Source organism: Carex rostrata, chromosome 5 (genome assembly GCF_964058835.1).
Source record: "Carex rostrata chromosome 5, lpCarRost1.2, whole genome shotgun sequence".
Taxonomy (NCBI): Eukaryota; Viridiplantae; Streptophyta; class Magnoliopsida; order Poales; family Cyperaceae; genus Carex; species Carex rostrata.
In genome coordinates, this window is record NC_135922.1 from 1,931,315 (window position 1) to 1,992,264 (window position 60,950).

The 60,950-nt window shown below is 33.4% G+C and overlaps 4 protein-coding genes, 1 long non-coding RNA gene and 1 pseudogene across 6 annotated transcripts; 1 reads left to right on the forward strand and 5 right to left on the reverse strand.

Moving 5' to 3' along the window:
- Window positions 1–1,146: 1,146 nt before the first annotated feature.
- Window positions 1,147–4,408, reverse strand: LOC144554030 (cysteine-rich receptor-like protein kinase 19). Its single transcript, XM_078302230.1, has 7 exons — window positions 3,557–4,408; window positions 3,099–3,200; window positions 2,824–3,002; window positions 2,379–2,589; window positions 1,873–2,110; window positions 1,606–1,756; window positions 1,147–1,496 (listed from the first exon to the last, which is right to left on the reverse strand). Exons 1-7 carry the CDS (start codon window positions 4,389–4,391, stop codon window positions 1,209–1,211), a joined length of 2,004 nt encoding a protein of 667 aa, XP_078158356.1. The 5' UTR covers window positions 4,392–4,408; the 3' UTR covers window positions 1,147–1,208.
- A 12,623-nt stretch (window positions 4,409–17,031) lies between these two features.
- On the forward strand, window positions 17,032–18,396 carry LOC144553705 (uncharacterized). The gene is made up of 3 exons (XR_013511448.1): window positions 17,032–17,345; window positions 17,878–17,972; window positions 18,342–18,396. It is a non-coding gene; the product is annotated as an uncharacterized LOC144553705 (long non-coding RNA).
- Window positions 18,397–28,720: 10,324 nt separating this feature from the next.
- On the reverse strand, window positions 28,721–31,552 carry LOC144554555 (anthranilate O-methyltransferase 3-like). The gene is made up of 4 exons (XM_078302872.1): window positions 31,396–31,552; window positions 30,716–31,120; window positions 30,024–30,308; window positions 28,721–29,280 (listed from the first exon to the last, which is right to left on the reverse strand). The coding sequence occupies exons 1-4, from the start codon at window positions 31,468–31,470 to the stop codon at window positions 28,921–28,923; spliced, it is 1,125 nt and encodes a 374-aa protein (XP_078158998.1). The 5' UTR covers window positions 31,471–31,552; the 3' UTR covers window positions 28,721–28,920.
- An 8,350-nt stretch (window positions 31,553–39,902) lies between these two features.
- LOC144554440 (aminopeptidase M1-B-like) lies at window positions 39,903–41,303 on the reverse strand. Its single transcript, XM_078302759.1, has 7 exons — window positions 41,234–41,303; window positions 40,993–41,114; window positions 40,786–40,883; window positions 40,498–40,675; window positions 40,313–40,427; window positions 40,149–40,216; window positions 39,903–40,013 (listed from the first exon to the last, which is right to left on the reverse strand). Exons 1-7 carry the CDS (start codon window positions 41,244–41,246, stop codon window positions 39,903–39,905), a joined length of 705 nt encoding a protein of 234 aa, XP_078158885.1. The 5' UTR covers window positions 41,247–41,303.
- Window positions 41,304–43,378: 2,075 nt separating this feature from the next.
- LOC144554511 (aminopeptidase M1-B-like) lies at window positions 43,379–48,315 on the reverse strand. Of its 2 annotated transcripts, XM_078302824.1 has the most exons (16): window positions 47,608–48,315; window positions 46,947–47,040; window positions 46,698–46,851; window positions 46,499–46,603; window positions 46,274–46,390; window positions 46,057–46,170; window positions 45,744–45,926; window positions 45,357–45,642; window positions 45,116–45,237; window positions 44,906–45,003; window positions 44,620–44,797; window positions 44,435–44,549; window positions 44,271–44,338; window positions 44,062–44,136; window positions 43,829–43,906; window positions 43,379–43,729 (listed from the first exon to the last, which is right to left on the reverse strand). In XM_078302824.1, exons 1-16 carry the CDS (start codon window positions 48,269–48,271, stop codon window positions 43,547–43,549), a joined length of 2,634 nt encoding a protein of 877 aa, XP_078158950.1. In that variant the 5' UTR covers window positions 48,272–48,315; the 3' UTR covers window positions 43,379–43,546. The 2 variants fall into 2 exon arrangements, with proteins under 2 accessions (XP_078158950.1, XP_078158951.1); XM_078302825.1 differs by lacking the exon at window positions 43,829–43,906.
- Window positions 48,316–53,711: 5,396 nt separating this feature from the next.
- Window positions 53,712–56,251, reverse strand: LOC144554478 (BTB/POZ and MATH domain-containing protein 2 pseudogene; annotated as a pseudogene).
- Between the last annotated feature and the right edge of the window lie 4,699 nt (window positions 56,252–60,950).

Below are 60,950 nucleotides of genomic sequence, written 5' to 3' on the forward strand. Positions count from 1 at the left end.
GATCATATCAACCTACTCAGTCCTGACTATAAAATTAAATCACCTGTAATTCTGGGATGAATTTGTACGCAGCACTTTAAGCCTCTTTAAGGGCTCCTTAGTCTTTTTTTGTACGGATCTTAATTATTTGTCCGGGTCTTAAGCCACCTCCTTTTGACTTCCTTAGCTATTACTTACAACCGAACATCGGTTCTTTAAGCCTTTTTAAGACTTAATCATAGTACAAATTAAGAGATGTTGCCAAACAGCTCCTACGGTACTAGAGACAGTACAGGTTGGAGTGTCGGAGTATGTACAGGACAAAGAAAACTGTATAATATAAATATGACTCCATTCCATCTCTACTAGCTCACGTACCGGGTTTAACATCTTTTAACGTGTCAAACAATGAACTCACCGGTTAAATACCAAAATTAGTTGGCTCCCGGTTCAGTGCCACATCAGAATCTGAAGGAATTATAAGTGAATGTTACGTTGCAATTCAATTAATCTTGTGTGATTTTGCTAATGATGGACAATATGTTATAAGTATTGGTACTTGGATACCATTAATTAGCTACGCTTACACATAAGCTAAATTTTTTAACAATTCTAATCAACGAGTCATATGGTTCGCAGCACTTGAGTCTATGATATAAACAATTTCATCTACTGTCGATCGAATAGTTAATTAAATATGCTGAAAATTTACCAAAAAATGCTTCCTGGCCACTTTGCTTTTGAATTGAAAGATAATGGGTTCTTTGGTAATACTTCTGAACTTTCTTCCTGACGAATGGAAAATGGAGTGGCCCCAACGGTTGATTGTATTATTTCCTGACCGGAGCCGTAGTGAGTGTTGTCGTCTCTGGTCGGAGGTTTGAGTATGAGCCACTTTGATTAATTTTGGCAAAGCCTCTTTACTGGAATGTAATTCTCTTTTATCGGTATGTAGTTTGATGATCTTTATCATTGCTCTGATACTATATGAAATTTATTGATGTATATCTCATAATATTTACAATCTACATTACAAACTATATATAATATTGTTGAAGGCTTAGAGAATCGCTTGAATACTCATCAAAAAAGGAAAGAAAAACAACGGTAAATACACAAGAAAGGAAACAGGATGAAATAGAAAGAATAAAGGAAAGAATGAATTGAGCTGTTATGTTAATCCATGCAAGGTACTTCCATTGTAATTGATGTAATTTTTTCTAGTAAAATTATCTCACTTTTGGGTTGGTCAAGGTGACATAATTTATAGAGCATGATCCCACTGCTTCCTCCGTTACTCTTACATTGAAATAGGCTGGTTGCTTAGGCTCTGGTAAGATTATACTTTCTGTTGTAAGAAACACGATCACATCTGACATGATGGGTCGATCAACTTGATTTTCTTGTACACACAATAAAGCCACATGAATGCATCTCTCTATCTGTCTTTGGGACACTTGGGTTAATGTTGGGCAAATTAGTTCAGAAAAATTGCCATCTTTCCATCTAACCCATGCCTGAAAAAGGAAAAAAAAAATGCTAGATTTTAATAGGAATTATATTTTGTTCCTGAGATTAAATCGAGTACAAGTAATTTCAATGTATAAAAGTGAGCTCCTAGCTTACATATCCAAGGAGGTTGAGAAAGTGTCCGTATTGGTGGAAACCCATATTCCTTTTGCCGCTTACAATCTCTAGAAGCAATACACCGTAGCTGAATACATCTGATTTCATTGAGAAAAGACCCTCCGATGCATACTCTGGAGCCATGTAACCGCTGATAAAATTAAAGAACCAAAAATCATAATATGATTATTTAAATCCTCATAACGTTATATTTCTTCTAATTTCTTCATCTTATTCATAGATATGGTAAGCATCATATATACTTACTGTGTTCCTACCACCCGATTGGTATTTGCTTGGAGCTCCTTGGGACCAAATATTCTGGCTAACCCAAAATCAGATATCTTTGGGTTCATTTCAGTGTCTAAGAGAACATTACTTGCTTTCAAATCTCTATGAACAATTCTTAGCCTAGAGTGTTTGTGGAGATACAGGAGTCCTTGACCAATGCCTTCAATTATCTCAAATCGCCTTTCCCAATTTAGAAGTGCTCCTCTTGTTTCATCTGTGATATAGTAAAATGATTTGAATTATCTTTGCTATTACATTCCAACAACTCACTCAAAATTTCCTTGGTCTTGCATGTGGTTAAATAACAACCCCATTGATTTATTACAGATGAATCAGTAAGTACTATGAAAAACAAAGAAAACTTCCCTATAAAGAAATATAAGTTTTGCAAAATGGAACTAGTACTCTAATTATGGAAACATAAGGCAAAAACTGATAGAAGTTTACAAAACCCTTGCAAGAATAGGTTTCTAGAGACATACCAAAAATGAAATAGTCTAAGCTCTTGTTAGGCATAAACTCATAAATCAATATTTTCTCCTCTCCTTGTATGCACCACCCGACCAGCCGGACTAAGTTTCTGTGTTGCAACTTTGCGATAAGTTGGATTTCATTATTAAATTCAACTAGACCTTGACCCGAATATGTAGAAAGCCTCTTGACAGCTATCTCAAGTCCATCTTGTAGCACCCCCTAGAAGAAGAACTTAATTCAAATTAATCATAATAAAACCTAATTCTTCTTTGTAGTTCATCATAAAGTATTTGTATGCGTTTTTCTAATTTGTCAGTTCTTTTAATGATTTCCTATACTTTCACTGCCACATTAACTAATGGTTTTCTTGCTCTACAAAAATAACAATTCAAATAAATAAGATGGGAAAAAAGGATAGTAGTATATATCGGGATGGAAGGAAATAGGAAGCACCTTATAGACGGGTCCAAATCCACCTTCGCCGAGTTTATTGTCCAATGCAAAGTAACTTGTCGCATTTGCTATTTCATTGAAATCGAAAAGGGGGAAATCTGCACTTCGTTCTCTGCTCCATAGATCCAGTGTTTTGTTGTTATTTGGAAGCATTTCTTCTTCTTGAGAAATCTCAGAGTCTAAATCATTAATGAAGGTATAAAGTGTTAGCTAAATTTTCATGCAAATGAACATGTTGACAATTAAGTACTGTTCAATTATATAAAGAGCTAAACCTGTATATCTCAGTTTTCTGATCAACAAAAGGCCGATGAAGCAGCCAATAATAAGCAATGCCACAGATACACTGATGATTATAATGAGGCGCCTCTTTCCTCCTGAATAAATTTGTGAGGTTGAAATAATCAACAGATATCAATAGTGATTGATGGGGACAATGTTGACTACTAATAGTCTTGCATGGAATTAGATTCATTGCTTGGAATTAAACCAGAGACTTGGTTCAGATTTACTGTAACTTGTTATTAAGTCATCTAAACATCAACATTCAGGTTTTAAAAATACCAGACTTTGTTCAGATTTACCATAACTTGTTATTAAGCCATCCAAATAACAAAATTCAGGTTTTAAAAGTGCCTGACTTAGTTTTTATTTACTGGTTATGTTCCGATACCGGTTATTGGCACACATGAGAAGAAATTTATACTAGTTCATTAATTATAATTGTGCATACCAGTACTTTTCTTTGTCAGGGGAGAGAGCTCAGGAGGCAAGGCTGGGGGCGTTGCATCGATAAGAGAAAGATCAAAAAATTCATAAATCTCCATACGTATGTAACATTGGAAGCCTAACATGGTCCCACCCTGCTTCCCCGGTACAGTGGCTTGGAACTCGCCGATATAATTCTGTAGGCATGTATAGCAATTGCCTGGCGAAATGTCTCGAATACATTGTACCAGTCCATATAAGGTGATATCTCTAGTATATACCCCATCATTTGAGGTGATATTTCCAGTATATTTTGCTGTATCAACCTTGAACAAATCTGTGGAATTAGCTGCTCTATCTGCAAGGCTACCCATCAAATTGTTATACTCTTTTTCAAATAGGTCGGGATTTGAGATGTCATATCCGTTGTAGATTATCTGTGACCATGAATTTTCGTCAGAGGTGGTGGAGTTGGTATTAGAGTACCGGAGGAAGCAGGCACGACCATACCATAAACCAGCTCTTCTGCTAAGTGCACAATTGGTTTTTATTGCTTCTACCGCATTTAGGCGGCATGTTGCGCATTCAGAAGAATTAAGTGTGACGAGGCATAGTGCACGGCCGAAAACTTGGTCAGGAGCTTCTCCAAGGATTTGAAAGGAGAAGCTGGTGGGCCATCCAGCCGAAGAAAGGTTAGAGAGCATTGTGTTGCGATTAGATTCGTAGGTACTGTTTGTCGTGAAGGAATCAGAGCAGTTGAAAAAAATCTCGACTGAAGTAGCAAGCTGAAAGAATGTTGCAAAGATGAGGAGAAACAGGCGCAAGGAGCTTCGTGGAGATGAATTAGAATGAGATGCCATGTTTGTGGCTTTTGGAATAGAAAACAGGAGGATTATTTGCTCTTTTCATAGAGCAATTATGTGTCAAGTTGACTATAACTCTCTATGACGTCGACGTTTGAACAGCCCAATGTTTGACTTGGCCTAAAGTTTGACTTGGGCCAAACATTTGCCAAGTCAAACTTATTTTAGGGCTTAGGGTTGTTTTTCTATGGCTAGGCTTATTCTATAATAAGTTTCAACTGAAGTTGTAAATCGAATAACGTTTTAGTTGGAAGGTAGGAGCATATATATTTGGGCCAAGTCAAACTTAATTTGGAATATCTTGTTATTATCTCACTTTTATAATATAAATGGAGTAGAACTAGGGTGCTCTTAAGCTCACCAAAGTGTTTGGTGAGCTTGACTCTAAAACCCATCAAATCGATTTCAAATGACGAATCCGAACCGTTGAAACCCACCTACCTTACGTGTGATGCATCTACATGTGAAATTTTTAAACATTGAAATTAGTTTAGTATAAAGTCAATCGGTCAAAATTAGAAGGTTAATAAATTAATTCTAGTGCATTCATTTTTTGAACGATTTTTGACCGCTTGACTTTATACTAAATTAATTCGAATGTTTAAAAATTTCACATGTAGACGCATCACACGTAACGTAGGTGGGTTTCAACGGTTCGGATTCGTCATTTGAAATCGATTTGATGGGTTTTAGAGTCAAGCTCACCAAACACTTTGGTGAGCTTAAGAGCACCCTAGTTCTACTCATATAAATGCAGCTAGTACAAGTCAAACTTATAATTTATCTCACTATTATAGTAAAAAAATAGTAAAAAAATTCCAAAAATGTAAATTTTGATCTTCAAGCATATTTCAATATGTAGATCATGTTGAGCGGTTCGGATCGATTTTGAACTTTCAAAAATAGAAAATATAAATGTGAAGTAAAAAAAAAATCTTACTTCACAACTCGATGAAGCTAGCTATTCGTAATTTCCAAAGGCTCATTTATAATTTCGTTTATCATTATTTTTAGTGCAATGTGAGAGAACAAGTGTTTCTTTATTGTGTTGTCACTGAAAGCATGTGCTGGGGTCGTTGAGGAGATTATCTCATCATAACAGCAAAATTATACTTTTACACTTCTTGGTGTTTTGTTGATTTTCTTCTAAGTATATATGAATTGTAATACACATTTGCTAGTAATTACCAACTATTCATCTATAGAACTACAAGAATGAAAGAGAAACCGTGAGGGTAAAAAGTGATTATCTGCAAGGTATACCGACTATTTTTTCCAATGTTATTAGAATCGGATCAGATATCTACCTGGTAAACTTTTGATTCAACAGTTTATTGGTCAGATCGGTAGATCAACCGGTTCAATTGGTGGTTTTTTAAATAATTATATATGCATGAGATGTAAAAATTGTTATAAAATAATAATATTTTTATATAGGATTCATAAAAGTTTGCACATATATATTTTTAACATCTAACTAAAATGAATATTTAACCCTCAAAAAAAAAAAAACTAAAATGAATATAGTGATTTTATTAAAAATAACTAAATGTTTTTTGTAATAATAATATACTATGTCTTTAATAAAAGACATAGTGCTTCAACAAAAATAACAAAAAATAAAGAATAATAACATATGTTATTTTGAAACGAAACATATATATACAAATAAATATAGTTTTACTTTTTGTACTATACATAATTAAGTAGTTTAATATATCTAAAACCTTAAGGTCTTTTGTGTAAATTTTATAATATAAAATAAATTTCATCTTAGTATGTACCTTTGTCACTGTACATGGTGTAAGGTACCGATGAGAGACCATTTAAAACCCGGTTTTTCTCGAGAACAAGTTAATGGTTTCTACGAAAACCAGTCATTAAATTGATATTTAGCAGTTTAGTTACAGATCCGTCATCTAAACAAACCAAACTGTAAATAGGTCCAGTTCCGGTTATTTCCGGTCCGTCTGTCTAGAACGGTCTAGTTTTAATAACAGTGGTTTTTTCTATTAGCGACGGTAATATTCATGAGGGTATACCGACAGTATCGGTCGCAAATTAACTACATGTTATACGGTCGCATATATGTCATTGATCTACCATTGTTAATTAGCTACACGTTAATTAACTCGTAAAGGATACATATATACATTGCAATATCTCTTATATATATCATGGTTCTGAAAATTGGAATCGGAATCGAAATCGGAATCGGTCATTTGATTGTGGAATTAAAATCGGGTGAATCGGTCAGAATCGGCCGAATTGATCATAAACTCAGATTTTTTTGCCAGAAGCATGTTTTGAACTACATTTGTCAAATAAACCACTATAACACTCATAATAATTAAATTTATACATATAACAATCAAATTTATAGTGTATTACTTATGAAACTAATATTTATCTAATTTAGAAATTAAATAGACTATTTCATGAAATAATAAAAAAGCTTAATAAATTCACAAAAGACATATAAAATGTTTAATTTTAACTTTATATTTCTATATTTTATTTTGTATTCATTAATTTTTCTTCATAGAAAATATTTTATTTCATAAACAATTAATATTTATTTTGATTAAATAAAAAAAAATTACTATTGTCAACTACCACAGTTTACTTCAGTCAAATAAAAAAAATAATAAAATAAATCACATTCTATTTAATAACATAATCAATATTTAATTAAACTATATAGGACAGCATTTTGTTAATAGGTAAGTTTGGCATAAACCAAGAAATAGCATTACTGCTGAATATGACATTTTGACATTGCGTCCGCTGATTCTGCTCTTTCATTTTTATAACTGGTCTGGACATTGTGCACCATAAACCATGCTATATTTTCAAAATAAAACTGTACAACATTCATACACCAAGTCTATAGAATATTTTAAAAGGATTTAACCTTCTCCTTCTTCGTTGTGAAACGCGATTTCCCCAAATTATTTATACTGTCATTGCAAAAAATTCAAAATTGGTCTTATTAAATCACCAAAACAAATGTACTTGTGCTTTAGCAAGAAGAGAATGAGTGAAAATTCGGGATAACTCGGGAAAAATCGGTGTAACTCGGCTTGATTCGGCGTGAGACTCGGGTAAAACTCGGCCCGGTCCTGTCCAATTCCGAGTTGACTTGGAATTGGCCGATTTTACGAAGGATGATATATTGATATATATGAATTTTGGTGTTTCCTTCAGTGGAGATCCTAACTTTACAAAATTGGGTAATCCCTGATTTGCAACAATTTAGGACGTGTTCGGCCGACAAATGGGAATGGGTGCGGGCGCAGGATTTGAACTGAAAAACACTGTTTCCGTGGGAAAAAAAAAATTCAGTTGAACTGAATTTTTTTTTTTCCCACGTGAATAGTGATCTGGCCGAACACGTCCTTAATATCTAAATTGGCCTTCTAAAAGAAGAGTTTAAAAAACTGTGGTGGTTTAGAAATGAAACATATTAAGAGAAAAAATGTTGGAAGTAAACTGTTAATTTGAGCTAAAAACCCAAAAAAAATAATGAGCAGAAGCTTGATGTATGTAGGTTAATTAATTACATCATTAGCATACAAGAAAAATGATCAAAATTCTCATGATGATTTAAACATGAACTTGGATGGACAAGTGAGATCAATTTGCTCCTAGATGACTCAACAATAGCAGTTCCAGTTTAAGTTATACGAAAAATGGAAAGATCCTGTTTCTGCTAAGCTGGTCCCACTTCCAGAGAGAGAGAGAGAGAGAGAGAGAGAGAATTTTGAATGATTTTGGTCAGGATATGAAAATGAAACCAAGCATTCATGGTAACAGAATTTAATTTTTTTTCCAGCCCGTGCTTGCTGTGCCGCTGCCCATCTTTTCATTTCTTCCAAGTGTGACATGCATAGTTGAGGTAAAACAACAAACGGAGGTAAAAAAAATGATGGCTTCTAGAAGAACACAGTGCTACGTTCTAAAAAAAGGCATACTGACTGAGGCCAATCTCCAGAATTGATAATAATAATAATAAATAAAAGATAAGAAAGAGACATATATATATTTTTAAAAATTTTAAATACATAATCACATAAAACAAGTCTTGGAATGCAGAAGAGAAATTGTAGAATATATGAAATTAGGTATAGTTTAATGATTCAATAATATATTATTTTTGTTAGTGATTAAGCCAAGTTCAATTAAACAAAAACAAATAACATATGAAAATTAAGAAGTAAAAAAAAAAAAAAAAAAAATAGTAGAGAAAGAGGTATCAACTTTAGCAAATTATTTAGAAATTCTACCAATTGAACTGTTACATACTATATAAATTTGTCCAGAATGATATAATGGGCTGAAGCCCAATAATCAAAATGGGCTTGGAAATTTTACACTAAGTCCACAAAAATGGTTCTCTCAATTAAAGCCACTTTCTTAAGCGTTTCGCATACTCTGCATTGGAAACAATTTGGTTCCACATCCATCAGACTAAAATTTGGATTCGATGGATTTCATGTCCATCCGATTTGTTTTAGAATCCGTGCGCACCGCTTCAATGATATTATGATTAAAAAACACATCACTTTTTTTGTTTATCGTGGTATTATGATTAGAAAACAACATCATTTACATTCTATTCTCAATTTAACTATACCAAGACAATTCACTAGCACCACAGAGAATTCATTTGTCCAAAACCAGAAATGGGCTTGAAAACTTCACAACAAAGGGGTTAAGAGCCAAATCCAAATGGGAATAAATTGGCCTTCCCAAAGAGTAAATAGGCGATGCTCTGATTTAACAGTGATGATGTTTGTGCCAGCTGTGGTAATTTGGAATAACTATTGGTGTAGAACTAGGGTGTTCTTAAGTTAACCAAAGTGTTTGCTGAGCTTAACTGCAAAATACATCAAATCGGTTTCAACTGATGAATCAGAACCATTGGAACCAGTCTATTTTACGTGTGATGTGTCTACATGTGAAATTTATTAAACATTCGAATTAGTTTAGTATAAAGTAAATTGGTCAAAATTAGAAGGTTAATTAATAAATTAATTTTAGTGCATTCATTTTTTGAACGTTTTTTGACCGCTTGACTTTATACTAAATTAATTCGAATGTTTACAATTTTCACATGTAGATTCATCACTAGTAAGGTAGGCGAGTTTCAACGGTTCAGATTAGTCATTTAAAATAGATTTGATGAGTTTTGGAGTTAAGCTCACCAAACACTTTGGTGAGCTCAAGAACACCCTAGTTCTACTCTTGAGGGTAAAAGGTATGAGCTTGGTTAGAAAGATAGATAAGGAAACCATTTTGGTTGGAGGGAGAAATTAAACTCGGCAACGATATAGTATTACAAGTTGTCGATCCACATGAAATAACTTTAATGTACATGCTCTATACTACAGAACAACATAAAAAAACGATTAAAATTAACACTTCTCAGAAATTAAAATAATTGAAACATGGATAATGTTCATGCATGACTCACTTTCTTATTTTCTATTATGAAATTGAAAAGTATAATAAATTTTGAAAATTTCTTATATCCAACAAGTTATGTAAAAATTGTAAGTTGTGTACATTTATATGCTTTACTATATTAAAACACCTGGGCCCCGACAGCCACTCTATGCTCCAGAGATTGAGATGTTAATTATTAACTATAGATATATGATCTTATCCAAAATAATTGTTTCAAGCGTGTGATATTACAAAATGGGACCTACAATTAAACAACTAATTATTATAACATGGAGGCATTCTGCCATATAACCATGCATAATATTTTATCATGTGCCTTGAAAAAGGTCCTCTTTGAAGTCCTATATCGCGTCTTTGGTCAAATATTTCGAGTGTAGCAATCAGTTTGTCACTAGTAGTAATGGCATTTGGGTTTCTCTTGTTGTTTTGAAAATCTAATAGGACATACTTCGAGTGTAGATTACAATTCTTTTGTTTTTTTTTTATTCGTTTTGTGTGTTGTTTAAATTAATATGTGAACTTGTTATTACAATTACTTTAAATCTAGCAGAATAATTAACAATGATTGTTTCCCGGTTTCAACTTATAATAAATACAACTCAGACAATATTCATAAAATCTTCATTTAAGACTAATAGTATGTTTAATATTAATGGTTCAGAAATTATAAATTAATAATATGATGGTTCTCGATATAATTCAATCGCAAGTGTACAAGCTTGCTGTATAGTTTTACAGATGTTGTCGAATAAAAAAAAAATACTATGAAAACACTGATATATCAATTGATAATAATATATGAGGAGGGACGTTTCAATGCCTCATGCTTTTTATACCTCATCATACCTCATATTGTATATCTTCGTTTTTAAAATCCAAATCGTCGATCCAAACTGTTCAACATCATTTACATACTAAAATATGCTTGGTGATGAAATTTTATAACTTTTGAAATTTTTTTACTATTTTTTTAGATAAGTAGAAAATCACAGCTTTTGAACGGTCCAGATACAGTGATTTTGTACCTATCTTAAAAAATAGTAAAAAATTTGCAAAAATTATAAAATTTCATTCCCAAGCATATTTTAGTATGGGATCTTGAATGGTTCGGATCAACAATTTGAACCTTGAAAATGAAAAATATACAATATGAGGTATGATGAGGTATGAAAGGCACGAGGCATTAGAATATATACACTAACTAATTTGACTATTTGAGTGAATTCTTAGAATACAATCTGAATCCTAACAATACAACCTAAAGTACATATAAATGTATGATGTGAATCGCTAAATGCGGGTTGAATGCTAAAATACAATCTGAATCCGAGAAATATATGTGTAAATTCAATAAGCATGTGACCAATGAAAATGACAAGATCTAATTAAATATCTCAAGTTCTTTTACATATACTTAGATTGTGGTAATGGAGATGGTTTTATCGTAATGTAAATATTTTTACCTTTCACAGCATCATATTGTGTAGAAGTCAATATTGTTTCTCCAATTTAATTTGATGGTGAATTACTTCAACTTGAACCTGATAATCCTTTTTTCTCCAATGATATTCGACAACTTTCGAATCTCAAATATCTATGTTTTTTTTTTAGTTAGATTTTAAGAAACAACTTGAAATTAATCTCCTAAATTTTAAGATCATTTGAGGTCAAATAACATTTCATGAGATCTTCTTTACCAAGAACTTTAGCAATGAACACAATCTTTTGGTGTTTTGCCTAATTGGGGGCAGAATTACTTTTAAAAAAAAAATGCACATCAAATAATTCAAGCACATAACAATAAATCAATCTAATTAATAAACCACAAACATAATTTAAATAACTAGATAAATGCACTCAAGGTTATTAATTAGATTGAATTTATACGTCATATAATAAAAAAAATAGCCTTTCATCAAATAAGAACAATAACATGTTGTTCAAGGTAGTAAAACCAGAGGTCCACAATAAACAAATCAATATCAAAAGAAAATGAGGTTCCACCTAACCATTTATGCTTAGTATATTAAAACACCTGTGCCAAGCCACCTAATAAACCGGAATTTTTCATAGTATATATATATGACCTTGTCCACAATAATTGCCACAAGCGTGTCATATTCTTCACTAATTGGGACCTACAGTTCAACAACTTATTATATAAACATATATATTTCAAACATGGATAGATAGTGTCATATACCATACACAATATTTTATCAGGTGCCTATATAGAAAAGGTCATCTTTGAAGTTACCGCGTATTTAATTGGTCAAACATTCATCCACTGAAACCAACCTCATGAAATGTTTTATTATTTTTTTATTTTTATAAACTCAACTATATATATAGAAGCAATACTAGCTTCAACTGCATAGTAATTAAGCATACGCCTTCATCTATTTTTACATCTCAACACATCCGCCTTTCCTAAACAAAAGGAAAAAGAAGCAGCTTCGCATTAATTTCATTTGCAGAAATGAAGCTACTACTTGGAGTAATATCAATAATTGTCCTACTTCAACTTGCAAGCGGTGATGATCGCCCGATCCATCTACTGAACGACATGTCAAATAAACTTGCTGATTTCGAGATATCACCTTCGGTTTATAGTCCCCCTCCACCTCCACAAACCATTGTTGTGATTCCTGGTAGGAGGGGTGGCCGAGCATATGTGCCTGTGGTTAGATCCGAGTCAACTCCAATGCTTCGAGGAGGCGCAATCAGTTTATCACTACTAGTGGGATTTGGATTCTTGATATTCTGAAACCTAATATATCATATATACTTGAATTCTTTATTATTTTTATCTTTTTGCGCACTTTGCAAATTAAGATGTATGATAAGAGATTTACTTTTGTCAAATTTATATATGAACTGGATATGACAATTAATGAAGCAGGCATGAATGACTTGAATATTTCTTACATATATATCTCTAGCTGAGTAATTCAGTAATAATGATTCCTTTCAATTTCATGAAATAATTAAATGTGACTCCGATATTGACAAACATCTTCATTTACTAATAGTATGTTATAGAATTATTAGGTTAGAAATTATAAAATAACAGTAATATGAGGATGGTACAAAGGTAACTTATAGTTCTAGACACAATTCAAATGCAAGTGTACAACCTTACCATGTAGTATTAATTACAGGTTGTCGATCCACATGAAGTACTTTTAAAGTACCGACACTACTCATCAGAAACGATTAAAATGAGTACTTATCATAAATTAAAAATATTGAAACACGAACATTGTGCATGTCTCACTTTTTATTTCCTATTAACAAATTGGAAAGTACAATAAATTATGGAGATTAAACTCAGATTAGAAATTTAATTGATAGTATTCCTCACATATTTTCTGAAGAGAATTATATGTACGCTACCTGTTCGAAGTCGTAAATATACAGATCCACAAGCAACGTACACATCGATTGATCTAAAAAAAAAATATAAGGATAAGCCCACATATGTTGTAATTAATTGAAATTCATTCCAACAATTTATGCTCGCTATATTAAAAGGTCCGGGCCCAGTCAGCCAGGCCAGGACTCTATATGCTCCAGAGAATGAGATGCCGAATTATAATATGATAAAATGGGACCCACGTACAGCTCAACAACTAATTGTGTGTGTGTGTGTGTGTATACACACCTATTTCAAACATGCAAACATAGTGCCATATAGCATGTACAACACATTTTCACAGGTGCGCTTAGAACAGGTCGCTAAGTCTTGGATGCCTATTTGGTCAAACATATACATCCGCCGAAACCAACTTCATGAAATGGTTTTCTAATAAATTAAACTATATATTTATATATAGAAACAATACTTCGACAGTTCCACTTTCAAAATATTTGTCTTAAGCTAGCGTATATGATAAAATGGGACCTGCAGTTCAACAACTAATTATATATATATAACTATTTCATACATGGAGGCATAGATATATAATTATATAACATGCATGCACAATATTTCTCCGGTGCTTAGAAAAAGTTCAATATTTGGTCAAACATACATCCACCTAACCAACTTCATGAAGTGTTTTTTCAACAAATTCAACTATATATATACAAGCACCTTCATGAAATGTTTCCAAAACAAACTTCCACGGTCCCATTGCATAGTAAGCCTTCATCTATTTCCGCTTCTCAACACATCCGCCTATCCTACACAAAAGAAAAGAAAAGCATCAGCTGTGCATTAACTTCATTTGCAGAAATGAAGCTACTACTTGGAGTTGTATCAATAATTGTCCTAATTCAACTTGCAAGTGGTTATGATCACTCGATCCACCGACATAACGATATATCAGACAAACTTGGTGATTTTGAGATATCGCCTTCGCTTTATAGTCCTCCTCCTCCCCCGGGAAGGACTGTTGTAATTATTTCTGGTAGGAGGGGTAGCCGAACATATGTGCCCGTTGTTGGATCTGCATCGACTCCAATACTTCAAGGAGGAGTAATCAGTTTATTTCTAGTAATGGGATTTGGATTTATGTTGATGGTCTGACATCTAATAGAACAAATTTCAATTCTTTAATATTTTTACCATTTTTCGCACTTGTAAATTAAAATGCAAGAAGAGATTTACTTTGTCAAATATATATATGGGCACTCGTTATGACAATTACTTAAATCTAGCAGAATAATGCTGATTGTATCACTGTTTCATCTTATAATAAATACAACTCAGAGAATATTTATAAAATCCTCATTTAAGACTAATAGTAGGTTTTAATATTATTGGTTCAGAAATTGTAAATTTGTAATATGATGGTCCCAATTATCTCAAGAAATAAGTCATAGGTTCTCGACACAATTCAATCAGTTATCGTATAGTTTTACAGATGTTGTCAAATAAAAAGAAATACTAGCTATGAAAGCACTGATATATCAATCGGTAATAATTAATATACACCAACTAATTTGACTATTTGAGTGAATTCTTAGAATACAATATGGATCCTAACCATACAACCTACAGTACATAATTGCATAACGTGAATCGCAAAATGCTAAAATGCAACTTGAATACGAGAAATATAGGTGTAAATTTAATATGCCAGTGACCAACGAAAATGATTAGATTTAATTACAAATCTCTAGTTCTTTAACATTTACTTAGATTGTGGTAATGGAGATGGTTTTATCGTAACGTAAATAATTTTACCTTTCATAACATCATACCGTGTATGAGTCAATAATTTGTCTTTAATTTTGATGGTGAATTACTTCAAGTTGAAGCTGATAATACTTTTTCTCGAATGTTATTGGTCAACTTTCTGATCTCAAATATCTATTTTTTTTCTTATTAGATTTTAAGAATCAACTTGAAATTAATCACCTAATGAAATATTAAGATCATTTATGGTCAAATAACATTTCATGATATCTTCTTTAGCAAGAACTTTAACTAGCAATGAACTCGGTCTTTTGGTGTTTTGTCTAAATTGGGGCGGAATTACTTTTTAAAAAATTCGAACATATGAGATTGCATTTAAATAACTCAAGGATATTAAATTGCACCTATACGTCATACAATAAAAATTTAGCCTTTCATCAAATAAGAACAATGACATGTCTTTCTAGGTAGTAAAAACAGAGGTCCACAATAAACAAATCATTGATCAAATGAAAATTTGGAGGTGGCCGTCTCCCAAGCAGGTTCCACCAAACAATTTATGATTAGTATATTAAAACACCTGGGCCAAGCCAGCCAGCAAACAACTTATTATATATACATATTTCAAACATGGAGACATAGTATCATAGACCATAAACAATATTTTATCAGGTGCTTATATAGAAAAGGTCCTCTTTGAAGTGACCGCGTACGTATTTGGGCAAACATTCATCCACTGAAACCAACCTCATGAATATATATATATTTTAATAAACTCAACTATATATATAGAAGCAAGACATCCGCCTTCTTCTATTTTTACATCGCAAGACATCCACCTCTCAAATATAAAAGGAAAAACAAATGAAGCTACTACTTGGAGTTATATCAATAATTGTTCTACTTGAACTTGTAAGAGGTGACGATAGCTCGATCCATTTACAGAACGACATGTCAAATAAAATTGCTGATTTTGAGATATCACCTTCGGTTTATAGTCCTCCTCCTCCTCTTCCTCGTCCACAAACGATTGTTGTGATTTCTCGTCGGAGGGGTGGCCGAGCATATGTGCCTATGGTGAGATCCAAGTCAACTCCAATGCTTCAAGGAGGTGCAATCAGTTTATCACTACTTGTGGGATTTGGGTTCATCTTGATATTCTGAAACCTAATATATCATATATACTTCAATTCTTTATTCTTTTTACCTTGTTGTGCACTTTGCAAAATAAAATGTATGATAAGAGATTTAGTTTGACAAATTTATATATGAACTGGATATGAAAATTAATGAAATAGGCATGAATGACTTGAATATTTCTTACATATCTATATCTCTATCTGAGTAATGGAATAATGATTATTGTTTTCCTATTTTTATTGATATAATTAAATATGAGTTCGATATTGACGACATCTTTATTTACTATAGTCAAAGTTTCCAGAAGGAATGTTATTAGTTGCAAATTGTATATCGTAAGATTAAATACGGATTCAGAAGTGTTAGATACATTATTCCTATATAATCTATAGATTAAATACAGATACGATATGTCACAAATCAGAGAAAATATGTTTTGTAGATTAAACTTAGATTAGAAATTTAATTGAAAGCATTCGTCAGATATTATCTGAAGAGAATTATACGTATGTTAGCTGTTCTAAGTCGTAAAAATACAGACCCACAAGTAAACGTACGAATCACTTGATTTAAATTTTTTTTTAAGATGGTCGTCTGCATGATTAATTCCACCTAACAATTTATAAATTTATTTTCTTTAGTACTGTGCTTCATTCTTATTTGGTTTCGTAATTTTTTTAAAATGTCTGACAGTGGCTGTCATGACACACTATAGCATAAATGTTTTTTTGCGACCGGGCCAGACGCCGGTCGCAGAAAATCAATTTCTCCAAAAAAAAATGAATTTCACTCAAAATCAGGCGATCAATTGTATCAGCGACCGGCGCAAACACCGGTTGCTGAAAGTTTTTTTTTTTCTGATCGCTGAAATTTTGGGTAAAAATAAGGCGCCAGAACCCTTCTTCTCCACGCGCCAGAACCCAAACCCTTCTTCAAAATGACGCGGGATCGAAACCCCAAACCCTTCTCCAAAACTTGATCGCCTCTCTCCTCCACTCACTTCCATCTTGCCTCGCACAACACCAGGCGCCGCTAGGGTTCCCTTTCTCCTCCGCTCACCTTCATCGCGAAGAGAAGCATCGCCGCCGCCTGTTACCATTGATCGCCACGCCGTTCGCACTCTCTCTCTCTATTTCTCTTCTTACTCTCCAGGCTCGTTCGCACCTCCGAAATCAAGAGACTTATGTGCTGAAATTGAGGTTGTTTTCAATGCTTGTTTGATTAATTTTATTTGATTTATGTTTGCAAGTTAAATTAGAGAGTTGACTCTAATATTGAATTTTGTCTTTTAAGATCACAGAAAGCAAATCAAATCATTGCTATTGAACTTAATTTTCATTTTGTCGCATAACGCAAATCAAATCAAATCAAATCACAGAAAGCAAATAATTTGATTTTGTCGGCACTATTAAGATCACAGAAAGCAACGTTAACTCAGCCAATCTGAACTTAATTTTTTTATTGGATTGTTTACAAAACCAAATTGTTGCTATTGAAGTACCTGAATTTTGTCCTATTGCAATTTTAGTAGCTATTACCATTTACCAGTAAAGTACAGGTCTGAACTTAGAAGCTACTGGAGGAATGGATTCTTGGATTCAAATGAACTGCCCCAATTGTCAGTTGAATATGGTAAACTTAGCATGACTTATGATCCATTAGTAGTCTTAACTAAAATTAATAACAAGTAATGTCTAATCTTGGGTTTAAACAAACTACCCCAATTGTTAGGTGTAAACTTAGCATGACTGCTTGTTGATTCGGACGGCCGTGAAGCGAGGTGAAGACCTTAGTACCGGCCATATAAAGAGGAACGGTCGATTTCGGTAAATACCCCTTTGATTCCAAATCTTTTTCGTAGTGAAATAAATCTTTTGCTTAGAATTAATTGTGTGTGGTTTGAATCTTTCTTCTTAATTATGTCAAAATAATAGTCTGTTTGTGAATTTTTGTTATAATAAATGCTTTGAACCTTTCGGCATAGGCTATGTTTGGGTCCCTTTAAGGCTATATCCATGAATTAACAGGTATATGGTACATAAATCTTAAGTTTGTTTCTGGGAATGCATTCTATCTGGTACATAACTCTTCTCTACTTTCTCAAAATCCTCTATTTCAAAGCTATATTTTGCATATTAATTTTTCTTTTAATTTTTTAAAAAATACAAGTAACTTGCACATTTGTTTGGTGCCAGGCAATGAGTTTGATCCCTCTGAGCTTCTGTTGATATCATTCTTGTCAACTATCATCGATGCAAGATTGGACTGTTGATAGCTTAGTTAGCAAGTACACATGAAAAGTTTGAAAATGAGTTACATTGTCCCTGTCTCTATATTTATATCATTTTATTAATTTTTTGTAAAAATTTACATAATGAGCGACAATTTTGGAAAAAAAATTTAACAATCTATTACCTTTTCTAACTTAATTTTGATGGATCTAGGTAAGACTTATGAATCTGAAACAGGGAATCGCATAAATTTATCTCAAAAGAAGTATGTTGTAGCACTAGTCCTCTGTAATTATGTAAATAACAATGTAACCCATTGTTAAAAAAATATTTAAATTGAATAAATCCAAAACTAATAAGATGTTTTTATTGTAGACAATAGAGGAAAAACCTCAAAATGTAAATATTTACTATGCAAAGAAAAGTTTCTGTTGGAAGCATTTGAGACAATCGCTGAATGAATTGTTCTTAACCAATGTCATTGCAGATGCTGCTCTTATCGTCAAGTCACAAGTTATTCAGATGCTGCTTTGATTTAGAATGTAAGTTTTACTGTTTATATACTCTCTAGTTGAATTTGGTCTTTCTCCCTCCTTAATTTGTTTATTTCGAGATTTCAATTTTTATGTGGAAGTTATTATTAATTCTTTTTATTTTTATTTTGCAAAGTGTTATTTCAAACTTATTTGAACATGTTGTTTCATTGAGTTTTGTAATCTGTCGAGGAATTAGGAATATTGTAATTGCCTGTTGTTAGCAGTATTTTTTATGTGTTTGAATTATTTGAGCGTGTTAATTGATTGAGTTTTGGATGCAATAAACTTATTTTTTTAATTTTGTTTTCTTGATTTTCTCTAATATTTTAATACAAAAGTGTTCCAACAAAAAGAAAAATACAATTTTCTCCATTAATTACTTGAAGATAGTGACAAAGATAATGTAAAATAAATTAATAAGAAGTGTAGCGTAAAGTATTGGTAATTGTATTTAAAGAATGTATCCGACATGTTAAACGTGTGTAGTACTTGACATATATCACTTATTAAAAATGAAGATTGCATGTCTTTTGTGTGGGAAGTTGCATATTAAAAATTAAATAAGAGATTTTTTTTGTTAATATTAAATAATTAGGTTGTTTGACTTTCAATCTTTAGTCAAAAACAAATAATATGGCATGAATGAATGATGGTTCGAATGCAAAAATAAATTATTTGCACGAAATCTATTTAAGAAAATTTATCTTCTCTGAGCATTCATCTCGTGTCTTCACAATGTAAGATAATATATACGTATTTTATACGCAAGAGTTACTAGCTGCCATAACTTAAGAGGGCTAGAAGTTAAAAATCTACAAACTTTGAACCAGGCTTTACTAGTGAAGTTAATTAAGATCATATAAGAAATAGACATATTATCCTATTCTATGGATTAAATAAGGTAATAAGAGTAAAAATACTTTTTGGAGGTTAAACACAGATTAGAAGTTTAATTTAGGAGATGTCTTTGTAGTAAAAACAACAAATCAGTTGAATTATCTAAAGAAAATTTTGAGGTGCATGGCTGTGTCTCCATGGTTCCATCCACCTAACAATTTATGCTCCCTATATTAAAATATCCGGGCCCAGTCAGCCAGGCCAGGACTCTATATGCTCCGGGGAATGAGATGCCGAATTATAATATGACAAAATGGGACACACAAACAGCTCAACAACTGTGTGTATGTATTATATACACACAAACCTCTTTAAAATTACATGCAAACATAGTGCCATATAGCATGTACAACATTGTATCAGGTGCGCTTAGAACAGGTCCCTAAGACTTGGCTGCCTATTTGGTCAAACATATACATCCGCCGAAACCAACTTCACGAAATGGTTTTCTAATAAATTCAACTATATATTTAATTTTATATAGAAGCAATACTTCGACAGTTCCACTGCATAGTAAGCAATACTTTCAAAATAATTGTCTTAAGCTAGCTTATATGATAAAATGGGACCTGCTGTTCAACAACTAACCCTTTCATACAGGGAGGCATAGATATATAATTATGTATCATGCATGCACAATATTATGCATGCGGTCGCAGCTAAATTAGTGCAATTTTGTCACATAGCTTAGCTTTTATGGTCCAAAAATGTTATAATGCAGCTATAACTTGCTATTGAGAACACTGGTAAATGAAGATGTCTCACGACCCCTTGCCGGACCGGGAATCCCAACAGGAGAGCCACCCTCACATCCATCCATCGTCATGTCAACCTACGTCGTAACAAAAATAACAAACAAAAACAATACAGAGTGAGCTACAAAGCTCAGTAACAAGTTATTTAACGACGCGCTTCTCTATAATCCACACAAATTCACATCAAATTATGAATACATATTTAACCGGCGCGCGATAGCACCTGGTTCTATGTTATCCCTAAAACAAGTCACACAATATTCATATCATTTTTCAAATTCTCATAACATACAATCATATTATTTCACAAATCAAATTTGAACCTCAAACCTGCTATCATGTTAAATATGTATCATAATCTAAAACTCATTTCAGAATCCAATTCAACAAAAACAAATCGAAAACACAGATTATAGAGAACTCCATTTATCAGATAGTGATGAATTTAGAATCCAAATTGAACTGCAACGACTTTTCAGAATTAACGTGACGTAGTCGGAATTTCTTTCGGGCTTGAAATTGAATCTTTTATCAGTAACGAAAGCTTTCATCAAAATTTCTTCTATTTTATCAAATTTCTCTTTTTTATTCCTTTATTTTAATTTTTTTTTTCATGACATAATGAAATAATAAAAAAAGGGATCCTTTCAAAGTTTGGAAAGTCGGTTAGGGGATAATTAAAATAATCCAACTAATATTGAATGGGTCCACGCAAAAAAAAAAAGAATCAATCGGTGGGATTAGCGTAAATATTTGCAGTCATCGCACACGTATTTGGTCAAACATAAATATATGGATCCACCTAACGAAATTCATGAAGTGTTTTTTTAACAAATTCAACTATATATACAAGCGCCTTCATGCAATGTTTTCCAAACAAACTTCCACGGTCCCATTGCATAGTAAGACTTCATCTATTTCCGCTTCTCAACACATCCTCCTATCCTAGACAAAAGAAAAGAAAAGTATCAGCTGTGCATTAACTTCATTTGCAGAAATGAAGCTGCTACTTGGAGTTGTATCAATAATTGTCCTAATTCAACTTGCGAGTAGTGGTGACGATCGCTCGATCCACCGACAGAACGATATATCAGACAAACTTGCTGATTTTGAGATATCGCCTTCTGTTTATAGTCCTCCTCCTCCCCCAGGAAGCACTGTTGTGGTTATATCTGGTAGGAGGGGTAGCCGAACATATGTGCCCGTTGTTGGATCTGCATCGACTCCAACACTTCAAGGAGGAGTAATCAGTTTATTTCTACTAATGGGATTTGGATTTATCTTGATGGTCTGAAATCTAATAGAACAAACTTCAATTCTTTAATATTGTTACCATTTTTTGCACTTGTAAATTAGAATGCTATAAGAGATTTACTTTGTCAAATATATATAATTGTTAAGACAATTGGTTAGGTGGATGCATGTTTGACCAAATACGTGTGCGAAGACTACAAATATTGTGCATACATAATTATATATCTATGCCTCCCTGTATGAAAGGGTTAGTTGTTGAACAGCAGGTCCCATTTTATCATATACGCTAGCTTAAGACAATTATTTTGAAAGTATTGCTTACTATGCAGTGGAACTGTCGAAGTATTGCTTCTATATAAAAATATATAGTTGAATTTATTATAAAACCATTTCATGAAGTTGGTTTCCGCGGATGTATATGTTTGACCAAATAGGCAGCCAAGACTTAGGGACCTGTTCTAAGCGCACCTGATACAATGTTGTACATGCTATATGGCACTATGTTTGCATGTTTTAAAGAGGTTTGTGTGTATATACATACACACAGTTGTTGAGCTGTATGTGTGTCCCATTTTGTCATATTTTTTTTTTTTTGAGAAAGTGGGTAATTCCCACCGATTTCATTAGAAATTAAATTGTCTTACTGTGCCAATTCCAAAAAACTGGAACTAGAACAGATACAATAGCTGGGACAAGCCAGCAGTCAAACTAAAAACAGTACAACAAAATAGCCTTATCACAGCCAAAGCAACCACATGTACCAAAAACACAGTACACCTAACAAGTATCCAAAATAAAGGGAAACTAAACATGTGATGCAACACCATAAAACTACCCAAAACAAACAGCCTACAAACTATTTAGGAGCTCTAATCCAAGAATATGGGTTATATCTTCCGTTGAATCTGCCACCATTGAATCCCTCTCGATTGTTTCTACTTCTAATGAATCCACCTCTTCCTCTAATGGAATTATGACCTGACAGGGAATGTCATTAGTATGTAAAGGTAAAATTAAAGATAAAAGCAGTAAAGAACCATCATACAATGATGTACACCAAAAGGTAGATAAGGATATTATTATCTTAGAACTCACCACCTGCAAAGAAGAAATTGAAACATTTTGAAAACATATTTGATTTCACACAAGCCAAATACACCATAGAATAGCACTACGGACAAGCTCGACTAATGGCTTGTTCTTGAGAGGGATACAAGCATTAATATACCAAATATCTTCCATTGTATAACCTTCAAAAATAAAGTTGTTATGTGCTGAAATCCATCACCAAATTTGAATAGTGAAAGGGCAATGGACAAAGAGATGATCAGTAGATTCAAAAGCACCACAAAAGACACATGAGGTATCACCAGTCCACCCTTTCGAAATCAGATTTTCCTTAGTTAAAACCTTGTTTCGTTTGAGCAAATAAAGGAAAATCTTAATTTTAAGAGGGATTTTGGAAGACCAAATCGCAGTAAATTCAGTATTGACCATCCCACCATACTCAAGCCAAAGATAATAAGAATGCACAGAAAATATCCCGTTAGAGGACCATCGCCATAATAAAGAATCCGCTAAACTAGCCATTTTGTCATATTATAATTCGGCATCTCATTCTCTGGAGCATATAGAGTCCTGGCCTGGCTGACTGGGCCCGGACATTTTAATATAGGGAGCATAAATTGTTAGGTGGATGGAACCATGGAGACAGCCATGCACCTCAAAATTTTCTTTAGATAATTCAACTGATTTGTTGTTTTTACTACAAAGACATCTCTTAAATTAAACTTCTAATCTGTGTTTAACCTCCAAAAAGTATTTTTACTCTTATTACCTTATTCAATCCATAGAATAGGATAATATGTCTATTTCTTATATGATCTTAATTAACTTCACTAGTAAGGCCTGGTTCAAAGTTTGTAGATCTTTAACTTCTAGCCCTCCGAAGTTATGGCAGCTGGTAACTCTTGCGTATATATCATCTTACATTGTGAAGACACGAGATGAATGCTCTGAGAAGATAAAATTTCTGAAATAGATTTCGTGCAAATAATTTATTTTTGCATTCGAGCCATCATTCATTCATGTCATATTCTTTGTTTTTGACTAAAGGTTGAAAGTCAAACAACCTAATTATTTAATATTAACAAAAAAATCTCTTATTTAATTTTTAATTTGCAACTTCCCACACAAAAGACATGCAATCTTCATTTTTAATAAGTGATATATGTCAAGTACTACACACGTTTAACATGTCGGGTACATCCTTTAAATACAATTACCAATACTTTACGCTACACTTCTTATTAATTTATTTTACATTATCTTTGTCACTATCTTCAAGTAATTAATGGCGAAAATTGTATTTTTCTTTTTGTTGGAACACTTTTGTATTAAAATATTAGAGAAAACCAAATAAACAAAATTAAAAAAATAAGTTTATTGCATCCAAAACTCAATCAATAAACATGCTGAAATAATTCCAACACATAAAAAATACTGCTAACAACAGACAATTACAATGTTCCTAATTCCTCGACAGATTGCAAAACTCAATCAAACAACATGTTCAAATAAGTTATTGTCTACAATAAAAACATCTTATTAGTTTTAGATTTATTCAATGTAAAATATTTTTTTAACAATGGGTTACAATTGTTATTTGCATAATTACAGAGGACTAGTGCTACAACATACTTCTTTTGAGATAAATTTGTGCGATTCCATATTTTAGATTCATAAGTCTCACCTAAATCCATCAAAATTAAGTTAGAAAAAGGTAATAGATTGTTAAAAAAAATTTCCAAAATTGTCGCTTAATATGTAATTTTTTACAAAAAATAAATAAAATGATATAAATATAGAGACAGGGACAATGTAACTCATTTTCAAACTTTTCATATGTGTACTTGCTAACTAAGCCATCAACAGTCCAATCTTGCATCGATGGAATAGGGGTGGTTCTAAGATATAACATTGCCACAATCTCTCTTTTACTCCTCATATGTGTACTTGGTCGGTTAATCTCTCTTTTACCCCACAAGCTCCAAGCTCCAAACTTTTCATATGTGTACTTGGTTAAAAAAGAAGTACATATGTCAGATCAAAAAGTTAATATTTAATTTTTGTCCGTTAATATTATATATCTAAAATTAAACTCTTTTTCTATTTCATGTTTACCTATCAAATTTGTAATTAATATATATCTTGTATATCGTTCAATTCTATAATTCTTTCATATCTATTCATTTCAAGAAGTGAAATTTACAATACTTTAACTAATATGCATCGAGTTTATTATTTATGAATGTTTTATAAATGTATTGTCACAAATACTCTTTTTTATCTAAATGCAGCTATTTTTTATATAAAAAAAATTACGTTTTCTTAATTATTTTTTTTCTAAATTACCTCTTTATTCAAAAGTATTTTCATAAAATAAAAAATGACTAGAGAAATTAACATTTGTATATAGGGAGAAAGATAATTTATTATAATTTATCTTAAATTACTAATTATATACCATAAAACGGTGTAATTGTATATATATATATATATATATAGATAGAGAGAGAGAGAGAGAGAGAAGGGTTCAAACGCTCCAACATTTTGTGCTCCAAAAGTAATCCAATATATAAACCGCACGTCCCATTTGAGATTAAAGGTTCAGATGTGATCTGGCTGCGACGTTTCATTTCCAAAATGACACGCCTCAGCTTCTTTCAATCATCTCCAGTATCTGATATTAGCCTTCTCTCTAGTAATCCAGAAAATTGTAGCAATGGCTGAATCGTGCATCCCTATCTGCAGTAATTCTGAAAATTGATGCCCTTTCTTTTTCCTTGATCTTCTTCCCGCTTTCCTTTCCTGCGACAGAGAAAGAGAACAGGGGGTGTCTCCTTCTTCTACCTGGCCCGTCAGCAAATTAGCCCAAGCTTCATCACCAACCATGGCTCCAAGCTCCGGCAAACTGTCTTCTCATCCATCTGACGTAATTGATTTTCTTAAGTTCATGTTAAATTTTTTGAAATTTATGTTGATCAAACAAATGCACGAAAGAATCATTTTATTTTTTGCGCAAATAAATTTTTTGGAGGTAGACAAGTCTTGATTTTGCAAATGAAGGATTTTTTAGTTTGGTGATCTCTCTAGCAAGTAGTAACTCCATCAAGATACCTATTTTTACTGCAAACTCTGCACCTCAACATGTACTGTATAGATTAATAAGTTCTAGGAATGACGTCTCAAACGATTTTCAAAGTGACTTAATAAATAGTAAAAAAATTTCAAAAAATGTAAAATTTGGTCTCCAAGCACATCTTAATATGTATATCGCATCTAACGGTTCGGATTGACTATTCAGACTTTGAAAACGGAGAAAAAGAATTTGAAATATAGGGTGCATTTGGGTGCACAAAAATTTGGGTGCATTTGAACCCTCCTCATTCTAATAATATGTCTATATCTTATATGATCTTAATTAACTTATGATACTGTCCTTAGTTTACTATAAGTTCGTACGATGAATCATGTCATTTCGAAAAGTGTTTAATACTATAATCTTTGATATTGAAAATTTGACCACATTTCAATTAGTAATTTGTCATACAATAATAATATTCTTTAATATTTGAAATCAAATTACGATACCATGACAGCCACTGTCAGCATTTAAAAAAAAAAAACAATAAGAAACCAAATAAAAATGAAGCACAGGACTAAAGCATATATATTTATAACTTGTTAGGTGGAATCATGAAGACAGCCACCATAAAATTTTCTTTAGATCAAGTGATGCGTACGTTGCTCGTGGATCTGTATTTTTACGACTTAGAACAGCTAGCGTACGTATAAATCTCTTCAGATAATATGTGATGAATGCTTTAAATTAAATTTCTAATCCGAGTTTAATCTCCAAAACGTATCTTATCCGTATTTCATTTATGATCGAACGTGTGGATTAATGCTCATAATTTATTGTACTTTCCAATTTGTCAATAGGAAATAAAAAAGTGAGACATGCACAATATTCATGTTTCAATATTTTCACTTTATGATAAGTACTAATTTTAATCGTTTTTTATAAGTAGTGTCGGTATTTTAAAAGTATACTTCATGTGGATCGACAACCTGTAATTAATACTATACGGTAAGGTTGTACACTTGCATTTGAATTGTGTCTAGAACCATAAATTACCTTTGTACCATCCTCATAATATCGATATTTAATAATTTGTAACCTAATAATTATATAACATACTATTAGTAAATGAAGATGTTTGTAAATATCGGAGTCACATTTAATTATATCACGAAACTGAAAGGAATAATAATTACTGAATTACTCAGCTAGAGATATATATGTAAGAAATATTCAAGTCATTCATACCTGCTGCATTAATTGTCATATCCAATTCATATATAAATTTGACAAAAGTAAATCTCTTATCATACATTTTAATTTGCAAAGTGCACAGAAAGGTAAAAATAATAAAGAATTGAAGTACATATGATATATTAGGTTTCAGAATATCAATAGGAATCCAAATCCCACTAGTAGCGATATACTGATTGCGCCTCCTCGAAGCATTGGAGTTGACTCGGATCTAACCACAGGCACATATGCTCGGCCACCCCTCCTACCAGTCTTTTGGTTAGTTCCTTGTATGTCCATCTGCTGATATGAGTTAAAAGTGCCAAGAGGATTTACAGAGGGTAATATGAAGATACATGCATTTTATTAATAGCAATTGATATTTTCATATTACCCTCTGTAAACCGTATTGGCACTTTTCATTATATTAATAGCAATTTATATTTTCATATTTTGAAATTTTTTTGAAAACATAGAAATACCGGCTAGCAAAATTGGAGGCTAGCCAAAAAAAAAATTGAAAAAAAAAGACAATTCTACATAGCAGTTTATATAAAAGTCCGTGTAGAAAGAGTAATTCTACATGGCTATTTATATAAAAGTCCGTGTAGCTCTCTCCAGGCTTTCTACACAGATTTATAGATAAATATCAGTGTAGAAAGGTTATTTTAGGATTTTGTAACATATAAAAGACCTTCTTCCAGCGCCGTTTTGATCAATTAATACTCTCTCTCTGTATTAAATGTTGATCTGATTTATGCGCAAGGATCAAGGCGGGATCTGAGATTTTTGAAGTTAATTTGCATTTTTCCTCTCTATCTTGCTTGCTAAGGTTAGTCATATATATATTTTTCTTTTCTTTCTCTAATTTTTTGTTACTTATTATTGCTTATTTAGGTAAATTGTTAATTAATGCATGCATGCTTGATTTGTTTAGATAATGTAAATAATTAGTGTATTGTGGTCCAATAACCGTCCTATTGATATTTTTAGGTCCATGCTCGTTCAAAATTAATCCAATAGTGATTAATTTTGGATAGTCTCTCGTTTGGGACTGCTCTTTGAATATTGTATCTCATTTAGGATGTGAACACATATTAGTGGGATTTAATTAGTGTTTGAGAAAAGTTCGACAGTATTTATCTCTATTGCTCCTACGAGTATGTAGTTTTTACGCATACTTGGGAAGTTAAGGGGAAATGCTGCCTAATTTTTCTCAAATACTAATTAAATATCGGTAATATGTGTTCACATATGAGGCATAATATTCAAAGAGTATGTTAGGATTGTGGGCATTATGGAATTTGCAATAATGGACAATTAACCTGCCCTGCAGGAATCTTGGAAAATTATTTCAAGCTGGTTGATAACCGGCGAGCGGAGCTTGGTTGTTCTGCAGTTACTAATATAACTTGTGAAGATGTAAACAATCACCGTCTATTAGACCTTAAAGATCTAACTTATTTCAATAATGCTGACAATGTTGCATTTAACTCAACTGATGAGGAGACTTGCGAAAGGGCATCTCAAAAAAAAAATTTGTAATTTGTATGAGAGTTGAAAATATGAATATAGCACGGAAATTTTTGTTGCCTTTATTTTCCTTACTCTTTCTTTCTTCCACGCTAAATATAAAATATAAGACAAAACAACACACGGCCTGGAATAGGCCAACACTTTTAACAAACTTTGTTGAGAAAACATTTTTGTCGGATTTAGGTCTATTATTTTCTCTTCAGTGAGAGAGCTAAAACAGAAACCTTTAGCTTCTCCTTGAGTAGGTGCTTCGCAACATTAATGGCAAATCTTGAGAACAAGTCATCGACTATAGCGCTACCAAAATGGCATGCAATCATCGGCTCTAACACAGACCGCATGACCTTTGCAATATTTGTGCCGCTTTGGACATTGTTGAACTCAGCATCGTCATCCAAATCATTAAATGGGTCGAAGTTCGACACAAATGTTTTAAAGGAGATAATTTCAAAGAGCCCTTGTAAGGTTATGATTGCCACCACTTCTTCAGCAGAAGGCGCATAAAAAGGTATATTGAAAGTGTCCAACTTTTCCTCTTCCATGATTCCCTTAAAATGTAAAGAAATGCACAATGAAATACTGAAATGGGAGATGTTTTTAATTTATTTTTTTTGACAGAAATAATGAGATGTATTTATCTCTCGCTATCTATCCCCTGAACCTTTGCACTGGCCTTAAGATTAACAGCTTCTGAGTTAAATGGTATGTTTAATCTTTGCATTAGCTCATCTAATGCAATCTCAAGTGGGAATTAATAATGGAAGGTTCCTTCAGAATGAAACAATTTTGATGCCAATGCAACCATACGGAGAACTTGTACATTTTACTCCATTATTTATTAAATTTGGGAGACTTAAGTTTCTATATTTTCTATTCTCATTAATATTCTAAGTTTCAAGATTCTAATTATTTTAGTTGAATTTTACTAGTGATGTACTAATTATCTACAAAAAATTTTTCAACCAAGTTCAAGAGTTGCTTGGGTGGACATGAATACGTACATCATGTTTGTTAACCTGGAATTTAACTTGTCTTGTATAAATACCATATTCAAACATGAGTGGTAAACTATTAATTATAAAGTACCAAAAAATATAAAATTTGTTCTCCAAGCATATTTTATTATGAAAATCATGTTGAGCAGTTCAGATCGACTGTTTGAACTTTACAAATGGAAATAATGATGTGAAGCATAATTGGATCACAAAACCATGGTGCACTTGAACCCTCCTAATTTTAATTGACAATTTTGTAAAGAATTTTAAATGCACTATAGGTTTTTTGCTAATACCTCTCGGACCATTGAATCCAGTGACTCACTAACTATTTCCAAGAGTATGCTTCGGCAGCTTTGCTCTCCATCCAATATGTCCTTCTCATTCCTTACCGCAAATGATAGCAGCATCTGACCACAAGGTACGAGCTCATCAAAGCGGAGCTTGAGAAAGTGCGAGAAGTCCCTATGGAATTGTTCCTGATATAGTTGCACCACAACAGGTGGGCTTGTTCTTCCAATGTGTATGTTTCCTTTGTTTAGAGGCATACCATTTCTATTGTCTTCTATCTCTTTAGGTACCTACACATATTTATATTTTTATATACATATGTATTAATTATATTATATAAGAAAATTCGTTATAATATTATAGAGCTGTATGACTAAGAAAGGACTTCAGTCATATATATAATAGATGACTTCCGACTCAGATATATAATAATTTTGCAGTTATCACTCAAACTTGATATACTCTCTATCTAAATAATTTAATTAAAACATATCTATAATACTAAGTTTTACTTTTAACAATATTTTTTAAATATATGTAATTATATATGTTTCACAAAAAATGGAATGTACCATAAAAAGTTAAATATATGCTAGAATTATCTTCAGTAGTTCAGTATAATCCTGATCTCATTATCTTGTTCCTTGTGTTACTATTTAACAAAAAGAAAACTGTTCAGAAAAGGTTATGTATATACCTGAGAAATCCACGTGATGGAATAAGAGGAATGGAAAAAGTGAACACTATGGCGAGGAAAAAGTCGACCGTAGAAAGATCCGGGCATGCCCACAACAAAATGGGGAACAATAATAGCATCTTTCTCTGCCATTAACGTCTGATCAACATGGTCAAGCGACTGAAAGATGCTGTTGAAATCGTTATTGGGAAGGTCGTTTAAGAAGAACTGAATCTCAGGAGCCTGCTGTCCCACCTGCAAACATTGATTGCCAATGATTTTTATCACTTCCGACAACACGGAAAATGTATTCGGGCCCGAAGAGCAGCCAAGATCGGCCACCACCATCTTCTCAGGAAGTAGATTTTTGTATATTTCTTTGACAGCTTCCTTGAGCATAGGCTTGGACATTAGTATTGCCTTCTCCTGATAATATAATCACACATGCATGTTATTTATTTGATATATCCATAAACAATAACAGCATGAGAGATTGTTAATCAGGTTCTTTTTTTTGGCGTTAAACTATAACACCTTTTATATATATACTTCTTATATCCATAAACAATAACAGCATTAAAATATTATGTATATACTTGATACACTTAATCCTATTGTACATATTTTAGGAAACAGAAAAGTTTTTTTTTTTTTGTCTTTACTAGATCTAATAAAATTGCAGTTGCCAAAAAAAACCCCACCTGCAACTTGCTATTAGCAGCATAACTTGTTTCACCGCTTCCGCCAACCATGCAAAGAACTTTTGCTACCTCCATGCTCCGGACTCTTTTTCGTGTTCTCTTTCTCTTTAGTTACAATGCATATGCGTCTGTGCAAAGGTACTACTTATACGCAAATCTCAACATAGTCAAATGCCATATTACTTATCTAAGATGGTAGGTGAGGTTATCGACACTTCTAGAACTTTTGAATTTTCAATGACAAAGAAACTTTTGTAATAAAAACAAACACCCGTGATAGTTCATTATATTAAAATTGCTATAACAGAGAAAGCCTTAAACTCTGTAAATTCATTACTTGGTGAAGTTTGGTAATTCCTCGTAATATATATATATATATAGAGATGAGCTACGCTATTCCATGGAGTAAAATGCTTTTGTACTTTACGCCGTAGTTTCATTTTGAAAGTCTAAACGACCGATCCAAACCGTTAGATGTGATCTCCATATTGAAATGTGCTTGGAGACCAAATTTTACATTTATTTGAATTTTTTTTACTATTTATTAAGCAATTTTAAAAATTATTGTTTTGCTGTGAACAGTAAAAATTTCTGGACCATCGGATCAGCGATTTTCAAAATTGCTTAATAAATAGTAAAAAAATTGCAAAAAATATAAAATTTGGTCTCCAAGCACATTTCAATATGGAGATCATGTTGAGCGGTTCGGATCGGTCATTTGGATTTTCAAAATAAAAATATAGTGCCATGGAGCACCAACTCATTTTACTCCATGGAGTAGCATAGCTCATCTATATATATATATATATATATATAAATATGGGTAAGGCTAAGGTGCTATGGGTTGCATAGCGACATACGGTGCTACAACTCAATATTTGAGTTTTCAAAATCCAAACAGTCGATCCGAACCGTTCATCTTGTTCTCCATATTAATATGTGTTTGGAGACCAAATTTTACATTTTTTTGAAATTTTTTACTATTTTTTTAGATAGGTAGAAAATCAAATATCTGAATGGTGCAGAATTTTTTACCTATCTAAAAAAATAGTAAAAAATTTCCAAAAAATGTAAAATTTGGTCTCCAAACTCATATTAATATGGAGAACAAGATGAATGGTTCGGATCGACCGTTTAGATTTTGAAAACTCGAAGATTGAGCCGTAGCACCGTAGGTCTCTATGCAACCCATAGCACCTTAGCCTTACACTATATATATATATATATAGGGTCCGGCTAAATTGCTGCCGGCAGCATTTCAGCAGGGATGCTGCCGGGGCTATATTTAGCCGTGTGATGTTCAAACAATAAATCCAAACCATTAGATGTTTAATCTATATTAAAATCTACTTGGAGACCAAATTTTACATTTTTTGGAATTTTTTATAAAGCTGGTTTGAAAACCGCTGTTTTTCAATGCTGCAGAAATTTACTGAAAACAACGGTTTTCAAACCAGCTTAATAAATAGTAAAAAAATTCCAAAAAAATGTAAAATTTGGTCTCCAAGTAGATTTTAATATAGATTAAACATCTAACGGTTTGGATTTGTTGTTTGAACATCACACGGCTAAATATAGCCCCGGCAGCACCTCTGCTGAAATGCTGCCGGCAGCAATTTAGCCGGACCCTATATATATATAGAGAGAGAGAGAGAGAGTGGCTAATATCAAAATGTTTGCACCACGCCTCCCATGCAACCAAGTCATTTTCTGATTTTTAAAGTCCAAATGATCAATCCGAACCGTTAGATGTGTTCTACATATTAAAATGTGCTTGGAGACCAAATTTTACATTTTTTGAATTTTTTTTACTATTTATTAAGCCACTTTGAAAATCGGTGATCCAACGGTGGCTTAACCAAACAGTAAAATCAGAAGCTACCGTTGGATCAGCGATTTTCAAAGTGGCTTAATAAATAGTAAACAAATTCCAAAAAATGTAAAATTTGGTCTCCAAGCACATTTTAATATGGAGAACACATCTAACGGTTCGGATTGATCATTTGGACTTTAAAAATTGGAAAATGACTTGATTGCACGGGAGGCGTGGTGCAAACGTTTTGATATTAGCCACACTCTCTCTCTCTCTCTCTCTCTCTATATATATATATATATCACGCTAGTTCTAGTAATGACACCCGTTCCATGATGCTTTTATTAAAAACATGTCCATATTGATAGGCCACAAATCAATTGTTTAATTTGATATTAAAAAATTCAAGTGTGTTACCTTCTAACAAAATTTCATTACAATTTGTAATATTTACAAACTTAATAGTTAAAATGAAAATCTCATATCAAATTAATTTAATTCTGTTTTTCTTTAACCTATATTTTTAAGGAAATTTGATATCCACTCTTCGATTCTTCCTGAATTCTCTCCTATTAATCTTAATTCTGATTATAACTCAAATGATTTGATTAGAGTTGAACCCTCTCCTCTCCGTTTTGCATCGGAAAAAAAAAGGAAAGAAAAAACGTTCAATCCCTTCCACGGAAAATGAGTCATTTTTATTTATTCTCGTTTTTCCATTTAGTCTCAATGTTATTAAATTCCAATCAACCGCTAGATATTGCAGAGCTATCATTAGTCATTTTTATGGTTGTGGCTAAGAAACAACAATTCCGAATTATCTGGGTTGCAGTTCCAAGTCATGCATAGGGCTGTAAATGAACTTCATTCGAACAAATTAATTGAAGTCGATCAAATCATGAACTACGGATTATTTTGGCAACCACTGGTAGTTTATGCATTAGTTTCATTTTACCTTTTACCTTTCATGAATTCACACTAATGAATTATGGTCCAGTCCAAAATTCTCTTACCTTTTACGTTGTTGTGATTAAAATCACGGCATGAACCTAGTCAAATCGAACTTATTTTCATTGTGAATTTGTTACGCTACTGAAGCATTTTTCTATTATAAGTTACCATATATTAATAATTTTGAGCTCTAATATAAATTTAGTTCCTGCATTATTAAAGATTGATGGTTGTAGCCATTTTGCATTATTTAACATTCAAATCTAAATAGTTAAATAACTAATTTCAAACAAACTATACAAAGTTTGAGTTTGAGATTGAATAAAATTCGAACCGAGCTGGTTTGATTTGTTTCAGAACGGACTAATTTCGAATCAAATTAATTACGAACTTTTTTTAATCAAACTCAAGTCGAATCACAAACTACGAACTTCCTGTGCAGCTGTAGTCATGCACGATAGAGATGCAATATGCACTTAAGGACGGTGTTTAACACAATTCGGATAACTCTATTTGAATTTGATATATTTTGACTAGTTTCTTAACTATGCTAATTTCTAAATTTTATCCAAACACAGATCACGTGAACTTAAGTTTCAAACCATTAATTGTTTGAAAAGTAGTTAGACAAAGCCAAACGTAATACATGCCTTGAATTTGAAAAGTAATCGGAAAATGTAATATTTTCTCATGTATATGCAGTCCACGGATTTATAATCAAATATATGACATTGAAAAGGTTTGGAAAATTTGTGAAGGTCCCACTTCTATTAATTTGGCTTTAAATAAAATAAAAGTAATTGTTTGAAAAGTTGTTAGACAGAGCCAAAGATAATATTCGATCATATATATATATATGCAGGGGGCCTGGCAAGACAAATTTAACAGTCTCAAGTCTTAAATAGCCTTGAATTTGAAAAGCAACTGGAAAAGTAATATTTTCTCATGTATATGCAGTCTACAGATTTATAATCAAATATATGGACATTGAAAAGGTTTGGAAAATTTGTGAAGGCCCCACTTGTTATAACCCTTAGTTTTAATTATTGTTAAATAATTATAAACATGATTAATAGTAATTTTAAACAAATTATTGATAATAAAATCTGAACAAATAAAAAATTTATACTAAGATTTAATGATCTAAATTTTACTAATGAATTTATTAAATGAACAATTATAAAATTATAACCAGTAACTGATGAAATGAAAATTTAGTGGATTGAAGCATATTAAGAACTAGAAATATTTGAACAATAAATATCAATAATATAGAACATGAAAGATTATAGTCTAAAATCTTAAATTTATTTAATTAGACTAACACTAAAAATTTACAACCAATTAAATTTTAGTTAATTAAAATAATAAATTGAAAATTTTATAACATGCTATAGGAACAAAAAAAATATAAGACTACAATTTATTAAATTAAAAAGAAACTTAGCAAATAGGATTTTCATAAATGAAATGCAAATTGCGTAGATTGGATGTGATTAATTGTAACCGCATTAAATTAGACATATCTAAATATGTGCTTTTGCAAATTTGTGAAAAATATCAACCGTTCATTTGATTCTACACGAATCTCAAAGCCTCCCCTCTTTATTCTTCCTTGGATTCACTGGCCCCCTTCATTTCTTGCTATTCCCTGGAGAGAAAGTGCCTTTCCTCAAATCCATTTCTTGCCATTCCCTCTTTAATTGATTGATTCTTTTCAAAACCATTCTCCTTCCGTCGGCCCACAGAGAGCCCCAAATCCATTCTCTTTTCTGTCGCTGACTCGCGGACCCACACCGAACTGAATGGGTATAGGAAAAGTCCAAGCCCCGTCCAAACCAATCTCAATATGAGAAGCCCGGACCCTGTCCATTATGAAACGGGCCTTGTCCGTTTCAATTGAAGTCTGGGCCCGATCCGTTTATACCCGAACAAATTTGGAAGTTTATGTGACCATCCCTGACTACCCATTTTGGAAGTTTGGTTTAATAAGTTGTCTGCGGACTTAATTTTCTAAGAATTTCTTACTTGAAACTGATTTGTTTAATCCAGTCAATAGCCAAATAGTGGAGAACATCAAAACAAAATTTTTGTGAAAAGCAGCATAGCAAATCTCAAATAATTTTTTTTAACAATTAACACTCATATAAAGTTTCATATTAAACTAAAAATATACACAAACAAATGTAAATATCAGCTCTCATTTTTATACTGACGTGCATCAGTACTGGCTCCTCTTCTAACCTGCACTGGAAACACAAAAAATTTACAAATTAACATTACTTAAAATAAATTTTCTGGGTGAGCTCCAAGAAACGTTCCAAGAAAATAAAGTGCAAGGCTTGCTTTTCATCGGAATTTCAAGAACAGGCCGCCTTTTTGGGCTCTTCTCCCTTTCCGTTTGGCCCTATCTGGGTGAGATGGAGATATCCACTGTGATTTCCAATATTTCTCATTCTCTACAGCGACTCGTCGCTCTTACCACCAGTTTGGCCGCGAATCGCAATACACTAGATGAGAATGCTGGGGCCACATCTGAGCCAGCTAGGATTCGTATCCCCAAATCTTCTAGAGTAATCGCACCTCCAATCGATTTCCAAGTTTCTGATCCAGCTATTTCTTGTAAGGCGAGTGGGGCTCACAAGCAGTGCCTGGAGCATCATATACGGCAGCAGTTATGGGCTGTGCGTCGTTTCCATCTAGGCTGGTCGTAGCCGTTTCTGATCCGCTTAAGAGTATCCCCACACCACTAGGGTCGGCTTTGATCGCTCCATCTCACCCCATTTCGAGCAAGCTTCCAGAACCTTCACATCATCAATCCCTACAATCCAAACTTGCTAATGTCTGACAATCATCTTTCTCATCTAAACCGATTTGCTACAAGTGTGGTGATACAGGACATCTCGCCCACACCTGTCGTAACGTTGTTAAGTGCTTCCGTTGTGGTCGCTTGGGTCATCGATCTTACCACTGTCGAGTTACTATGTTGAGGGATTCAAGTAGAATGATTAGGAGTGAGGTGGTGGAGGAGGCTCTCAAGAAGCCGTGTCTGAGATTCTTGCCTAATAAAGCAATTAGAGATTTTGATGAAGTGATTAAGAAGGGGATTGTGCTGAAGGACGATTTGGCATTCGGCAAAGACTTCATACAGTCTCATCTGATGAAGGAGCATCCGGTGAAGGATTTTATTTGGACGCCTCGACTATTAAGTGAGAACCTTTTCTTGATCGATACACCTAATGTGCAGTGGAGAGCTGCAGTTGTCAGGCAAGGGCAAATTGTATTAGGTGATGTTCTATTTCATGTTGCTCCGTTGATCATCTTTCTCATGATGGGGGTAGCGATCCAGTACAGGTTTGGGTGAATATCAAGGGTTTTCCTCTGAAGTTGTGGAGACAAATGGAGTTTAGAAGGTTAGTGGAGAGTTTTGGTGGATTCTTGATAGATGTTGATCCTCGTTCAAGTGGTCATTACGACTTCACAGTCTTGAGGCTTAAGGTGGGTGTACCAGATGTGAGATGTATTCCTGATGCCTGCGTTTTACATTATGTGGGGATGCACAGCAACATAGGTATTATTTTCTGACTTTTGAGATCGATGGTTGGAAGCAAGGGCGTGGCAATAATATCTTTAGGCCAGGGGTGTATTGGCAAGAGAAGCGTGGCAGAGATGGCCAGCTTTCTCAAGATTCGGGTCTCAAAGTTAGGAAGGTTAGTGAGAGGCAGGGGTAAAGTCAGGGGATAATAATAAGTGAACAACAATTTGAAGAAGTGAAGAGAAAGAAGGTCGAGGTGGTGCTGGGAAAGGTAAAAGTGTTATGACTGCTGAACATAAGGAGACCGAGGAGGATGAAGATGAGGATCTTTTAGATAGCAACCCATTTTCAGCTTTAGGTGATGAAGGGATATATGGGGAGCGAACAGTAGAGACGGTTGGAGAGTCTTCGAGAGATGTCAGTAGCAATGGGGCTGCTATGCAACTTGCTGTGGTGCAGCCACCAGTTTTGCCGGAGCCATTGTAGGAGAAACTTACTGGTGGGAAGGAAACTAAGGGGTTGACTACGGGCAAAGAGGTGACGGTACCTAGCTCTAAAGGGAGGAAAGTTGCTGCCCCTCCAGCTCATACAACTAATGGTGGCAAAGGTCAGAAGGCCAAGGGGGTAGGTACTGTTGCTGATGACAAGAATATGCCGAGTGCTCCTTCCTCTTTAGGTACTATATCTTTAGTTCAAGCTTTCCCTTTTTCGCATTTTTCTGATCTGGATGTGTTAGATATGTTTGAAAAATCAGGTTTTAAGATACATGGGAATGAGGAGGATAGACTTCAGGTCATTAGAAAAATTAGGGGGTTTTCTCAAGATAATTTTAAGGCGATTATTGACGATACTGTGCTTATGGGTTCTTTACCAAAAGATAAAAAGGGTTCTGTGTTTTTGAAGAAAGATTTAATTTCTTATAATCCAGAAGGGGGTAATAAGGTTACTTAATGTTAAATATCTTATGTTGGAATGCTTGAGGGTTAGGTGTACCGGTCAAACGTAGATTTCTAAGAGACCTTTTGAACACTCATAATATTGATCTAGTAGGGATTCAGGAAAGTAAAAAACCATATTTTAAAGATAAGCTCTTAGGTGCTTTGAGTAGGACAGCTTCACCTATTTTCTCCACCACTTGAAATGGTCCATTCCTTATAATAAAAAAAAGGCACACAGGAATTTGTCCAAATGTATGGATGTTATGAACTCGAATTCGGCAGATAACGACCTATCGAACAAGCATATCATAGTTTCAAAGAACAAGACGAAAAGCCACCCAGCGAGCGAAAGGATGTAGCGAGCCAACCAACAGAAAGATCTTATCCTTTCTTTCACTCTTCGTACCGTGACCGAAGCAAAGCATTGAAACAAGACGGAGAGTGGCCGGTGGGTCACCCTTCCTTCCACTGGATTAGAAGGAGGGATTTTGATAGGGATTAATGAAGATAAATTTGTCATTTCAAATGTTTTACTAGGTAAATTTTTTATTACTGTGCACCTTCGAAATAAGATAGATGATTTTGAGTGGCTTTTCACTATTGTATATGGTCCAACCATAGCTTCTAAAAGGTCTAATTTTTTACAAGAACTTAATGCTTTACCTAATTTAGGAGTTCCTGCATGGTTATTAGGTGGTCATTTTAATATGGAGTGTTGTATTTGGGTTGTAAATGCCCTATTATATTGCTATCTGGAGACACTCCTAGAGTGCTACAATAACCTAATTGGAGTGTTGTAGTAGGGTTGTAAATGCCATATTATCTTGTCATCTCGAGACATTACAAAAGTGCTCCAAACACCTTGAATTGGAGTGTTATACTAGGGTTGTAAATACCATATTATCTTGTAATCTGGAGACAGTAGTAGACTGCTCCAAAGACCTTCAATTGAAGTGTTGTTTTAGGGTTGCAAATACAATATTATCTTGCCATATTGAGACGCTACTAGAGTGCTCCAAACACCATCAATTGGAGTGTTATATTATGGTTGTAAATACCCAATTATCTTGCCATATAGACACAGTACTAGAGTGCTCCAAACAAATCAATTCGAGTATCGTATTAGTGTCGAAAATGCCCTATTATCTTGCCATATAGGGACACCAATAGAGTGCTCCAAACACCTTCAATTGGAGTGTTGTATTAGAGTTGTAAGTGTCCTATTATCTTGCATTCTAAAGTGCTCCAAACTTCAAACTTCATAATTATGCTATATAACATTAAGAATTGCCACTGTTGAATGTACCTTCAACCATTCCCATGCAGTTTCACGCCCTTGAATGGCAACATTTAGTCCATAAACAGCATCCTGATTTCTAACCTGAAGTAGAGAAAATTGGAGGGGCTTCGAGTGGGAGCAAATAATTAAAATAAGATAAATATTGAGCAAAACGGTAGACTAGAGATGATATTCATAGAGGTAATATCTAACAGAAAAAAAGTAAAGAAAGATAACCTCATCAGTTAATAAGAAGTTCAAGGCATCAAGAACAATGCCTTTATCAGGGCAGGATGCCAAACTTCCTATAAACAAACAAGAAAATATATAAACAAAGCTTCCAAATCAATTCATATTTTCAGATCAAAAGCTTACGAAATACAATCTATGAGTTCACTAACCTATAACCCGCACTTTTTCTTCGCTCTGATCTGTCTCTCGGTATATTTTCAGAAGGGACTCATACCCCGATTTATCAGACACAGTGCAGTGTTGCATTACTGCAACATATGCAGCCTACAAGAGAAAATATCATTTTTTTTTTGTTTTTGCAAAACTAAAAGAGAAAAGAAGATAACAAGTAAACCTTTCTGGTATCAGGCAGTAGAACAGATGAGTTCCTGTCATTTAAGAAAATGGCAAAGCGTCTTATTCCTTCATCGACAGTACTTTTGTTGCCAAGTCTGACAAGAGCCATCAGTATTTCAGCTCTCAGCATTGTGTCAAGGTGGCTCTCTCCTTCTTTTACATCCCAACCTAGTTTCCTATTTCATATAAATATATATATACAAAGACACTCAAAAGTTAACATATGAAAACATACACACATATTATATAGAAGCAAGCAAAAGGACTGGAATGTACTAAAACTTACTCTGCTGGAGACTTGAGAAGTTTGATTAAGAACAATTTGATGTCACCAGATAAATCAGGAGTGGCCTCATCCACCAAATTTGCAATCTTAAGACTCACCTGAGAAATCCAAAATAAAGCAAAAGATACTGAGACAATTCACTAGCACTTGTGACCAATGGCATGCTATTTTTTTAGAGGGGGGGAAAAAGAATGAAGCAATACATACTGAGATGACACGAGAAAGCACAGTATAATGAGATTGCGTGGAATAGGCATCCAAGAGAGAAAGAAGTGACGACAATGTCACTTTGCAAGCAACAGACAGAGCACTTGCATCATCTATTATGCCTGTATTTTGATCATACAAATATCTTTAAATTAGATTTTACATAGAAATATCCACATTATTTTTTAAAACAAATATCAGATAAAGATTTTTGAGTGTAAGAAAGGGTTGCAGAAATTACCAATCTTATCCATCAATGAAAGCTTATCAGCCTGAATCGCGTATTTAAGTCCCAATGCCAATTCATCATCATATTTAAGAAAGGGTTGCAGAAATTACCAATCTTATCCATCAATGAAAGCTTATCAGGCATGTTTGACAGTGCCACCAATTGTGAAGGAACCTCTAGTGTGATCTTAAATTGAGCCTTAAATCCAGGTTCATCCCAACAAGGGAAGCACCGTCTCGCATGAACTGACTCGAATTGCGTGACAGCCATGTTTTCCACATCTCCCTTATACTCATACTTACTTCGGTAGAAACCCCTCATCTGATCATTGAGAGTACCAGTGAAGTCAATCCGAAGAACAGATTCTCCCAAGGGAAGCTGTGAATCGAACTCCAGAACCAAGATCTCGTCATCTTCCACCAATTCTGTCTTACAAGGAGAGATTGTTTTCCCCCAAGAGACACGGAAGTGGCATCAATGCTGAGATCGGCGGAGTTGAGGACGAGAAATCGCGTGGGAGAAATGACGTCAACGGTTATCGCCACGGATCCCGAGAATTCGCAAGACGATAAATCGGGGTTGAGGAAGAGATCGTAACGGCGAGGAGCAGAAAAATTTCACATTTGCACTGGTGTATGCACGGTTCACAGGTTCGGCTTGGCTCACGGTCGCGGCTCACAGCTGCGGGCGCGGTTCACATGGGAGACAGCTGTGAAGCGGAGAACTTTAAAAAAAATCAAGTCGATTTAGTCCCACAATTCGTATTGAAACAGGTGAATATTGGTATATAAGCATTCTACTTCCGTTAACAGCAGATTAAATTTGGGTTTCGGATATATGCGGATATCCGCTCCGTTTTGACATGTCTGACCAAATCCGTATCCGTATCCGTATACTGTACAGCTTAACCAATAAATATCCGGATCCGTATCCGAAATTATCCGGATCCGTTTGATTCGGATTCGGATTATTAACGGATTCGGAGCGGATATCCGTCGGATAATCCGGCTCCGTTTACACCCCTAAGCACAGGACTAAAGCATATATATTTATAACTTGTTAGGTGGAATCATGAAGACAGCCACCATAAAATTTTCTTTAGATCAAGTGATGCGTACGTTGCTCGTGGATCTGTATTTTTACGACTTAGAACAGCTAGCGTACGTATAAATCTCTTCAGATAATATGTGATGAATGCTTTAAATTAAATTTCTAATCCGAGTTTAATCTCCAAAACGTATCTTATCCGTATTTCATTTATGATCGAACATGTGGATTAATGCTCATAATTTATTGTACTTTCCATTTTGTCAATAGGAAATAAAAAAGTGAGACATGCACAATATTCATGTTTCAATATTTTCACTTTATGATAAGTACTAATTTTAATCATTTTTTATAAGTAGTGTCGGTACTTTAAAAGTATACTTCATGTGGATCAACAACCTGTAATTAATACTATACGGTAAGGTTGTACACTTGCATTTGAATTGTGTCTAGAACCATAAATTACGTTTGTACCATCCTCATAATATCGTTATTTAATAATTTGTAACCTAATAATTATATAACATACTACTAGTAAATGAAGATGTTTGTAAATATCGGAGTCACATTTAATTATATCATGAAACTGAAAGGAATAATAATTACTGAATTACTCAGCTAGAGATATATATGTAAGAAATATTCAAGTCATTCATACCTGCTGCATTAATTGTCATATCCAATTCATATATAAATTTGACAAAAGTAAATCTCTTATCATACATTTTAATTTGCAAAGTGCGCAAAAAAGGTAAAAATAATAAAGAATTGAAAAGTAAATCTCTTTATGTAGCACCACACTACTGCATATCAAACTAAGATCCATCGTTATAACTGCTATCTTGTATTGAATCAAACTGTAATACACTTAGATAATTACAAGATCCTAGGCTTCTCTATAGGATTTTAATTTTATGGTTTCTTTATATTTTCCTTTTGTTCTCTGTAACTTGTTTTCTTTCTATTTTTAGCACCTACTTTTTTCCTACCACTACCAGTAAGCTACCAAACTCTTATAACTTGATCTCTTTGTGTGTGTGTCTGTGTGTGTGTGTGTGTGGGGTGGGGGGGGGGGGGGGGGGGGGGGGGGGGGGGGGGAAGAGAGAGAGAGAGAGCAACAGGTGTAGCCTTTCCATTAAGCATTAGGTTCAATGTTCATACCAGTACAAGTAAACATAATTTCAGAATACATTATTATTCAACTCTCAGTTTCTCTTTCTTTTCTCCTCTGAATGCATGCGTTGCGTTCGTGAAGGTGAAGTCACCTCTATGCATAATTCATGCTTTATGCACCAAATGGGATACCACCTCAGCAAGTGATTCATCGTTCCTGACACCTTTGATCCAGTGCGCATTGATCTTAATCCTCTCCAGGCTCTGCTTCAATGCTCTTTCAAATGTCGGCTTCATCCGACTTGCGAAAAACTTTTCAATCTCTTCACTCTTCTCGTAAGATGCAAACTACAGTGGAAAGTAAACAGAGACAAAAATAAAAAGTCGGCAAATATTGTATAGCAAAAGAGAACTTACAAAAGAAAGAGGAGCTCTGTTACTAATTACCTGAGACACAACAGAACTGACGAAGCTAGAAATAAGGTGGCTCGCCGGCCATGTCTTTGATATATATTCCCAATTTTCCTGTCAAAATCAGAGTTCATTACTTAAAAGTAGTTCCTTCTGTAAATAAACATGATAGTTTGTAGTATAATCAAATATTGGGTGCAGTTTGATAGAAAACTTCAGACCTCATAATTATGCTATATAACATTAAGAATTGCCACTGTTGAATGTACCTTCAACCATTCCCATGCAGTTTCACGCCCTTGAATGGCAACATTTAGTCCATAAACAGCATCCTGATTTCTAACCTGAAGTAGAGAAAATTGGAGGGGCTTCGGGTGTGAGCAAATAATTAAAATAAGATAAAAATTGAGCAAAATGGTAGACTAGAGATGATATTCATAGAGGTAATATCTAACAGAAAAAAGTAAAGAAAGATAACCTCATCAGTTAATAAGAAGTTCAAGGCATCAAGAACAATGCCTTTATCAGGGCAGGATGCCAAACTTCCTATAAACAAACAAGAAAATATATAAACAAAGCTTCCAAATCAATTCATATTTTCAGACCAAAAGCTTACGAAATACAATCTATGAGTTCACTAACCTATAACCCGCACTTTTTCTTCGCTCTGATCTGTCTCTCGGTATATTTTCAGAAGGGACTCATACCCCGATTTATCAGACACAGTGCAGTGTTGCATTACTGCAACATATGCAGCCTACAAGAGAAAATATCATTTTTTTTTTTTTGTTTTTGCAAAACTAAAAGAGAAAAGAAGATAAGTAAACCTTTCTGGTATCAGGCAGTAGAACAGATGAGTTCCTGTCATTTAAGAAAATGGCAAAGCATCTTATTCCTTCATCGACAGTACTTTTGTTGCCAAGTCTGACAAGAGCCATCAGTATTTCAGCTCTCAGCATTGTGTCAAGGTGGCTCTCTCCTTCTTTTACATCCCAACCTAGTTTCCTATTTCATATAAATATATATATACACACACTCAAAAGTTAACATATGAAAACATATACACATATTATATAGAAGCAAGCAAAAGGGCTGGAATGTACTAAAACTTACTCTGCTGGAGACTTGAGAAGTTTGATTAAGAACAATTTGATGTCACCAGATAAATCAGGAGTGGCCTCATCCACCAAATTTGCAATCTTAAGACTCACCTGAGAAATCCAAAATAAAGCAAAAGATACTGAGACAATTCACTAGCACTTGTGACCAATGGCATGCTATTTTTTTAGAGGGGGGGGGGGGGGAGAATGAAGCAATACATACTGAGATGACACGAGAAAGCACAGTATAATGAGATTGCGTGGAATAGGCATCCAAGAGAGAAAGAAGTGACGACAATGTCACTTTGCAAGCAACAGACAGAGCACTTGCATCATCTATTATGCCTGTATTTTGATCATACAAATATCTTTAAATTAGATTTTACATAGAAATATCCACATTATTTTTTAAAACAAATATCAGATAAAGATTTTTGAGTGTAAGAAAGGGTTGCAGAAATTACCAATCTTATCCATCAATGAAAGCTTATCAGCCTGAATCGCGTATTTAAGTCCCAATGCCAATTCATCATCATATTTTACCCTATAGAAACCAGTCTGGTCAGTATTTAGCTTCATCCAAAAGGTCTCTTGATTCCCCTCCTTATGTAAAATTAGATCGTCTACGTCCAACTCATCTGATTTCGATTTCAGAATGAACTTCTTGGAAATATCATACGAAGAACAGCATATTGTGAGAGGCACAATCCATGTGCCAGAGCCAGAGGACCCATCTGACAAAAATTGTTCCTATAATATAAAATAAAATAAAAAATACGTTTCCATAAATTTTCTAGCTCAAGGGGAACATAGAACAGGAAAAGGGGAACATAGAGAGAGGAGGAATAGACCTGGTAAAGATGCAATTTGTTGGAATCCATGTTGATAAAGATAACAGGATAACCTTGTTGTTTGGTCCAAGAGCTCATCAGGTCCCTCACGGGTTCGCCAGATTCTTCCTCCAGGACAGCCCATAGATCATCCGTTGTTGCATTTCCATATGCATATTTCTTTATATACGAAGCCAGTGCTTTCTACAAGTAAAAAAATCATTGATACATGGTCAATTGAAACTAAGACTTATTCAATCATCATTGTTCATTACCATCATACTTGAGTTCCCAAGTAGAGAATATACAAAACTAAGAAGAGTTTTTGTTTCACCTGAAAGCAATCAGCACCTAAGTAGCTTTGGAGCATACGGATAACAGATGCTCCCTTGTCATAGCTTATTGAGTCAAATATTGCATCCGCCTCACTTGCATGCTTTATCTCCACCTTTATTATTATCACAAGTTCAAAAACAAAAACAAAAATTACCCAAATTAAGGGTTCATCATACTTGTATAGGTTGGTTGTTTGTAAATTGTAAAATTAATACCTCAATAGGATGGGATTCAGAGAGTGCATCTAACTTCATACCAGAAGCTGTCTCATCAAGAAATTGAGTCCATATCTTCCATTCGGGGAATATTGCATCAACCGCTAAGTAGCTCACCTGTTGGTCAAAATCTATTCTCACATTAACAGCACAAATGGTGTGTGATGCACCAAGGATAGAGTTGGAATATAAAAAAAAATAAAAAAATAAAGAATATATGCGTACCCAAGAGGCAAATCCCTCATTTAGCCACAAGTGGGTCCACCACTCCATTGTCACAAGGTTTCCAAACCATTGGTGTGCCAACTCATGTGCTACTGTTATTGCCACCTGAGACAAATATTTTAAGTCGATTGGCATTACTTTCCTCTAAAAAGTAAAATATAACATGAACAAATTTAGAGAGAGAAAAGGAATTATGTACATTTTGTTTGTTAGAGGCCGACGATAATTTTTCATCATAAAGCAATGCACTTTCCCGATAAGTAACTAAACCGTAGTTCTCCATTGCTCCAGCAACAAAATCAGGAATTGCAATCATGTCCAGTTTAGGAAGTGGGTACGGCACCGCAAAATAACTTTGATTTTTTCAGTCAAAAAATTAATATGGTAAAAAGCTAGGATTTAAAGAAAAGAGGGGAAGGAAAGGCAAGAATTGATTTGATGTACATACTCTTTATATAGATTCAAGGACTTGAGAGCAACATCTAAGGAAAACCTCCCTTGTTCACTCATGCCAACTTGAGTGTATACCCGAACTTGGATACCTGAACAGATTCAAACAAGTTTTGTTTACTTTTACCTAGGGGTGTTCATAGGGTCCGGTTTAATCTATTTTAATTCGGTTTTTCCAGTTAAATGGATTGGTTCGGTTTAGATTTTAAAACCGGTGTAATAGTTCAGTTCAGTTTTGTTTAAAATTATAAAACCGGTTAGACCGGACCGACCAGAATTCTTAAACACATTCCCCATCCGAACCAAACATTTTAAAAAAATTGAAAAATCAAGACAATGTATATTGATTGGTTTGGTTTAGAACTGGTTAAACCGAACCAAACAAAATTTTTAAATCCATCTTTAAAAAAAATCAGAAAATTAACAAAAAAAAATATTTATTTTTATGATTAATATCCTATTTTGGTTCAACCAAATGTTCGGTTCGGTTCTTATTTGGTTCTTATTCTATTTTTGTTCGGATTGATTTTTGAAAACCGAATAAACCATTGGTTTGTCTATTTTAATTCGGTTCAAACCGAACCGATCAACATCCGTACTGTTACCACCAAAAATCAGTTGCAATTGTAAGATGAAAATTGATGAGTAAATTAAATTACCATCAGATGTGATGCCTTGAATGTAATCGAAATGGCCGATAACTATAGCAACAAGATAGGTTGACATGAGAGGAGATTCCTCAAAGGAGATGGTTTTCAACACCCCATCCCCATTGATTTTTTCTTCTGAGACAGGCATGTTTGACAGTGCCACCAATTGTGAAGGAACCTCTAGTGTGATCTTAAATTGAGCCTTAAATCCAGGTTCATCCCAACAAGGGAAGCACCGTCTCGCATGAACTGACTCGAATTGCGTGACAGCCATGTTTTCCACATCTCCCTTATACTCATACTTACTTCGGTAGAAACCCCTCATCTGATCATTGAGAGTACCAGTGAAGTCAATCCGAAGAACAGATTCTCCCAAGGGAAGCTGTGAATCGAACTCCAGAACCAAGATCTCGTCATCTTCCACCAATTCTGTCTTACAAGGAGAGATTGTTTTTCCCCCAAGAGACACGGAAGTGGCATCGATGCTGAGATCGGCGGAGTTGAGGACGAGAAATCGCGTGGGAGAAATGACGTCAACGGTTATCGCCACGGATCCCGAGAATTCGCAAGACGATAAATCGGGGTTGAGGAAGAGATCGTAACGGCGAGGAGCAGCGAAGTGAGGTAGGCGTGGTTGCCCCCTGAAATCTCCGCTCTCTTGCTTCTCACACATTTCACACTCTTTGTTTCCAGTAGAGTAGAGGGAGGAGAGAGAATGAATTAATTACAGAATCGTCCTTGCAATTAATCCGTGCGACGTTGTTCCTTTGTTAAAAAAATTGGAGAAAGCAATAGCAGGGTAAAGATTTTAATAGAGCAATTTTATCTTCATCCAGCGGAAGAACCCTTGTTGATTCTATAGTTTGTGCGCTGCATGAAGCTATAACTACTCTGTTAAAATCTTTACCCCAATAGCAGGGAATTCGTATCCTCTGAGATATCTCAAACTTTGCGTGACTTTATGGAAAATCCCAACCGTTTAAATACGTTCTGCACGAATCCTAAAACACACATAATACTGACCCCTACATCACCCCCGAATAGGAACCGGACACGTCGGTCACGCAAAAGTTAAGATATCTCAGAGGATATGCACTCAATAGCAGGCAGGCTTGAAAGCATTGGCCATCTCCATCAACAAGTGGGAACAAAAAAGCACGGCATGCAGTGTTTGCTTGTGCAATTACTGTTTGTTATCATTAAAGTAGACAGCAAACATATATATATTCCTACTTTTTAATTGTAATGGTTATGGGTTCATGGTAAGAAAACCAGATTGACAAAGAATTCTGAATGGAGATGTCCATTCCTCAGTGTCGCACTTTTTGGTGTTCACTTTGACTTCTCAAAAAAAAAATCACTCTTATCGATCCTTACGAGAGGAGAGAACAAGGTCCTGTCAATTCCTGACGAAGTGGAAATGGATATTAGACTAAATTTTAAGATTTACATCAATATTTGTACGTACTTAATTTGTGTGAATTTTGAAATGGATTGAACATCTCTGAATTGATATCGAACTGAATTTGATCTAAAGACAGTATGTTATGAAGTTATTTAGCTGATGAAATATATTTAACAATGTATGCTTAGCGATTTAATCTCTATCATTAATAGATTGCATGTTGGTGAAATGGACTTCAAATTTTGGAAAACAAATGATTTTCACCAAGTTTCTGTTCCTTAAATTTATCAAATCCAACAACATAGAGAAAAAAAATAATGTCTCAATTCACAATAGATCCCATGACTTAGGAATATATTGGTTTCTGTTATTTCTAACAATAATTTTTTTCGTCTATTTGATTAATTAGCAAAACATACAATTATTGAATTTTACTATTTTTTCTATTTTAGAATTATGCAAGTTTAAACCAATTGAAATTGCAATGTAGATTGCTTGAACTGAAAAATAATGAAGACATTAATTTATCAAGAATTTAAATTGTAAAATTATAAACTTGGTAAAGTGCGTTTGATGTTGTTTTAACATGATACAAAGTTGGTAACGTTTGTAAACGTTCTAACGATTTACCTGTAAGAAAACGCTGAGGAATAGCTTGATCAAAATCAAAGGAAGCTACGTTGGCTCAACGTTTTTAAAACGTTGTAACATTTTAATTAAATTTCAACCTTTAGAAATTTCTGTTTTTGATCAAGTTTCCACAGAGTGAAATTGTTGGTAACATTTTGATCAATCTCGCAGAAAAAATAAAACCTAAATTCAAATTTTGAGTTAAAACATTGTAACGTTTTATGGCAAAAAGTTCATTCTAAAGATCTCTATAAATAGACCTTTAGAGCTTCTTCCCAAATCATCACAGTTGACCCTAAATTTCTAAAAAGTGTTTTTCTATGAGCTTGAGTTCCACCATTATTGATTGAGCTTAAAACTTCAATATTTCTCAAACAACCTCAAACCCACTTCACTAATCTTGAATTAGATTAGGTTAGAGTGAGATATTGAGTGTTTCTCTTGAGAATCTAAACTTTGAGACTTCGTTCTCATCTTGAGTTGGCCATGTGACTTCCTATTGGTTGTAAGGGCTCACCGGTTCACAAGTTGTAAACATTTCTCATCAGGTATAAAAAGGCGCACCTAGAAGAGGTTGCGATGCTCCAGAGACGTAGGCTTTTGTATTGCCAAACTTCGTTATCATCCCGCGTATCAAATTTCTCTAAACTCATCTATTTACTCTTAATCGCAATTAGTTTTCAATTTTAAGCGATTAGCAGTGCATTTAGTATAACAAAGTGGTATCAGAGCAAGTTACTCAAATTAAGACTCACTTAATTTGAGTTAGGTCAACTTGACAAATGGCACCTTATAGATGTGTGAAGGAACCCTTGGTTTTCGATAATAAAACCAAAAAAATTATGCATTGGAAGAAAACAATGATTAATTATTTAAATATTCTTGAGGTATGGGATATGGTTGAAAAGGGGTATACACCAAAATTCAATACCAGTGTTACTAATAGTACCGATGACACTAAAATCGAAACTCTTAAATCCAAACTAGCAAAGAAAAACAATGATCTTGCAACTAATGCCATATATAATTTGGTTAATGAATCGGTTGCCTTAATCTTTAGTACAACTTCAAGTGCTAAAGAAATGTGAGATACCCTTGTAAACCGATATGAGGGAAATACCCAAATTAAACGAACGAAAATAACTAGTTTAGAATCCAAATTTGAAATCTTTAAGATTGAAGATAGTGAAAGCATCGAGGATATATATAATAGACTTATGCACATCTAAAATGAATTTATCGAATTAGGAGAACTGTTTTCTAACAATAAAATTGTAGGGAAGCTATTGACGGTCATGCTCATGAGAGATAGGTGGTCTGGTTTGGTGAGTGCCCTAGAAGCAATCCGAGACACACATGACTCATTCACACCGGATGACCTCTATGCACACTTCTGGAGCTTTGAGGAGAAACTTCGACAATCCGGAGAGATAAAGCAAATCTCAAAATAAAAAACCGTGGCCTTTCCGGCACAAAATCGCAACCCTCCTAGCTCCTCAGACACCCGTCTATCAAATGATCAATTTATAAACAAAATTGATCATAAATCGTCCAAAGATGCTATTCTCTTATCCAAAATGTTTCAAGGCATGCTTGATTTCGAAAAAAAAATACAACAAGAAACAAGAAGAGAAAAACAAAATAGTGATGTGTTTTGCATGTCATAGAGAAGGGAACACCATCCAAACTTGCTTCAAATGAAGAACATGGATGGTGAAGGGCAACAAGACCGAAAATCAAGGCAAAAGTATGACGGATACAAGGACAAGAAAAAGGCCAAAGCCATGCAAGCCTTATTTTTCGATGAGAGCGAGGTGTAGCAATCCGACACGGCATCAGAAAATAAACAAGAGACCAATCTTGTATTGATGGCAAGTGTAAATGAAGGTCCCTCGACAATTGATGTTGACTCAATTATTGCAAGCAAGAACATCACCAACGAGACCACCATCGAATTCCTTATGGGCCTTGTTAAATCAAGGAACATCAATAAAGACAATAATGGAATCAAAACTCAACTAGCTTCGCTAATGAGGTACATTTAAATTTTGGTCTTGATGATATTGAGTCCGAAGATGAATTGTCCGATGAAGAAGAAAGTGGTGAAGAATACAATAGTACAATTGATGAGACCGAAAATAACTTGAATATCAATCGGTTAACTACAAATGAGTCAAGCACTTTTGAAAATGAAATTCTAACACATTACGATGATGAATCTAGGTTGCAATCTCTTCTTGATGAGTCTAATAAAATCTTGATAGAAAATGAATGTATTATTCACAAATTAATAGCTAAAAATGATATGTTAGAATGTGAAACTAGGAATTTAAATGCATCACACATATGTGAATAAGGAATTTTAAAAGTTAAAATTCAAACATTGGAAACTGAAAATAGGATATTAAGGTCTCCTAGTGATATTTCAAATGTCACTAATTTAAATCCTTATTATGTGGATAATTTGATTAATGTCCAATTGTATCGCAAAATGAATACAATGGGTCTTCAATATACAAGAAAGATTAATCCCCATTTAAATCCAACCACTCACAAAGTCCGAAAGAAAAATGAAAACATACTCAAAAGAACTAGAGATCTGTAATTAGATCATACTATATGCAAAATAACTCCTTGCTCATATATTGGGTAAGGTCCCCGTGGAGCGCAAACCTTTCGAGAATGTCTTTAAGCTAAAGACAATCTCCAGTGGATTGTCTTTTAGCTTTTTACTTTTCTTATATGTTTGAAATTAAAATATCCTTTCTTCTTGTTCCATTAGATTATTTCATGATAGGCTAGATTATTAGTCTGAATTGTATAAATACAATCCAATACTCTTGATTGTATTTATATAGTTATTTGAATTTAGAGGGGCAATACATGAAATAATTCCCCCATTTAATTATATGAAGAAATATTCAAATCATTCATGATTACTTCATTAACTGTCAACCAGTTCATATATTAGATTGACAAAGTAAATCTCTTATTGCATTTTAATTTACAAGTGCACAAAATGGTAAATTAAAAGTTTGTTTGGAACAGTAGAAGTTTGTTTGGAAAATATTTCTATGCAATGGAACAGTAGAAGTTTGTTTGGAAAACATTTCATGAAGGTGCTTCTATATATATATTTCTATGGAGAGACAGCTAGCGATGCACCTTAAAATTTTCTTTAGATAAACTGATTTGTTTCTTGTGGACGTCCTGTGTTTTTACTAAATTAGAACATATTTTCCAGATAATATGAGATGGAAGCTTTGAACTATATAATTTAATTCAAAGAACAAATTACAAAATATTGTACTTATATATAGATATTTAGTATATCCACATTACAAATTCTCATAAAAGCAATTCACATCTTTAATATGGAAATAAATCTGGTAATTCATACAAATGTGTTATTAGTATTCTTCACCAATTTTATGGTGTTGTGTATATATATCTTGATTCAAAACGAAGAGGGAAGCCTGCTCAGATGTCTGCTCTTTGAAGATCCGTGCACCTCAATTCTGGACCATTGAAAATATTGAAATAGTTCAGATGAAGGAAAGTATAAACCTATTTTTCCCAAAAAAGAGCAGCAAATTCTCTATCCCAAAATTCGGCTTAAATATTAGTATAACAAATTTAAATTATAGTAGAGAACGAGGTATTAATTAACTTTAGCAAGTTATTTAGAACAATAATTCTACCAATGGAACTCTTATATATTTTTTTTACCATTTTATACATCAAAATAATTTACAATGGAACACTGAAAGATAATAAAATGATTATATAATATATATATTTGTCCAGAATGATATAATGGGCCGAAGCCCAATCCACATAACATGACCAAGACACCTTCTAAAATCAAAAGCCTAGTATAATCAAAACCACAATTAAAAAAAAAAAATGTAGTATAATCAAAACCATATGATATATGTAGCCAATTCTGATTAACTTTGATAAATACTAACCCTTCATACTATTCCAGAATTCTGATACATTCAGCGAAAACAAAATTCAAAAAATTCAAACAAAAAAATGCCAAGGTAAGGTAACTATCACTTCCTTTTTTAAATTGTTAATCTCGCTTCTCAAGTAGTTCTTTAAAAATTAACGGATCATTCTTAACTAATTCTTGAAATTGCTTAGTTGCTGCAACCTCTGCAAAATTTCCAGGAGAGGCTAAAAATTTCAAGCATGTATCTTTGAGATGATTGCAACTGTGGTTCTCACCTAGAGAACCATAGTTTGTAAAATCGGCCGATTCAACTCGGAATCGGACTGGACCGACCCGATTTTTGTCCGATTCTCAAGTTGGTGCGATTCTTTTCAAAAAAAGCGGATGAACAGTGAAAAAATCGGCCGATTTTCCAATTTTTTGTCCGATTTACACCGATTTGAACTGATTCAAACGATTTAAAGCAAAAAAATTTCAATTTGACTAACCTCTGTGCCGATTCAGAGAAAATCGCGCCATTTGAATCCACCTCTGTGTCGATTCAGAGAAGAAGAAGGCAGCCCGAAAGGGGGAGAAGACGCGCAGGAGGAGAAGGTAGCCCGAAAGGGGGAGAAGGCACTGAAGACGCGCCATTTGAGCTCGGTGTTCGAACCATGGAGAACTGAGAAGGCGCTGATTTTTGCCACCGTGGTGAGAAGGGGGAGAACCGGAGAAGAACACCGAAGTCGTGCAGGAGGAGAAGAACACCGTGCACCAAAGACTTGATTTTTCGAAAGGCGTTGATTTTTGCCACCGTGGTGAGAAGGGGGAGAAGAACACCAAGTCGTGCAAGAGGAGAAGATGAACACCGAAGAAGTGCTAATATTTGGCACTTTTTTAAATAGGCCCTTGATGTTTTTCTTATTCAGAACTTAATATGTATATATCTTTTTTTAGTGAAAGACCCTCATTCTTTTTTTTATATACATTAAAACTGGTGAAACAAATAGTTAATTAATTTTAATCATTATTTTAATATCAGAGAAGAAGAAGACGCTGTTCTTGATGATAGAGACAATGAGTGGCTAGATGATGTCTCTAATGATGAGGGCAATAATAACAATTCAAAGAGTGACAGTGGTGGTAGTGATGGTGTCCCTATTACAAATCTGGAAACTCAAAATTCAGATTCTGAACCAATCCACCAGCAAAGGGAACAACCACAGGGCCCAACCTCAGAGAGTGAACATACAGGAAGACGATATAAAGATGTCAATGAACTATCAGCAAGGCATCGAAATATTAATTCTTATGATGGCATGTATGGGACCTCAGAGTTTAGTGGAGGATATCATTCAAGCTTATTTACGTATGGAGTACAACCAGACTACAATTCAAGTAGTAATTCAGAATTTTCTAGCACATACAATCCATATGTTAGATATGAGGATGCTAATAATTCTTCATTTTTTGGCCCTGTACAACAATATCCCTATTCGTTTTTTAATACAGAGGACGATGAGATGATCCAGCCAGCTCGGCATAGCTTCTGGCAATAAAAATATGTTATATTTGTAATGTTTGTAATACATTAAATAATTAGTGGATTATATGAGTGTAATATTATCTTAATTAACATAGTTTTTTTATAAAAAAATTTTATCAATTTTTTCCTATTTTTTGGCTACAAAACAAGGCTTCTGCCAAAAAAACCCGATTTACCGATCCGATTTTCCAATTCCGGCCGATTTATCCGATTTTAACTAGGCGGTCAAAAATCCGATTCCGATTCCGATTCCGATTTTCTGAACCATGGAGACAATAAGGTAAGTGCATCGCTCGTATCAATACTACCACACAACATCTTCTCACATATTATCTTTAATCTCTCTAATCCATATCTATCAGCCGCAACTAATAGTTTCTGAGCCATTAATTTGGTCTCCTGTTTCTCATCACTTCCTTTTGTATCAACAAATCCAGGAAATGAATCATTATATATGAAATGAAGTAGAGCTTTGAAGACTGGAGCTTCCATTTCTTTTATTATAATTGTTGTGTCTGATTTTTCCTTAATGGGACCGAAAAATTGTGCAGAAAAGACTGGAGATCTTGCAGCAAGAATGCACTTGTGAGCACTAATAGTTTGGCCATCTACTTCAAATGTAACATCCACTCCGTTTCTGGACTCCAAGAGATTGCCAAATTGTTGTAATATGTTACCAGGAGGAACAACAATTTGTGCAGTTGGCTCCACAGGAAAAGCTTCAAGCACACTAAGGACACTCTTAAAAACAGTAACAACACTTTTAATTACAAAACAATCATCCTTGATATTTGACTCGAACACTGCTTTTTTAGCAAATGATGTATAACCCCCCGTCCCGTAACTGTTATAGTTGGTTTCGAAACTTGTAATTTCTGTCGTTGTTTTGCTTAAGGGTGAAGCATTCCCATTTTGGTCTAGAATAGTAAAACTAACTTGTGCTCTTACAAATTCTGATCTGCTTTTAAGGTAAAGAAATATCGAAATATCGTTATTTGGGTAGTATCGGATACTCCAATCATGCATGCCCACCGACTTCAAAATTTGGTGACTCGTAAAATCTACCGCTGCCAATATTCTTATCTAAAGAGTACCCCACAATGCTAAACACATGTGTTCTCGTCACCTTTTCCATTAGTCTTATACAACCTGTAGGTTCAAGTGTTTTAACGGGATTTTGAGCAGAGAAAGACATGATGGATACGTGTATATATAGAGAGAGATAGAAGAGAGAGGTTTTATTACTATAGAGTGGAGAGGAATGCATGAAGAACGGAGATTGACATGGATATATATATATATAAAGGGAGCTAGCTAGCAATAAATATTTCTTTGAAAAATGAAGAATACGAGTGGTTTTAGAGACGGTTTATCTCTTCAACACTGTTCATTGTATATCATCTTCAACACTGTTCATTGTATATCACCTTCTTGGGGCGAGGTAATTAATTCTTCTATTTAATATTTGAATATTAAGAAGGCGCGTCCCTTCGAATTCGCTAATATGTTTTGGCCAAAACTGGTTTGAACTGTTAAATGATCAACATAAACAGGACAACATGCAGCACCGACATTTTTTTATTATAGATAGAGTGCATGCACAATTTGAACTTTTTAACTAGATTGTCAATAAAATTTGTGGTGCCGGATAAAATGAATCGATTATATACAATATTGATAGATTTTCATAATATAATAAAGTATTTCATTCTTGTATTCCTTTCAAAAATTTTAAAGATGTACAAAATACAAATAATAAATATGACAAAATATTTACTTATTAAGTAAATCTAAATTTGGTAAATAAATTATATAATAATGTGAGACATATTTTTAAACGTAAGATTTTAAAGAAAAAAAAAAATCCTATGATATTATATGAGACAGAAGCAATTCTTAAAGAAACATAATTAATATATGAAAGGTCAAATCATCTATTTATTAAAATATCTAGATGATATTGTGTTAGTAAAAAAAATGAGTAGTGCTAATATCATCACCTCGGACCCGCTCCGATTTTTTATTTTTATTAATAAAAGAGTAAAGTATATTTTAGAACATATTCTTATTCGTCAATGTTTAGTGATTATTAAAGAACGTTAGTATCATCTAGCATAATCAAATGGTTTGTAGATTCTTCTCAATGATCTAGATATTACAGTCCTTAATTAATGCATTATCAATTATAATATGACATAAAGTTTTATAATCAGACTACATTATGTTTAAAAATATGTACTAATATTTTTTTCTTTTTCTTTTTTCATATTACCTTTTTCTTAAGATATTCTCTCAATTGTAGCATACTTAAGCCATTAATAAAATGCATTTATTGAAAGAACAAATTACAAAATATTGTACTTATATATAGATATTTAATTAGTATATATATCCACATTAAAAATTCTCATAAAAGCAATTCACGTCTTTAATATGGAAATAAATCTGGTAATTCATACAAATGTGTTGGTATTCTTCACCAATTTTATGGTGTTGTGTATATATATCTTGATTCAAAATCAAGAGGGAAGCCTGCTCAGATGTCTGCTCTTTTGAGATCCATGCACATCAAATCTGGACCATTGAAAATATTTAAATAGTTCAGATGAAGGAAAGTAAATACATATTTTCCCAAAAAAGAGCCGGAAATTTTATATTTTGCCCTTCTTTTTCAAAACATAGAACAAAATACCCCTTCTCAAAATTCTTAATAAAATACCCTTATGGACCCCACTTTTCTCCTCTCTACCCTCCCTCCCACTCTTCTCATTTTACTCATCTTTAAAAAGTTTAGAAAATGACAACTTTAAAATATTTGGTAGCAAATTTTTTATCGTTTCATCTCTATATATTAACAATATTATTATGTTTTATTTCAATTAGTGGATGCAGTTTTTATTTTTTTTAATTTTTAATTTCCTATGAAGATAACCAAATTTTTCCACGTTGTTAAGATTAAAAAAAAAAAAATCACAGTTTAAAATCTGGAAAATAAATTTAGTATTTCAACATAAATTTTCTTAAAGGTTATTAAAAAAATTATGAAAAAATCATACACTAAAAAATAATATTGGAAGAAAATTTATGTTGAAATACTAAATTTATTTTCCAGATTTTAAACTGTGATTTTTTTTTAATCTTAACAACGTGGAAAAATTTGGTTATCTTCATAGGAAATTAAAAATTAAAAAAAAATAAAAACTGCATCCACTAATTGAAATAAAACATAATAATAAACATTTTGAAGTTGCCTTTTTCTAAAAAATTTAAAGATGAGTAAAATGAGAGAAGTGGGAGGGAGAGTAAGAGAGGAGAAAAGTGGGGTCCACAAAGACATTTTGTTAAGATTTTTGAGAAGGGGTATTTTGTTCTATGTTTCAAAAAAGAAGAGCAAAATATAAAATTTCCGCAGCAAATTCTCTATCCCAAAATTCGGCTTAAATATTAGTAATTTACAATGGAACACTGAAGATAATGAAATTATTATATATATTTTGTCCAGATTGATATAATGGGCCGAAGCCCAATCCATATAATGAAATGGACCTACTAAATATATTAATTAATTTTCTCCAAGAATTTTTACACAAGTCCAAAAAATTATCCTCACAATTAAAGCAGCTTTTTTAAGTGAGTCCGCATACTCTGAATTGGGAACAATTTTGGTCCCACACCCATTAGACTAAAATTTAAGTTTGATTGTTTTCACGTCCGTTCGATCTGTTTTATGATATGTGCGCTGCTTTAATATTTGTGTACATTCGCTTTATTAATATTCATGCATCTGCTTTAATATCCATTTAAATTGACAATGAAAATTTGGTTAAAATTGCAAAATATCACTAAACTTGAATAGAGAATTACACAATTAAACAAACAAACTCATAATTAAATTGACATTTCCACTTAGGCATGAGTCTTGATTCTGCAATAAAAAAAAAATTCAAATTAGATTTTTTTTTCATTTTTTAATAATGCAAAAATTATATAGGTGATTTAATTTAATTTGTTCGAGAGTTTTGGAATTTTATCAAAGTGATTATATTCTTTCTCGCCGATCACGTTTTCAGCGTCAATTATCCGTTTTTTTTACCGCATATATAGGACCATATTAAGGTTACAATCACAGAGACCATATTAAGATTTGATCAGTGGCTTGTTTGACAAGTATGAAATGATCATGCATCATGATATATATCCCAATTTTGAGAAATTAATAATAGTAAAAGTGGTACCATCAACTTTAACCCCACGATTATTATGAGCCCATATACACTTAAATTGGAGAACGGTAAATTCTGTACAATCGAGCTCTCAAAAATTTCAATTTTACCATAATACACTTATTTTGCATGTGTGGCCTGTGCATCTCTGATTCTGGAGTTATGCTATTATTTTGCAAGATGCTTTTATTAATTGTCCACACATCAATTCGGTATGTGTTCACCTTGTAGAACTGAAATGATTCTCCGTATACATAATAAAGTGAAGAGAATATATGATTTGGTACTATGCGCACAAAAAACATTTGGTCTTTACAAGCACTAAATGGCACTTTCAATAGTATCGATCACTCCCAAAATTGGGTGGTTACATGGTTTTTTATTTTTTTTTATTTTTTTTCTGAAAGCTTGGTAGGGACGATGGTTACATGGTCAAATCGAAGCATATAGCAGGAATATATAGTGCATCTCTCGATCTCTCGTGTTCATATTAATCTTTGTCTGCTTGATTTGTGATGAATTCCTATTCAGTACGTGCCTCTCAATCTCATTTGATTCGTCGTACGAATGCTATAGACATTCGTACGTACTTAGTGCAGAGGCTGTGGCGCTTAGTGAGATCATCTTGATGGCATCATGAGCAGAGCAGTCTCAACATTAAAACTTACTAGTGTTGTGCCCGGTATTGCAACGGAAACATATTATAAAAGAAAAAAAAAAGATCTCATACAAAATGACATATTTCAATAAAAAAAATTGACCAATGAAACAAATAATTATTCAACATTATCCATGAATAATATTAATATAGATTATTTTTAAATCTAAATTATAATTAATTAAATAAAAAATCAATTAGTATAATAAAATTAAATGAGAAATAATGTTGACTTAATGCAAATTGAAGATGTCATATAAGTAGTTATATTATACACCTTTATCTGTGAAAAAGAGAGAGTAACTATTCAATTGTTACAACTGAAAACATATAATAAAATTAGACATGTTAAATTAATATAGTTCATACCTTATTTCTCGCTCAAGACCTTCTGGCAACTTGTATTTTTTGTAAAAACTCCTAGGGCATTATGTTTATTTTTTTTCAGGTAATTAATATAATGGTAATTAATTGACAATTGAAAATACTCCTTCGAATTTAAAATTTATGTTTTAGTTATAAAAAATTAAGTTAAGACAGCATCTAAATTTGGATTGGTGTTAGTTTTTTTGTAAAAAAAAAAAATTGTAGATTGTGCATCACTCTCTCTTTTGAACGTTTCAAAATATATTACAACTTGTTCATATTAATTATTACATGTTTGATGTTAATCACCAAGTATTTACCGTTTTGCTCCTGATTACAAACCCATCGGCTAATTACAAAAACCGATGGTAATGTGGGGTCGGTGAATGTATTTTCTGTAGTAGTATTAGTTTGTTAAATCCTAATTTATATAACTAATACCAATATCAAAACCTGTCAATCTATAAATATTTGATTTGACAAAAGTCTCTATATTCTCTTGTCATTTGCCAAAAACCAGTCGATCCTAATTAGCTAATTTACATTTTACATTTCGTGTACTTGAATTCAAGGTTTTTTATTATATG

Coding starts and splice junctions, on each gene's coding strand:
- LOC144554030 (XM_078302230.1), bottom strand. CDS start 4,391: ATGGCATCTCATTCTAATTCATCTCCACGAAGCTCCTTGCGCCTGTTT. Junction 3,201..3,556: donor CCTGACAAAGAAAAGTACTG/GTATGCACAATT, acceptor AAATTTATTCAG/GAGGAAAGAGGCGCCTCATT. Junction 3,003..3,098: donor CAGAAAACTGAGATATACAG/GTTTAGCTCTTT, acceptor TTAATGATTTAG/ACTCTGAGATTTCTCAAGAA.
- LOC144554555 (XM_078302872.1), bottom strand. CDS start 31,470: ATGGAGGTAGCAAAAGTTCTTTGCATGGTTGGCGGAAGCGGTGAAACA. Junction 31,121..31,395: donor CTGCTAATAGCAAGTTGCAG/GTGGGGTTTTTT, acceptor TTATATTATCAG/GAGAAGGCAATACTAATGTC. Junction 30,309..30,715: donor CCATCACGTGGATTTCTCAG/GTATATACATAA, acceptor AAATATGTGTAG/GTACCTAAAGAGATAGAAGA.
- LOC144554440 (XM_078302759.1), bottom strand. Junction 40,884..40,992: donor TGCTTTCTCGTGTCATCTCA/GTATGTATTGCT, acceptor TGGATTTCTCAG/GTGAGTCTTAAGATTGCAAA. Junction 40,676..40,785: donor CTTCTCAAGTCTCCAGCAGA/GTAAGTTTTAGT, acceptor TATATGAAATAG/GAAACTAGGTTGGGATGTAA.
- LOC144554511 (XM_078302824.1), bottom strand. CDS start 48,271: ATGTGTGAGAAGCAAGAGAGCGGAGATTTCAGGGGGCAACCACGCCTA. Junction 47,041..47,607: donor TCAAGGCATCACATCTGATG/GTAATTTAATTT, acceptor GAATCTGTTCAG/GTATCCAAGTTCGGGTATAC. Junction 45,643..45,743: donor ACAAATTGCATCTTTACCAG/GTCTATTCCTCC, acceptor TTTATATTATAG/GAACAATTTTTGTCAGATGG.